This window comes from Astatotilapia calliptera, chromosome 5, assembly GCF_900246225.1.
Source record: "Astatotilapia calliptera chromosome 5, fAstCal1.2, whole genome shotgun sequence".
NCBI classification, from domain to species: domain Eukaryota; kingdom Metazoa; phylum Chordata; class Actinopteri; order Cichliformes; family Cichlidae; genus Astatotilapia; species Astatotilapia calliptera.
This window is the reverse complement of record NC_039306.1, coordinates 30,976,142-31,039,205: the sequence shown is the minus strand read 5'-3', so window position 1 is coordinate 31,039,205 and position 63,064 is coordinate 30,976,142. Positions and strand designations below refer to the sequence as shown.

General features: G+C 40.8%; 2 protein-coding genes across 3 annotated transcripts; one reads left to right on the top strand and one right to left on the bottom strand.

Moving 5' to 3' along the window:
* Positions 1 to 15,090: 15,090 nt before the first annotated feature.
* On the top strand, positions 15,091 to 23,063 carry mdfic2 (MyoD family inhibitor domain containing 2). Its single transcript, XM_026168890.1, has 4 exons — positions 15,091 to 15,383; positions 15,516 to 15,603; positions 19,449 to 19,670; positions 22,526 to 23,063. The coding sequence occupies exons 2-4, from the start codon at positions 15,516 to 15,518 to the stop codon at positions 22,780 to 22,782; spliced, it is 567 nt and encodes a 188-aa protein (XP_026024675.1). The 5' UTR covers positions 15,091 to 15,383; the 3' UTR covers positions 22,783 to 23,063.
* Positions 23,064 to 37,837: 14,774 nt separating this feature from the next.
* On the bottom strand, positions 37,838 to 49,551 carry LOC113022938 (uncharacterized). 2 transcript variants are annotated; one of them, XM_026168889.1, is made up of 12 exons: positions 49,404 to 49,551; positions 49,258 to 49,327; positions 47,749 to 47,938; positions 47,571 to 47,662; positions 47,240 to 47,472; positions 46,789 to 47,025; positions 46,634 to 46,708; positions 45,821 to 46,037; positions 43,720 to 43,928; positions 42,664 to 42,736; positions 40,210 to 40,327; positions 37,838 to 38,687 (listed from the first exon to the last, which is right to left on the bottom strand). In XM_026168889.1, the coding sequence occupies exons 2-12, from the start codon at positions 49,271 to 49,273 to the stop codon at positions 38,492 to 38,494; spliced, it is 1,656 nt and encodes a 551-aa protein (XP_026024674.1). In that variant the 5' UTR covers positions 49,274 to 49,327; positions 49,404 to 49,551; the 3' UTR covers positions 37,838 to 38,491. The 2 variants fall into 2 exon arrangements, with proteins under 2 accessions (XP_026024674.1, XP_026024673.1); XM_026168888.1 differs by having other exon boundaries at positions 49,258 to 49,551.
* Between the last annotated feature and the right edge of the window lie 13,513 nt (positions 49,552 to 63,064).

Genomic DNA, 63,064 nt, shown 5'->3' with positions numbered 1-63,064 from the left:
TGAACGCGCACCCGCCACCCACACCTCACCACCTAATTCCCCAGCTGGGGCCAGATGGCAGGCCGTACCGCTGCTCCCTTCTCTCCTCATCCAGGACAAATCATGAGGAAGAATGGCCTGCAGGTACCGCCCCAGGCGCGGCTGTGCCACTCACCGCTGACCACCCTCTGGTGGCTTCCAATGTTCCCTCCTGTCAAAAGACAAATTGTCCAACAGACTGCTCTTTTATGAATTCACCCTGCGGTCCATTTCTCAAAAGAGGTTAAGGAAAATCCTTGGCCTGAGCTGCTCAACTTTGAGACAGAACTCTATTCTCTGAAAAGTTAAGAGGCCTGGAGACAGAGCAAAGCGAGAGGTCCAGGAACAGGGGGCTATTCTTGAGTTTCTTCACAATGGCTGTCTGTTATACCGAGCCAAACTGGCAACGACGCCTCGCTACGGTCACCGTATGAGGCGCTTGACCTCTGAATTATGCACTTTGCTGCCATCATAAATACGATCGTAGGTGAGCACGAAGAGAGCGCGTTAAATTAAACATATACTTCTAACATTACCAGGCCAGTTTAAAATAGCAAAGCTAATTAATGGAAAGCAAAATAAAGAAAGACTCTTCCCATCTCCTTGCGAGTGTTTATTTAGTGTCAGTATGGGGAAGTTGAACCTAAAATTTGAAAATTTCAAGCACAAATGACTGAGGTTAACCGCTAACACTGCTTCAATTTCTTCTACTGTGCAATAACAAACACACGGTCATGGACACAGACACAAGCATCAATCATCAGGAAAACAACCAGTATCATCTTATCGTCATAAAAACCAGTTGTTCTGTTGTGTGATCCAGCAGCTGTTCATGTGCTCTCTCTGGTTTCCTTCACATGACTGTGGGCTGTTTCCTCTTGCTGGAGAGGGACGGACTATTCCAGCTCTCTAAAGTCATCTTTTTACAGGTGACCCGGTTAGGAATGTCATCACAGATCAGGGATAAGTGTGATTAATCGCCTCTGACACTCTTATGGCACCTTTTACACAGCATTTCATCTTAAGGCTGCACAGGAGAGATGTGTGGGAAACAATATATCTCTGATGACAGTAAAAATCTGCCTCACGGATAACTGCAATATCTGCTCATTTAGCCTTAGTGCTATTTTTGGGGTTACCTCAGGTTTGCTCTAGTTATAGTCATGCGGGGTTATTTTGTGAGAGCTCCAGAACAATAGATTTCCTTTCATCATTGTATCGCAGTGCAAATAAAGTTTCACAAGCAAATGTTTAGAGTGTAATATATAATGTCTGACATGGTATCTGCAGAGACAGCTGTACTAGAAGAGAGACAGTGAAAAAATGGCCACCTCCATGTTTTTGTTTGCTTGTCTGTTTTTAGTGTTAGTGATCACATCTGTACGAGGGACTTAAACAATAAGTTATCAATGAATGCTATGAAGCCCAGTTAGAAAAATGCACCTGCAGACAATATGATACAGATGCATACAAAGAAAAATAGATGCAACAATTTGCTGAAACATGTGCGAATGTAGTATATAAGGTAAAAACAGAGTTTGCAAAAGTCTAACAAGCTTTAAAGTCAATATGTGGTATGAACACCTTTATTCTTCAACACAACCTGAGCTCTCTTAGACAAGCTTTCTTGTAATTTCTTTGAGGAGTCTTCAGGAATAGTTCTCCAGGCTTCTTGGAGGACATTCAAAGCTTTTCTTTGGATGTTGGCTGCCTTGTTTTTCTGTTTTCTGCCAAGATGATCCAGCACTGCTTCAATACTCTTGAGGTTCAATCTCTGGTGAGACCAATCCATGACTGACAGTCTTCCATTGTGTGTTTTTCTATCTAGGCATGCTTTTACTGCAATGGCAGTATATCTGGAACCATCCTCACCAATTAAATGTGCGATTAAATTGAAATTGAATTTATTATTTCATCAATTCTGATAAGATTCCCAACACCACTGGCTGAAATGCAGCCCTAAACCATGACGCAGCCTCCAGCGTGTCTTACAGACAGCTGTAGACTCACTGTTGTACCTTTCCCACATATTGATGAGTAATTTAATCAAAAATGTCAAATTTGGGTTAATCACTCTATATAAGGCCGTTTGTCACTGATTTCCATCCAGCTTGTTGATTTGGCATACCCAATTCTTTTTCTCAGTTTCCCTTGCTTAAGAATGGCTTCATGACAGCCAACCTTCCAGTGGGATCATTACTAATGAGGCTTTGGTGAGCAACAGATGAATCAGATGAAGGCCAAATGCATCTCTCAGGTTCTGTTATGGACATAACTGCTTATCTGCTGTAGATAGTTTTTAGGACTGCCACGTCTTCTTTTCTATTTCCTCAGCTTTCTTTAAGCACACACTGCACACCATGAGATATACCAGTATTTCAGCAAAACACTAAAATGGACTAAAACACTTTAAAAAGTACTACTTACGCCTGTCAAACTGTTTGCTATGCCATAGTTTTACCTCATTCCATTGAAGGAATTAAAGGTGTGTTTTGTGCCAGGTTGCTAGTGACAAAATCATTAAAAAGGTTTAAGTGGCTAAAAAAAGGAGCTACTTAATAATGTTCTCTGAAAATAATCAGGTACAAGGACTGGACTGAAAATGAGTGAAAAAGCAGCCAATGCCCAAAGAAACAGAAGCACCATCGAGACCAGTATCTAAAATACATAAAAAGCCCAGAGCAGCCAGTCTTTTTCAGCAAACATCCCTCCCGCATTTTCAGGGCTTACTTAAGACTGTATTAATGTAGCATCTCAGTGTGCGGGATCAGGGCACAACACGCAGTTCTTTGGCCGATAGCGGGGTCGTGTAGCTACAGTATATCAGGCTTTGGATACATTTCCAATAATGGCTGCAAGAATTATTTTATTTTAATTTTTATCGGTTAGCTGACATTAGAAAAAACAAGACAAACGTAATGGTTTAACAGTGAGGCATTAGCAAGTTCAAATAAGCAGAAATAAACAGTCTGTTCCTGCAGTAGTTCTAGAGGTTCTCTGTGCTAATTCATTTGGAGATTCATCATAAGTGAATATTCTCAGTATGTTTATAAAACATGTCAGCATCTTGACCAAACCAAACATCTCGATAAGCCTCGTTGCCAAAATCAGAATTCGAACGTTATTGAATCATTGTTGTATATTTCGTGCCGATGCCAGCACACGCATGTGGAAAAAAGCTCAGCAGCTGGTTAAATGAATCATCTCAGCCGTACTGAGCTCTGGCTCTGATTTTAGCTCAGCGACACATGCGTTCAGACGGTCAGCTGGCCTGCTCCAAAAAGCCACATGATCAAACTGCCTGTACATGATCAAACACGGCTCTCTCAGCTCTCTCCAGACCAAAGTCTCTTGACCCACACCAGCTGTCTGGAAACATTTGGACTAATATTTACACCAATTAAGAACTTCCATAAACATCAACTTTCAAGTAAAGCAGTACAAAAAAAAGAAAAAAGACTCACGAGTTATCTTAATGAGGCGATATGACCAAATACGGTCAGCTGTGGCAAGTTTTGGACAGCTTCTATTTAGATGTGAAACCGCTCTCAACACTTTAAGTGTGTTTACAGCACAAAAATCAGGGCGCAAAGGCGCACTTGACCACGTGGTGCGCTCTTTGAGAAAGAGGTAAAAAACATCTTGAACTAAGCAGGTCCCTGCAGGCGTACGATCTTCACAAATTGCGGTGCAGTTATTTATTGAGATTGCACTAATTAAAGCCGTGCATCGTGGAAGACGAGATGGAGAGGTTGGGGAGGGTGGGCGCATTTCTTCAAGCGCTCACAAGCTTAATGGTGCAAAGAAATTTCTACCTGACGAAGGCATTCCTACCACAGGTATGTGTCAAACCTGCCAGCACCACCACCAGCAATTTAGCACTCTACTACAAGTGTTTACAATGCACTTTGGCACACTGACTTTTTTAATGTACCTCGTTGCTTTTTGTTTTGTTTTTTAATATTCAGCATGTATTTACATTTAGAGGGAGACACTAAGCCTGCGTGGCTTCAGACTGAGTTCTCAGGGCCACAGTGTGAGTTTGCCCCTGCAGAGCTGTGGCTGAAGCCCACTCACTGTCAGAGTGGAGCCAGCTGGCACTACAGGGAGGGGAGGGATGAAGCGAGGGTGGAGGGCCTGGAGGAGGGGGCTACTCCTCTGCCTTCAATCCCACATGATCTCACTGGTCCTGGAGAGTATATCAGGCAAAAGCAGCGTCATCATTAAAAGCCCATGCTGCAAATCTTTTTAATTATTCTCCTTCCTCCCTAGCCTTTTAATGAGAGGAGTATCCACAGATAATGCGGGTAATTGGACAATGGGATTCACTCATTCAATTACTGACCACTGAATCTGCTCCGGAGTTCATGGGTAATTCTCTTTCTCAGCTCTGGCTTCGGGGCTCAACGTTCTGCATCCTTGTAAAAAACAAAGAACACGGCTGGATACTATGTCGTTTAAATACATTTGCTGGACCCTGTCCAAAAAGCATATTACATTATAATTTGTTTGAACCATGAAAGGGCTGGGATCTAAATACTGTGTGGCAGGCCTATCCATAAAATCTTGCAAAGTAACCTCTGGTATGCAATACTGGCCTTTGCACTTAAACCACATTTTGGCGTTTTCAGTGGGAGACGTACACGTTGAGCGATCGGCTTTTGTTTGAAAGCTATTGAAATCTGAGATGAGTGTACTAGTCAATTTAATGGCCCGCTCTGAGTCTGGCAAAGCAATTTAGCTACAGTCAGAATGCCCAGTGGAATGACATTAGAGTTTCATAACGAAAGGTGGTGGTCATCAAAGAAATAATTCAACGTTCTAGTGAGCTCAGCTTCTCATAAAGACTGGAAACGAGGGGAAACCGCTAACCTGCTTCGCTCCAAACCTAACAAAATGTGTATATACCAGCACTTCCTCTAAGTTCACTAATTAACAAGTAATGTTTTCTGTGCTGGGCCAATAATTATAGTCCATTTAGAGCCTGGACTGTGGCTCTCTCTGACAAATAAATTTATATAAATGGAACAATTAATTTATCTAAAAAGCAAAGCCCATGCAAACTGCTTTAAATCTGCGTTATATCCAACAGCCAGCAGAGGGCGGCTCTTCGGGTTCCAACAAGAAGTCTGTTTGGTTTGAAATCCCTCTGCTATCTTAATATTAGACCTTTCGATCCCTGTTTAAGGTTTCAACCACTAATTTGAAGCCTTATTAAATGGCATTTATGCATGTCATCGATGACATTCATATTATACGCATTGGTATGCAAATAACTACTGTAAAGGCAGGCGGTGTTTGTTGGTTTCTCAGTCATATACACTGCGGTCTCCAGCCTTTTTTGCGCCACGGACCGGTTTATGTCTGACAATATTTTCACGGAAAGGCCTTTGAGGTGTCGCGGATAAATAGAACAAAATAAAACCAGTACCGGTACCTAAAAAAGAAGATTTATTCATAACACACGGGTAAAGACCCAGGGAAACTGAGTTAACGATAAATTGAAAAACTAACGATAAAAACCCAGAAAACCATAAATTTCACACTCGAGCCTCAACTCACGCGGCCCGGTACCAAACGAACCAGTCCGTGGCCCGGGGTTTGGGGATCGCTGATATACATCACTCACGTTTGGCTTTAAAACACTAAGATGGCAACTGCTCTAATGCTCAGTTTGAGGGTTCAAAATGGGACCTTATTAATAATAAATTAGCGTGTCTACAGTCCACGTTTGTGGCCAGCTTGTAGCCATGGTTCAAACACTCTATACTTTGGCTGCCTGGGCGAACGAACCCGGGCTGCACAAACCATCAAATTTGTGGACGAAAATCGAGCAAGGCTAGCTGTTTCCTTATGCTAAGCTAAGCTAACCTGCATGACTGGACTCAGTCTTCTCACCTGACTCCCAAGAAGAAACGGCAACTATACTTCCCAAAATACAACTTTATAGATCTTCAAAGTAAATTATCTTCCTGCTGAACAACTCGGATCTCACGCACAGCCCACAGTGACTTCTTTAGACAGATATTTATGGTTTTCCTAGCTGACATGGGACTACAAGTAGAGTAAACACTATTTCCTGGCTAAAAAGGGCATCTGCTTCCCCCCATCTGGACCCAGACTTAATGCTCAATTGAAAAAAGAAGAAGAAAAAAAACCTCTGGATAAAGGACAGCTAACTGAGTGAATTTCAAACCTGAAGGCAAAATCTACAAACCACAGCGAAAACACCAGAGAGTGGGAGAATTCCCCCACTGATCATCCAATTTGGTTGATAGCAGTGTGTGTGTGTCTGTGTAGGGGGGAGAAAAAAAAAGGGAAAACAGGGAAAAGGAGGAGAAGAAAAAAAATCTCACAGGAATCTTCCATCACCCTGCTTCTTTGCAACGTCCCACATTGATCCAGCACATTAATCATGAGCAGACAAACAGCGTGTTGTGTCTGTTGGTAATTGTGACTCTCAACCATACTTAGCCTATAGCTACTCTCAACATGAGCTGATAAACCACTCTATTACTGCAGCACAATGTAGGACACGTTCCGTCAGTGGCAGCTTGAGAGCAAAGAGCTTCCTGCAGCAATATCACAAAAGGCAGATTATCTGCGCTCGGTAATGGAATAAAACACATCCTACCGAGGAGAAGCTAAGATATTTTCTCAGTGGCATTGCTCTATTAGAAGAAAGTGGTCGAACGCAAAGTGTACGAGGCTGCCACTGCTAGCTTTCCTGCATGACGCTCGTGTTAACAACCCCCACCCTTCCCTTGTGAAATTCACACCTCCAGCTAGAGTCATTATCATAATTGTTACCAAATACTGTAACTCCCAAGTTTTTAATTGCTATACCATTAATTTCCAATCTGAACACTTCTCTTGCACAGTCAATTTCATTTCTAAATTGACATCCCCACTCAAATGATTTCATATAAACACACTGATAAAAAAAAAAAAAAATATCTCAAGGGCCAAATATGCAGACAGAAGGTGTGTGTTTTTGTGTGTGTGTATCTGTGTGTGTGTGTGTGTGTGGGGGGGGGGGTACAGTCGGGCAAACTATATCAAGAAATAGTCACTACCCCGAGGCTTTAAAACAAACGCCCTCCACATCATGCATTATCTTCTCTTCTGCACCACAAATAAACCGAGCTTTGCCTCGTTTCGTCTCAAGATAAAAGACCAGTCGTCGGGGTATGACGGTGAGGGCCAACAAAATGAAATAATAAACCATTCATTAAATCAAGCGCACAAGTGTTAACTTTTATAATAAAAGATTCTGGAAGTTTAATTAATAGCAGTCGTTAGCGCTCGTTTAGAACTTATCGATTTAAACATAACAATATGTTAAAATAATGTATCCTGCAACAGTCATCGCCCTCCCTCGACAGGGGCCTCTGCACACACCACATTGTAATCAACAGATTGTTAGACATGCATTTTCTCGGCCAATGACAAAGGCTGATCTATAGGGGTCGGAGGGAGCGTTGGTAATCCATCCATTGCTGCAATTTATTATCTTATTTTAATTGTATACACAAACATTGAGGTGATTTAGGTGACACTGTGGAAAGATGAAATCCGTTTATATTAAAAGGGTTGCTCACCCCTGGAGCCCGCTGCCAGCAACACCTTTCAATGGCTGCTTTTAACAACATGGTTATTGTTTTATTGATCAGGGTTTTATTACAAATTTGACACCCATGTTATGTGTTAATCGAACCGCATATAATTTTTTTGACACATATTTTACGAGATTATGACTGCAATTAATTTAATAACTATTATTTTTTCGGTGATTTCAGTCTTAACGAGGTTTGTGGGAGAGTGCTCCATCCGTCTTGGCCGTGTTGTCACTCACGCACGGCGGCGCAGTGCTTGACCTTAATGGAAGCCACGGAAATGGCCAATCGAGCCGGCATCCGGCACTCCCCCCCAGCTCATCGCTGCAGCCACCTTCTTTTGTTCTAGGAAGTGATATCACTATTAAGGAAGCCATTCACAGCCATATAATTTCTCCTTTCTACACTTAAAGGCTCCCAGCTTATGGGAAAATTATACAACTCACCTTTTGCTCAACAGTACTTTGAGGATGTGTCATTTTTCAGGCGGTGTACGTTTAACCTGGGAGGAGGGGGGGAAAAAATAACCATTTTCCACAAAGTGAAGAAGGATTGATATCTTTTCTTGAAACACAAATTATGCAACATTGGCTTTGCGCACAGTAAATCAGGGCAACACGGACGGCTGCTGATGGTACGTGGGCAGTTAAAGCAGAACGGGGGGACGGGGAACATAACAACACGTCAAGCTGAGATAAAGCTCGCACCTCTATAAAGGCAGACCCAAAAAAGGGGGCCGCTGTTGGTCAATAGGCTCCATCTGTGCCTCCTCTCATCTCACAGAAGTGCACATCTGCTGAACATGGCACAATTTATCTATCAGAAGAATTATTAATTAATAGTTCATCTCATCCGGTATAATTGAGGACAGATCTGGAATGCCATTAGCTGTGATAATAAAGGGAGCGATACCTCCCGCCCACCTGAGCACACGGGGAAAGCCTCCTCTCTGCTTCGGCTCTTTGTGGCCTTGTCAGCAAATGTATTCTTTTGCGCTGAGCAGTAGTTAACAACTTATAGGTTTGTCAAACCAATTTCATTCTTTTTAAATCTTCATAGCAATTATCTTTTTGCATAATCAGTTTCAGGACCTTGGGGGTCTACTGGGTCTTGTAACGTCTTTAAAATAATTGTTCAGATAGTAATTTGAAGTTTTGTGGAAATTGCTTAATAATCAGATACTAAAGTCAATATTTGGCTGAGGAACTAAGTTGTAGATGGAAAAGACTTCATGGGGCTCCGGCAGGGAAAAAGGAGGACCGGCTAAAAATAAAAAGACATCACAAGTTGGAGCCAATTCAACATAAAAGGCTGTATGTGTGCATGCTAGAGCGTTCCAGAACACGTGTGTGTGTCAGTGGGTGTCCGTGTGCATTCTCATTACATTGTAGCCATGTGTAAGCCATGCAAGAGTTTGGCCCGAACAGGTGCACTTTCAGGATTCTGGAGGCACGGCGCAGATAAAACAGCCCCATTTGAACTCACATTAATTCTCCATTTTAACACGCCATCAAAAGAAACACCAAGATATCAGTGGGAATAAAGCTGCATTATCACAAAACATTAACAGCTGTTGCGGACCTAACATGGCGGTTATCTACTTCGAGCGTTTGAAAGATATCCAAGTCAAAGGAGGGGAGGCCTTGATTTTATGTTTGTCCCAATTCCCTTGTAATGAGATGCATCTGAGTCTGTAGTACTGACAGTAATGAGAAAGATAAAATGACAATGCGTAAAAACAGAGCCGGCATATCAATGACTTGCCAGACGGAGCTCTCTCTTTCTGATGTATGGCGGGACAAAGCAAGCACGAGATCCATGAGCCAAAACAGCAAGGACAAATAAAAGAAAATACAGGTCTAACGCAGTGCACCCCTTGACTCTTAAAGTATATATGAATCACTCCCCTTATTATCACTCTGACACAGCGAGGAGCTTTGCTTTATGAATGCTACTTAAGGAGCATCTCATAACGTGCACTGACTAAACCCAATCATAATCTGTCTTGCCCAATAACAACAAGACAATGCTTTACAGAAAACGTCTGATGTCATATCATCATTACACTAATAGCAATAGCAAGGACCCGGGCTTCTCTTAGCCCCACCCAATTATTCATTTTAAACGGCTTATTGGTGAGAAAGCGTCAATGATCAATTCAAGCATTTAGCCTGTGGAGCGGGGCTTGAGTCGGTGCCAACATTGATTATCTGGGGGAGCAAATTGGTCCGTAATAATGGGTATTTCTCATGACGCATGTGTGAAGCAGCAAAGAGTGTTCATTTTATTTGTTCAGTGTCAGCGTGTACTTAAAGCTCAGGTTAATCATCATTTATGCCAGAATGAATGTGATTATTTTCTGTTTCGTTATTACCTTCGTAACCGAGCGAGACGGGTTGTACTTGTGAGGCTAACTTAGGAACCTTTGGTACCACTACAACAAAGACCTGCATCACTGGGTGAAGAGTTGGCTAACATTTATGAACAGACGCACAGCCTTACAAGCAAACACACTAACGATGAATAATTCGAAGAAGTCTCAAAGCGTAGCGTCATGCCTGAAATTGAAATTTGTAGCACAGTGGGCAGCTCGTGATCCAAAAACTTGCCGGCATAAGTGGATTTCCCTGATTTTGGATGGCGTTAAATAGCAATACAGTGTCATCAAAGTCATTTACCTCCAGGTTCATTACATAAAGCTGCCCTTATTGTATTTTTCTCTTTAGTTTGGTAGTTGCTTTTATTTCTTTTTGGAACAGGGCAGGACATTTTATGTAATGGTACCATAAGTAGTTTAATTTAGGTTTAAGTATCCAGTTGTTTCCTGGCATATAAAGAACATGTTAGATCTAATTTTATGTAATCTCAATATAGTCTTATTAGTGCACCATAAAGTGCAACCCTATTTTCCTTCTACCCAAAAAAACCCCCACATTCACGAACAAAAGGAAGCACCTGCGATGAATGTTTCCATGTATCACATAGATACAGATGATAGGTGAAATTCAGTAAATCTGAAAAATGGTGGATTTTTATTTTTTAGTGCTAAAGACATTTATATTCTCATATTATTATTGTTATTTATATTATTGTGATAAACGTGTCTGATATGAATAAAAGCAGTCTGTTTACCTTTGTTAGCATCCTTGTTGGTATCCATTGTGATCAAACCAAAGCTATGCAAATTAAATACAGAATATTGCCTGAGTAAAATGAAATAGATTGCCTGAAACCAGTATAGAAGCCCTGAAATCAGAGCAATACGGCCTAAATGTTAATAGAAAAAAAATCTATTTAGCCTTTTAGTGGGTTGAATAACTTCCAGGCTTTTTACGAACACCCCATGGATCATCAGGAGGTCCCAGGTGGTTCCGTTGCCTTAGGAAATGCTCAATTCCTCCACTGTGGTGAGAATCCCCAGTTGGTTTAAGTCATATACTGTTAGACGCCAAGGAATCCAATTTACCCCGTTCCCATATTTCTTTGATTTCCTTTACTTTGTAAGGTCATTTATCTGAAATCTTAATTTGGAAACTGATTTCTTCCCTCTGTGACGAGCAGCAGGAGTTCCTCCCCCCTCACTCTCGACTGTCATAAAGGTAGGCAGGTGTCCTTAAAGATGTTGAAAGAATTGAATATAACAGACGTGTTCAATTAGAGCAAAACGATCTCGAAAATGAATTATTGTGCTCTTAATGGGCTGAGGAGAAAACACTCCCGGGAGAACACAAGGTGAGATCTGCTTTAAGGTACATCTCTTTAAGTGGTTCAGAACAAACTGAATATTTTAGGTAAAAAAAGGTGACAATCCACGAGCAAATTTAGACAGGTGGTCATCTATAAACAAGCTATTTTTACAGCATCTTTGGCTAATAGGTAATAATATATTACAGCATGTTAAATATGTGCAACATTAACACACCTCAGTCAGTTTTTTCTTAAAAAATATATCAATATCTATATATTAATAATATAATAATATCCTTATATTATTATCTGATATGCATTCAAACAAAAACACCCATTGTCTCGTCACACAGCATAAACCAAGCACCCCAACTGTTTGTTTTTTCATCTGTCATCGCTTATATTTGCACCTTTTATCTCTGGGAGGACAGTGACATCTGCCCATAAGAGTAATCCCAGCACACCAGGATTACCCACTTTAAAATGGAGAGAGGGAATATGACATCAAGTGTCTTCTTTCCTTTGTGTTAGCCAAGCCTCAAGGTGACATGGGAGTCTGCTCTCATCACCAGAGCCAACTATGACACTTACTCTCCATGGGACTCATTAAGGGGCAAAGGGGACCTCTGCACTGGCAGCATGTTCAACAAAATAAAGACATTTAACTAAAACCGGAATAAAGAGAGAGAGGACAAAAAAATCAAGTCTTGATACAATTCCATGAAACACCTGGCGGAGCCACACACAAGCACGGAGGAAATGTTGCACTGCCCTTACAAGGTGATCTGGGTGAGATGGAATTAGAGCAAAAATGCTTCCCATGTGGCTGAATCACACTGCAGTAAGGTACCACCAACCAGTGATCAGGTACTTATGACATATTGGAAATCAAGAGATCAATATCATTAGAAAAAAGAAAGATTTTCTAACAAAAACTGCATTTACACATTTTTCAATAACATTTGAATTCAGTTTTATTTATAAAGCACTAACTCACATCAACAGTCGCCTATTATAAAGGCGCTTTAACAGAGAAAACCCCAACAATCAGACAAACTCTACGAGCAACCACCTGGCAACAGTGGGGAGAAAACTTCCGTTTTAACAGAACCAGGCTCACGGAGGGGGAAGCCATCTGCCGTGACCGGTTGGGGGTGAGGATAGGAAGACCGGACAAAAGATACACTGTGAAAAAGAGCCAAGGTTTAATAATGACAATGATTAAAAGTTGTGTGTATAGATTAGGCTTAAAATGTATTTTAAACATAATCTTAAAAGTAGAAAGGGCGTCTGTCTCCCAAAACTGGGAGCTGAAAGCTGAAGGCTCTGGCTCCCATCCTACTTTTAAATATCCTGGGAACCACAAGTAAACCTGCAGTCTGAGGACAAAGTAGTTTAATGGGGTGATGCAGTACTATAAGGTCTTGAAGATAAGATAGGGCCTGATCATTCAAAGCCTTGTATGTGAGAAGGATTTTTAAAATTTGGTTCTGGATTTAACAGAGAGCCAATCAAGAGAAGCCAATATGGGGGAAATACGTGTTCTCTTTTTAGTCCCTGCAGTATTTTAAATCAACTGAAGACTTTTGAGGGTATTTTTAGGACAAACCACTAATAACGAATTTCAATAGTAATTAATAAATGCATGGACTAGTTTTCAGTATCACTCTGAGACAGGTTGTTTCTAGTTTTAGATTTCTCAAAGTGTTACTGGAGGCCGAGGTAAAGCCATTCAGAGTGACTGGTTAGACACTGTGTTTCCAAGGTTTTTAGGGCTGAGTACAATAACCACAGTTTGTTTATTAAAGTTGCAACAATTCATTCCAGCTCTCAGAACCACTGTGACGCTAGCTGTTAGGCTGTAATTAGACACTAATGGCATACTGGCTAGTTCTTAAGCATTAACGTGATAGATATTTTTGTTTTGACTGGGTCAATTTTAAGGTTCATCTACTCTAACCTAAATCAATCTGTTTGTTTTAAGTTGTGTTGATTTGTCCCAACTACCCAGTGACTAAAAGGAAGTTAATAAGAAGGAATTGTTGGTTACCTGACTCATGTACCAGAGCTCATGTTCCTTACCACAGCGGCCTGGGTTCATCTCTGCCAAAACCCCTCTCTCTCCAATTTCCTGTCTACTCTACTCTGAATAAACACCTAAAATTCCCCCAAAGCATCAGCGCTTGTAATGAAGACTTTGTTACCATTTGAGGGTACTTTTTCCCCTAACTGTCTCCTTAAGAAAAGTCTTATTTATAGCATAATTTCCCTGTTTACCACTTAACAACTCAACCACTGGTAAACCACAAACAGCATATACACCAGTCAGCCACTGGTAAAGTGGTAATTTATGAGCTTGCAATGTTCTGTTATTACACTATGAGGCACCTATGGTAGCAAATATTGTATGTGGAGGTTACTTTCAAGTGCTGCCAAGTTACCTAACCAGTTACCTCTGCTACTATTGCTCCAAACCAAGCACCAAACTGGCAAAAACTCAGTGGCATAACAACGAATCCACCCAATTGACGTCTGCCACACCCCCCTTATTCCAGTCCTTTCAGGCATCAGGGGGGTGTGGAGGAACAGGTGATCTCACCAAACATCCCACAGCACACATAGGATCCAAGGCAGCATCCCAATACCTGAAACTACAAGACAACTAAAGATGTCCCAGAGCAGTTTGGTGGCACGAAAGGGAACTATAACAATGCTTTAATGCCATGGCTTATGAGTATAAACACAGTAACAATGAATCTACGTCAAGAAGGTGTGGGTGAGTATTGGTTCTACAAACTTTAGCAACTGTAAATAATGGAGTAGACTTTAAGTGCAGCAAATGAGGTCAGAAAGATGTCACTTGGACATAACAAATTTGTACCTGAACCTGATCGCACACTGTCACTGGGCTCAGCATTAGGGAAGGCTCTAATAGGGTGGGGTGTCAGCTACAGTGGCTTCTCTGCAGATGCAGGGCAGAGCAGCTCATTTCACAGAGAGCACATTTCAATGGGAGTCAAATTAACCACGTAACCCCTGGAACCTCTCTGACTGCATGATTGACGTTGACCAGCGAAACAAAACCTGCCGCGTCACTGAGAAACAACAAGCCCAAAGAGTGGAAGTATGGTGTTGTCACACTGTCACTGTGTGCTTTTTGAAGAGCACAAGAGCACAATCTCGATTAGTCTTTTGTCTGTCACATCGTATCATCGTCACAGCACAAAGCAAACGAGAGGTGGAAGAAGAAAGAAGGCACTAGAAAACTCTTCAGGAGTTATATTTGCACTGAGTGCAGCATAGTGGGAGCTCGGTAGACAAATACTCTCACATCTTAATTTTTCAATTAGCATGACTCTTGTTCTCTAAACATATGCAAACACAGCGGGGCGTCTATTAAAATGCAACTCTAGTGTTGAGCCTAATTAGACTAAATTGGTTGGCTTGTATTCGGAGAAATTTGAATGCAGCTTCTTATCCATGCTTTACCACATGTTTTGCCCCAACAACAAACAAAACAGAACTCGCTGCCTCATGCATATGTGCCCAGCTTCGAAGGAGGGACTGAGTTAGCCTGTCTTGCCATTCTGTTCTAATGTAGCTGGGGTTTTTTTTTCTCTCACATTATTACTATAACATTATAAAATCTCTTTATTGTGTGTCCTGATTGCTTAATAATGCATTTGAATGGGGAATTATAGTTTTAATGTGATATTTCCTTTGATTATGTGATCCTCTGCACTTGCATTTTGCTTCATTATCACTTTGTAGAGGGAAATAACTCAAACTAATAAAATGTTGCTGACTTTGTACCAGTGATGTTTTGATAGGAGCAGATCTCCAGTGGGTTTTTTTGCCAGCGTCACTGGAATATTGGAGAGCCTTACAGCACAGCAGGCAGCAGGCCAAATGGACGCTGTGCATTGCAAAAGGGATGATCTGTCTTGGGTGCGCTACGCTTTGCCGATGTAAACAGCTGCCTCCGCATCCTGGACAAGAAGACTATGTTGCAGCTGGCCGCGTGACGACCCAATCCCAAGAGCGGACCAGCGCACGAAGACGGTGAGTTGCGGTAACACTGTGTTAGACATTAAGCCACGTTAGCCTCCGTTGTGTGCAGCCACATATTTTTGGCTTGAGATAATCAGGTTTGTCATACTAAATGCATTTTTTATCTGTGATGCAATGGACCAGATGGCAGATGAAACAACGCTGAGAGCTGATGCAAAACGCAAAGGGAGTGTAAACGGTGGTGAGGAGAGCTCCACATGGGTTAAAGGAGGTGAGTTGTAGATTAGGTTTGTAGAAAAACAGCTCAGTGTCACTTTGGAGTTGTCACGTCTCTTAGAAATCTCTCTTGTGATGATCTGAGATAGCCAGTGCCATCCTTACTGTTCCATCACTTTGCTTGCCTTGTGCAGTTATTTGACTTTGGTGACTGTGAACAGCCCTACAGTTTGAGAATGATTTCCCCAACAAACCCCCTGTTTTCAAATCATCTACTGTTCTTTGTTAGTTGCTTGCTTACATGCATTCTTTATAGTCTGTAGGTGATTTTTTGTTGTATACTTCCAGTTTGCATTTAGATTTTAAACATGAAGTAAAATTATCTTCAGACCCACCGCTCGGAGCAACTGTGGTGTCTAATGAGTGAGCGCGGCTCAGTGAAACACTGGAACAAAACCTGAAAAATGCATAGTATGCCCCCAGGCCTTATTTCTCTATCAGTTAATGGTCATGGGCATAGACCAGCTGCACTTCTTACTTAATTCATTTGATAACCCGAGAGCATCATGCTCATTCTCAGCTCAAACAAGTTTATTTTAACTTGTACTTCAAATAGCAATCCTTGCCTTCTTCACTTCTCATTCAATCACGGAGACATGACATGTAAAAACACAAACAATTCTAATGAGACATAAAAGAGTCTCGCATGCTGACAAAAGGTGATAACACGAGACACCATGTTTAACTCTGTTATTTGATGGGAGCAGTTGTTTTTTAAACTAATAAAATCTTAAAAATGGACAATGCGGCCCTGAGCAATGTCCATTTTTATCTCTTCTTCAAGAATTTAGGGAAAACAAATACATTTTATTCACTCTCAAAAATTAATAAATCATCGGGCATTAAATCTTAAGTAAAACACAGAAAGGAGTGGTGAATATTTCATTCGGAATAGGTGGTGAAAAAGTAAACAGTCTGCTGCCAGCAGAGTAATTCATTATTATCTGTATTAATTAACGTATTAATTAACAATAACAACCACTTCATTCCAGAAATTCCACACTTTTCTGGGAACTACCAGCACAGGCTAGATATGTTTTTATCTTTTCATTGTGTCAGCTGTCAGAATGGGATATGGCCAGCAGCGTTTCGTTTTTCATTTCCAGTTATGTTTATCACTTATTTACTATCTTGCTGAGAGTTCAATGCAAGAGTTGATCCACAAAGATGCGTGGTAACTTTCTATTATTGAAATGTACTGAAATCATTTACAAATCTCCCAATTACTGGATTTCCAAAAATACACAGTTTACACAACATCAGTAATGTCTTTACTTGTGCTTATCAGGATGCAGATTTTCTGTGACTGATGGCATATATATATATATATATTTATTTATTTATTAGGGGTGCAACGATGCACAAAATTCACGGTTCGGTTCGATACTTTGGTGTCACAGTTCGATATTTTTTCGATACAAAAAAATGTTCAAGCCTCTTTAATTTGTCATTTATTAAAATTATAAATGTATATTTTAACTCAAAAGTACGGTTTTTAAATGTAATGTTGCTGAAACAACAAAATAAAAAAAATAAAAAATCTATCTGTTCGAGAAATCACTCATCTTTGGAAAAGAGAGTTTATTACAGAGAAATGGCTCTTTCCAAAATAAAAGCTATACTATCCGCTTCTTCTGGGCTATATTCTCAGCAGCATATTAAACATATCAGGTCCCCATAAATGGTAAATGGCCTGTATTTATATAGCTCTTTACTAGTCCCTAAGAACCCCAAAGCGCTTTACATATCCAGTCATCCACCCATTCACACACACATTCACACACTGGTGATGGCAAGCTACATTGTAGCCACAGCCACCCTGGGGCGCACTGACACTGGCGCCACCGGGCCCTCTGACCACCACCAGTAGGCAAGGGGTGAAGTGTCTTGCCCATGGACACAACGACCGAGACTGTTCAAGCCGGGGCTCGAACCGGCAACCTTCCGATTACAAGGCGAACGCCCAACTCTTGAGCCACGATCGCCCCGGAGAATCATGTGCTAACGGCTGTCTAAATGACTCTGGTAAAGTTTGTAGCATGCTTGCTTGTTGTTTTTGTCTGCTTCCACTTGTCTTTGCACTAGGATGATGTCGGAGTAAATGTACAGTGATATTCGTTGTGTTCCCACTAGTGCTGTCAGCGTTAATCTCGTTAAAATGACATTAACGCCATAACGCAGCAAATCTCCGTTAACAAGTTACCATGGATCGCCCCATGCGTGGGGCTGGACAGCGTCAACACGTTAACAAGCTAACTGCGCTAACGCACTAGTTCCCACCAGTTGAGCATTGCGTGGCACATCTGACATACTGTTTTACTTTAGTCCATGACGCACTTACCATCAGGGTCATGCTTCACATGAAAACCAAGATAGTTCCAAACGTCAGATCTGAATGAGGATGGGGGAGGTTCAATTTCGTCTAGCGTTGAGGCGGTTGCCATATTGCAACGAGCTTAGCTTCTGTCTTGCTAGCTTGCGCTGCGCTCAGTGGATCTGCATTCGACAGTGCAGCCTAGGCGGAGTAGTCGAACGCCCGATTCACTGAGCGCTCAACACAGACAGCATCGTCAGAAGAAAAGTTGATAAAATAAATAAAAAATGTTGTATTGTTCGATACATACTCATTATGACACCTATGTCCAAATTATAACTACAGCAGACTTAAGAGCATTAATGAAATCAAAAACAGAAGCCTACATGCATATGTACTAAGCATCTGACTGTTTTGGTTTAAGGTGGCTGCTCTTTTAGAATTTTCTGCTCCTTGTTTGATGTTTAAAATGCGGCAAAATACTGTGACATCCCTAACACTAGACCATATAAACTATATCTCTTAGCTTAACTTCTTGATCCCCATGAAAAAGTAGTAAAACTTGCCACTTACTTCTGCAGCATTACATTTTTATGGCTCCAGCTCCACGTCTGTTCACTCTTGGCTATTCTGTGACCATAACTACAAAGGTCCAGAAGAACATCTCCCCATTTTTTAAATTCTCATTCTAGTCTTACATCTGTATGCTAATTTTTAGCTAGCTCTGCACAGAAAAAGAAAATATTGTGGAAATAGCCTGCTAGTTCTGAAGGCCAAACTGATAGGCCAAAATCTCTACAAAAAGGAAAAATAAATGTGATAGTGAGAAGTTGTAGGTTTTACAAGGATTTAGGTGCTTTGTTTTAAAGTTTGTGTGTGTAGGGAAAGGATGGGGCAAATGAGCTAACCCTGCTAAAGCTAACCTACGCTAAAAGTTTCCTGTATCACCATTCACGATTAGTGTATGGACTTTAGGCAGCACGGTGGTTAGCAAGAAGATCCCGAGTTCAATTCCACCATCAGGCCGGGGTCTTTCTGTGTGCAGTTTGCATGTTCTCCCCGTGTTTGCGTGGGTTCCCTCCAGGTACTCCGGCTTCCTCCCACAGTCCAATAACATGCAGTTTGTGGGGATAGGATAATTGGAAACTCTAAATTGTCCATAGGTGTGAATGTGAGTGCAAATGGTTGTCTGTGTCTATATGTTAGCCCTGCGACAGCTGGGCGACAGCTGGGCGACAGCCCCCCCCCACAACCCTGAAAAGGATGAGCGGTTGACAATGGATCGATGGATGGACATTAGAGTGATGCCCCTACTGTTCACCACCCTAAAGTACTATGAGCAGCTTTACACAAGATTACCTGCAAACCAGTGGAACCAGTTACCTCTGCTCTCTGTACTCTTGCACATATACTTGATTTTGGGACATCTCCAGTACTCCAGTACTTATTTCAAAGACTACAGTAGATGTTGTTTGTTGATTCTTTACTGTATGATTCATTTGTTTAACATTTCATCTATTCGACAGAAAGAATCGAAAGTGAGGTTCAAGTCAGCAGCTGGAGACTTGATACCTCTACAGAAATGGAGCCTGGGGAGACAAGCAGAGACACCAAGGCTAAGCTGCCTAGAGAGCGTGACGCCTCCGCTGCCCCTCTTTTCTCTTTGAAAATGTACCTAAGGAGATCCTCCTCTGCAGAAACGTACAGCATAGACTCTCTTTCCTCCTCGCAGCAAAGCAACACAGGAGGTAAATGACACCAGTACTTCACTCTACTGTTTAAGTCTGTCTTCAGTGCCACTTCTTTTCTCGAGACGTCATTAAAATTGTTTTGAAATTAACTTTTTATCCAAATACAGCTTTTCTGCTGTTGAAATAAATGATTAATATGCAGGATAATTATGAAAATGACAAATTGCAAGCTTTATGTCTTACTATGCTGTGAGAATGCTTAAATATAGTTAATACAATCAATTATGAAAATGTCTGAATAATTTAGAAACTCAAACTGCAGCAAAAAAGAGAAATATTAATGCAAAAAAGGCCACAAGTATCACTACTTCAGATCCAGATGCATAACTGATTACAACACAGACTGTTTATGTTCTGATGCAATTCTTTTAAACTAAAAAAATTAAATAAAACTGTAATGTTGTAACAATAACCACTGTCTTAAATATGGTTTAATATGCAAGGAAATAGAAGTATGTCTTTTTATTTATTGACAATGAGAAAAGATGTGGCTCTTGTCTTGTAGACGCAGACACACTAGAGTAAACGTCTCACAAGTGATTACAAACAGTCGAGATGACCAACTGGTCGCCCAGAGGATGAACGTTCAACACCTTCAACCTCTGAATGATCACTTTCAATCTCAGGGCAATTGCACATGTCACCTGGCGAGAGGCAACTTGTCTCCATTCAATTGCAGTCTGTCTCGGATGATTGCAATCACTTTCCGTCAGGCCGACAAAGACCGTGCACATCAAGAGATCGTGTGCAAGCTTCAAGTGTCACAGAAAAATAATTGTTTGCGTGTAATGTTTGATGAAGCACTCCGAAGAAATACGCAAATGCTTAAAGAGAAGGAACAACAGGAGGCAGCACAGATGCAGCGCAAACTCCAAGACCCAGAGAAAGAAATGGAAGCATTGCAAGAATTTATAAACACAGACAGATTGCCAACATGTTGCAAATAAGTGTGAATTAGCCAATGAGCACAGCTCATCTGCAACACATCTAAACTGTACTCAGGTTACATTCCTCTATAAAAGCCTGCCGAGCGCCTTTATCATTTTGTAATTAAACTGCCATCCTGCTGCAACTACATTGCTATGTGTGGAGCAATTATGAACTTTAGCCTCAAATCTATGAGGTTATGGCTGGACTCTGAAAGTAGTGCCCATGAATTTCTGTTTAATTTTGTGATTTGTGGTCTTTGCTGAGTTAAAAATTACAAAGTTATCACAGTTAATCACCATATTATTGATTATAGATACCAGCTTGACCCCATTCAGTTGCATGCTGACAGCAACTGACCACAGTTACAAAGCTGTAGCACTACATACAGAGATATAACTTGGACTCATTTCTACTTCCTACCATATTAAAAGGATATGATGATGAAATACATGTAGTTTGCTCATATGTTGCATCTTATCCATTCACGAGAGTTGTTGTCATTTAGGTTGACACGAGGTTGTTTGTTGTAAAGCTGTATTGTATTGTATGGGTCCATATGCTTGACAGTGGCTGAAATATAGATGTAGACTAAATAAGCTAATGTAGGCGATTCACAGACATAATGAAACTAGCAGCAACAACAGTGGGCACCCACGATTAGTGTCACCAGTTCAGTATGAGATTAAAAGTACAATGTCTTTTTCTCTTCCCGAGTTTTGATGTTCAATATTGATTAAGCAAAAAAGTCTATATCAGCGATCCCCAACCCCCGGGCCATGGACCGGTACCGGTCCGTCAGTCGTTTGGTACCGGGCCGCAAGAGTTGAGGGTCGGGTGTGAAATTTATGGTTTTCAGGGTTTTGATCGTTATTTTTTAAATCGCTTTTATCATTAACACGGTTTCCCTGCGTCTTTGCTCGTGTGTTCTGAATAAATCTTCTTTTTTTGCACCAGTACTAGTTTTATTTTGTTGTATTTATCCACAACACCTCAAAGGCCAGTCCGTGAAAATATTGTCGAACATAAACCGGTCTGTGGCGCAAAAAAGGTTGGGGACCGCTGGTCTATATTATATATTGCCAAAGCAGAGTTGCTCTTTCACCTCTTTGATATAAAATATCCCTTCATCATTTTATCTTTTTAGATTTGTGTCATTAGTGTAACAAGTCAAATTTTGAACTATAACCAGATTTTGTGAATTCTGAGTCCAAATTTGAAGAAATGACATTAAGAATCAGTTCACAGGAATGAGACTGACCCACAACCTGTCTTCTCCAACATGTACTTGAACTAAGATCAGATTGAAACCTCCACATATTTATATAAAAGCTTAGGAGAACAGTGAAGCCTTGCAGAGGGTATACCTTCTCTGAATTCTCTGCAGTGCAAGTCATAAGGTCGTTCCTATGACACTCTTCAGTGAGTAACTGTCTGCTCATGGTCAGTGTCATTTGATGATCTCACACTTCATAGCACCCATGGGGGAACCATTTGGCAAAGCATGCTGGAAAGACACATAGCATTGTCTCACTGTAACCACAACACACGTTGGAAGTGCTCCTGGCAAAGTATACAAGAGAGACTTCTGGTAATTGATTATGTCTCCAAACAGCTTTCCTGCTTGTCTCTCTGTGAGGGAGCGAGGCATGATTTCTTAAATTATGCATGTGTAAAGGAAGGAAAGGGGGCTTTTAAAATCTTATAAGATACAAGTGAAGCCCAGCTCTTATAGGAGCAGGGATGATTTATGTCCCGAGATATAATTTAAACGCTATCTATCACGCATTATTTCAAATAGGTCATTGTAAAAGTGTGAAGGGGTTGCAGCCCTTTATGAAGACAAAAAAATGTATATTGATTTAAAAGAAGAAAAAACACACTACTGAGTACATTATTTTCCTGATCATGTGTGTCTCTCTCAGTTGACTGTGCAGGAATTGTCTTGAACTGTCTCTTCTGTCGGTTCTACGATATGATCCACATGCTACCTGACTCCTGCAAGGGACTCGCCAATCACTGCTGCCCCAGCTACAAACACGTCATTACCACAGCGGAGTCTGCATCCAGCAGTGATGATGACTCATACATAGATTTGGATTGTGGTGTGTTTGGGTCCTGTCATGATGCAAGTGACTGCCTGGAGCTGGCTATGGAGGTTTCGGAAATTTGTTATCACTAGTAGGAAACTCATAATATTCACCAGTAAAAGCAGAAACTTACCATTAAACATGTGACGGTTCAGTGTGACGTGGAGGATTTCTAAGGGCTAAAGCACAAATAAATACCAGTGTGATATTACAATGATAATAAACATGCATTATTTATCTGTGTATGCTTGTGTTTATGTCTCCTAAATATATGACAAGACCTGTGTACAATGGAGACTGCCTGTTCCACTTCTTTAAATATTTAAGTATTAGATAAGGTCTACTATCCAGTCAGGTACATAAGTACTTGGGCAAAGATATACTTTTTGACATTTTACCTCTTTTCACTACTACAGTGGATTTAAATAGAAAAAAGGCAGACTTTCACCTTTATTTCATTTTATTTAACAATAGTACTTCAATAACTCTTCAGCAATTACATCCTTTTTTCTTTCTTAGTGTCCTGTTATCCAATTCTGAGAAAAAACGGAAGCAGATGCTTGATTTTATGCACCTGTGACAGGGGAAGTGACTGGAACACTTGAATATAATGATTGGCATGGTTCAACTATTTAGCTAAACCACATTATTATTATTAATATTATTATTTTTGAACTCTTCTTGCCAGTTGTTATAAAACCTTACATTATAGCAGTAAAAATCACCACCTACTCTAGATACTGTGTGAGTGAATGCCTTAACAGTATGAGTAATTTAGTGTTCTGCATTTCAGTTTTACAGTATATTCACTATGCAGCAAGACGGCAGCGGCATCGCAAACAATTCAACGGCCTTGAGGCCAGCAAATTCCACTGCAGCTGTGTTGATACACACTCTAACACACCAACAAGCACTCCAACTTCAACACGATAGTCTTTCTGAAGTATGGAAAAAAAAAAATCTTGAAGCCTGTCCCCTGTTGAGCGTGCCTATTTCAGTTCAAGTGCCACTGGAAACACAGGAGCTGTTAGATATGGCATTTGTAGAACACTTGTCCTTGTCACTCCCCTCAACCTCTGTTCTCAAAGACAGTTCTCTCAAGTGGTAGATTACTGTTTGGATCTCTTCAGTCTGAAATATGTCCTTGTCACATTATGGGAAATGGACACAGGAGCAACGCTGCTATGCCAGTGAGAACGGTATACAGGACAACATTGTTCTTAAGCATCATCTAAGCATCATCATCTATCCCGGAGAGGTCAGCGTGAGTGCACGGAGACAACACCGTGTTACTGGATTATGTTCAATTACTGCACCAAACATTTGTTTTCTCCCATTACATATAAAGACAGAGTAATCTCACTCTGCTAACGAGAAGACCATTGTAGAGCACTCCTGTTTTGCTGCTGCACACCATGGTAATGGTACTATATTGGTACAGTGCTGAGACTGACTCTTTGAAAGACCTTTCATTGTCATGTTTGCAGTTGTTGCATCCTGATCACTGTACAGAACGTGTCCCAGAAGTCAACTTCAGACAGTGTTTATGAGTCTAAACATCATAGCTGAAGGACAGAGTCATGTACCAGGTAATGTCTTAGTCAGCTAACCATACAGTATTAAAGCTGCTTGGTTACGGCTTCATGGCAAATTTTCTTTGTATCAATTTCACTTGAATATTGTTTTTGTTCCCAAAGTGATTTTTTTATACATCTTACTTTACTGAAAACATGTTTGAATTTAATAAAGTGGTTGATGTAAATGGTCAAAATAACCATGAATTGTAAACTGTAAAGTTAATTGTACAGTTGCAGCCTGTTCTCACTCCTGAGGCGTAATATGCTGATGGGTTGTCAAGTCCCGAGGCGTTCCTGAGGAACGCGAAAGGTCACCTTTTGCGTTCTTATGCTACGTGCCGGGTTATGGATGAAATCCAGTAGAATAACGCTCCCACGGTAATACACGTTCGAGCCATGTAGTCCAGCCCTAACCGGAACCTGTAACCTTAATCAGCACTTTAATGACGTTAGTAGTGTTTTCCAAAGCAATTTAAGTAAAACAAATCTACATGTGTAGATTCATTCCAAACGGTTCCCATGTTCACTCATTTTTCCGATGTTGTAATATAGGGACGTGTTGGGTGCCCGGAAGCGTAATATACCGACGATTTGTCACCTAGCGTAAAATGTTACGCTTTGGGAGTGAGAACGTGTTGACAGTTGCTTGAGATGCTGTAGGTAACCAAATGCATGTGGTACTTTCTGACCTTGAAGAGCTTTCTAGTTACGAGCATTAAAAACAGCAACTCATGACCTTAACTTTGAGATGAACACTTACATAGTTAACTTTAGCTTAGTTTGGACACAAGAATCACCTGATGAGTGCTACTTAAACATTACAAACAGCAGTTTAGCAACGATGACTGAATGATACGGGTGTGAACAGTGTTTACGTCACTCATCACATCGCTGTTAACTCACATGATGCTGGGCATTACGAGCACTATTTTGAGTATTTTCTGGCAACCTGACAGAGCGGATTTCAAAAGAGCCTTCTCTGTAACTGCATCTGCAAAAGAAAAAAAATAACCTCAATGTGACATTTGGTAAAGCCTGAATACCAAAAGCATGAGCTAAACAGATAAAGTCACACAAAACCCACAGAGGACACGTAACATGGCGACAAAATTCAATAAACTCCTGTCTGAAGAGAACTTACACGTTCACTCACATTAAAAGCAATGCAGACAAGGACACAAAAACTTGAATCCCCTGATCCTTGAACATTAGCGTATTCCAGCACTGATTTCTCCATTCTACAATCTGTGTTACTAATGCTTACCACACTACTACTACCATGGAAATTATACCGGTTGATTTCATTTCAGATAAAAGTTCAAGTTTTCATGACTCACAGCTTAATAAGAGCTGTAAGGAGATTACTTTTAAAGGCAAAATATAAAATGTTGCAGTGCATTTATCAGCAACTCTTCTGCATGAATTAAAGCTGTACCCATGACATTGCTAACGATGTGTTAGGTACAGTATTGGTCAATAAGATTAAAGTAGCATAGGAACACTACTCTTCATAGAAGCCAAGACTTGATTGACTGGTAATATTAAAACCAGGTCAGAGAAACTACACAGATAATAACACAAATCCTCCAGATTTCTTTTTTTTAATATGATAGTTTAATTGTTTTGCTGAAAGTTGTTCTTTAGTCGCAGAGTACAAACAAGGATTAGTGTGCATTCATCCGCAAATCATCTGCACCTCCGGGAGGCTGTTTTATGTTTGCAAAACCAGACTGAAACACTTTGAAAATGTTCCAGAAATTTTTTATTTCATTTTTTATTTTTTGGAATTGAATGCTAAGACATGACGAAAAGGAGCTTTTTTTTTTTTTTTTTTTTTTTAAAAGAAAAGGGAATTAAATGTTGCTCCTTTATTTACATGATACTGCTTGCATTTATATTCCTGTGCCACAAATATAAAAAAAAAGAAGAAAAACTTTTCATCACCCGTTTCATGCGCTCTCCTTGTAAGGTTTTGTTTAAAGCTCAAATGTGTTGTATTTTTAGATAGAATAAGTCCTCTGATGAGAATTAGGCTCTAAACCATGTGACTATGTTTGACCTCCTAAAAGCTGCGCAGGGCCTCAGACGGCACCGCGCAGACAAATAAAAGTAGATACTGCACATGCTGTGCAAAATTGCATGTTGCGGGTTACATCTACAGGGAGCACTGCTTGTGACCAATTTTCTCATTACCTGGTGCAGCACAATTACAGAGCTGAGTGCTCTAGCTCATACTGCTCCATAAAACCTATTGGAGGTCCTTTGTGGCTTTTCTAACATAAAGCGCGTCTGCATAAACAGATGCCAGTTTTAAAGCGAAAACATCTGCACATCTTAAACTCACTGGATCTCTTTCAAATTACCTGATGGCTCTGGGAGTTGTGCGGGCTTTAGGAACTCTAATGTTTTTTAATAACATCCAAATGGCCTGTCCTTTACTGGCCAGGTTCAAATGCCGTCCCATCCCGGCCGAGCGGATGTGGACAAGGTCAGGTGGTTTTCACTGCTGCGCAACACATGCGTGCACCTTAATGGTCACTCAGAGGATACTGTTAACCCATTAGCTTGCATAGTGCTCCTCTAGTTCCTGGCTTAAATCAAAACAGCTGGGAAGAGGGTCAAAAAGAAACAGAAATGCTGAAATGATTAAATGTGAAATGGGTTGTTGCTAACAAAACACTTCAAACGCCGCGTGCCGCTCTGCTGTTGTGTTTAGTGACACAAGACTCGCATTAGCAAAGTGATCTAATCGCGTGCTGCTTCGCCATGTTTACATGCATCTCTGCTCACTAATCGGATATGAGGTTTCTTCGCAGAGTTCGGGCCCTGATCGCTTCATTAGTGTGAAGCTGCTCTTCCTCCTGAGCACACAGCACTAATACCATCTCCCTTCAGACACAGCGCTGCAGCCCAGAGTGGCCTCCTGAGGAAGCAGCACCATTAAATATTAATGCCATGTGTTTAGAGGGTTTTTATTTCAAACAGCGGGTTTGTCAGCATCTTATGTGGCGTTCTTCAAGATTAAGTCCATGTGGAAAACGGGGGTCCCGATGCTTTCTGCAGCATTGTGCCTTCAGAATAATTTAGATCTGTTTTTCTAATGGTCTTTCTGTGTTAATATCGCCAACATTTTCCATGATTTTCTTAAGCAAATGGAGCATTTTTAAGTGGGCGAGAGTACTGCCTTCTGTACCTTACAGTGTGCTGTGTAGCTGTCATGAGGTGAAGAATGTTTGGGTTCATTTAAGTTGACATCACTGCAGAAATGTGTTTTTTATAAGCCTCTTTTTCAGTTCCACCCATGATGCAGAAAAATACCATAATGCCCAAGAAAATAACTTTTGAGCGTCTATGAATTACGACGCTGGAAGACAATCTCGAAACATAATCAAGTTCATACATTTCCTTTCTTTGTTGGACTGCTCTGATAAAATAGCGCGAGCTCGTCTAAACGTAATAAAAATCAATCAAAGAATTTGTCATCTGTCCTCATTTGTTCTATTGTCCTAGTTTACATGCCAATTTCACAATTACCCCCTCGAATGAACCTGACCTCGCTTGCATATAGGGAAGTGGCGTATGTGAGCATCCTCCTCAATTAGGTCAGGGGCGTTAATAGTACAGCAGAAAACGAACACTCCCCACAACATCCTCCAGGAATTGCGCCTGACACTACTGACTGCCTTGAATCTATATTTGGGCCAAGCGTGTGGATGTGTGTCACCCAAGACTACCCGCCTAATCTCCGCCACAGAAAGTAAAGTGAGTTGTGGGCCCATGGGCGGAGATCGTCAAGACACAAAGGAATCTCCCAGCAGGCACAGCAAAAACCAGGCCCTGGGCAGGCTTTTATGATACCTTTCAATCAGTGGATGATTCCCAGCTGAAATGACAGGTGATTTGACTCAGCCTGCAATTAATGACCTCATTTTAACAATTAAGAGCAGGGGAGGAAGAGGAAAGCCCCCGAAAAAGACAACGAGTTGAGCCGGGGGGCGAGTTTTGATGCCTCGATAGTGCAAGACGGTAACGTCTCCGCGTGTCAAACGTGACTGGAGCTTGTTGTCGCGGCTCAGGTGACCTCCTCCTCTTTTAAGCAGGTGGAATCCTGCAGGGAGAGCACACAGTGATGAGGAGCAGGCATGGGGAGGGGGAGGCTGTGGCAAGGATAGGGCGAAGAGGTGACTGGAGGGTGGCAAGGGAATGATGGAGTGCATCAAGCTGTGTGCCCACCCCCCCAACCTTCTCCTCCACCTTCTCTTACCCCCACCCCCCACAGCATAGAGGAAATTAAAGAGCTGTGTAGCAGGAGGAGAAGAGGAGAGGAGGGTGGTGATTTAGAGCGTGGCACAGGGGGATGGGGACCCGGCGCATTGGAGTTAATTACTGAATAATGAGGAACAATTTATTGTGTTCTTGTTAGAGACATCAAAATGCTGCTGGATACTGCCTATAGAGAGGAGCATGCCTCTCTCACTCCTTGTGCATCGGTTAAAATGTGGCGTTTAACTCAAAGTCATTAAAAAGCCCCCACCTTGCTTTGCCTTGCCTTATAAAGTGGCGGTGTTGCAGGTCTCCTGGGCAGATGAGGGGTCTTAACACATTGCCCTAAAATACTTCCACTTTCCTCCAGGCCTTCTGAGTGTACACTAAAACCTAATGACATTACCTGAGATGGGCTTCTTCTTGTTTTCATGGCATGCCACAAATCGTCCTGATTTTTAGACACAGCTACAGATTAGTTAGCTTCCTAACAAGGGACGCTATCAGCTCCTAAGCTAGCTAATTAAGACACTGCTATAAAATCTCCATAAGTAAAAAGAAAAACGGTCTCCTTTTGATCTTCTAAATGTTTGAAAAGGACTCATTAACACAACCACCTTTTGCATTTCTAACATTACTAGAGAACGACTGCTAGAAGAAGGAATACCATCCCTGATGTCACACTCTGTCAGGTAGCATGGGCTGAGGTTAGCGTAAATTTTCTTCCCTTCCTTTATTAAACCTGTAATCCAATTTGTTTTATAAATTATATGCCACTTCTAATCCTAGAATACAGTGTTTGCTTATTGTTTTAGTAGTTAACTGGACTTGCCAACAATTGCAGCTTGCGTTAGTGTTGTTTCCTTACATCTGTTTTTTTGCCAACTTAACTTCAAGGCTGTCATCCACACTAAGTCTCATTCAGATCTCCACTGATATTTGTAATGTATAATTTGAAATTGTAGATCAGGAATAATGGTGTATCTGAGTCACATGGTAGCTCACAGGCTAGCTAAATGCTATATCATACCCTGCTTTATAGTCTGAACTAAAAATGACCAGTACTGTTTAAGACCATGAACTCTTTACGAAAGCATTTACTGAAGAAATAAAACAATTGAGAAGTAAGTTAATTTTGTCATAACCTTCCATACAAGTCAAAGCAGTTGCCCCCTGCTGGCCCTTAAGGCCAATTCTATTAAGGAAACATGGAGTTGTAGCTACCTCAGTCATGTCTAAACTAGCAGTGGGGAAAAGAGGCATGAGCAGTATAATCATGTGCATTCCTGTGTGCCTTGGATGGCCCCAAGTTGGGAAGTTGTTCCTCTGACTTGGTGGTCATGTGCTTTTGAATTTTTGAATAGAAATATGTAAAAAAGCCATGAGCATAACAAAGATGTATTTTATACTTAAACAATGTGTCTACTGTAGTTTTCAGTACATAATAAATCATTACAGACTTACCTCTCTACCTTTGTATCACAGTTAGCTACTGCTACTACTTCTAACTAGTCTAGGTAACTGTGGTAGCTCTACAAGACAAAGGTTAGGACCTAACACCATATTAAAATTCAATTTTATCAAGCAATTAAAAGAAAATGCCACATATTTGTACTGTTAATTAAAAATGGCCAGCTATCAGCCAAACTGTTACTTTCACCTGCCAAATTTCTACTCATATGATGTCAACAAGTCAGCACTTCATACAAAATTTTTGCAGACAGAATTTTTACATGAATATTCTCATTCAGGAAACCATTTGTACCCTCAATTCAATGACACAGGAATGCACAGTAGCTATATATATTGATGTGGTTGTAATTTTGTTTGTGTTCACAAAGCACATTATTAGCCAATACACTATATTATTATTAAACTATATACTGGCAAAAATGGAATCCATTGGAGGTCCAGGGAGAAAACCACTGCTGACCAAAAACAACACAGAGGCTTGTCTCACATCTGCCAAAAACCATCTTGATAATCCCTAAGACTTTTGGAAATATATTCTGTGGACTGATCAGACAAAAATTTGAACCTTTTGGAAGGTTTGAATCCCGTTAAAACGAACACAGGATTTTAAAAAAACAACAACAACAGTTAAACGGTCTATGGTTGCTTTGGTGCTTCAGGACCTGGACAATTTGACTGAGAGAACCATGAATTCTGCTCTCTACTAGAAAATTGTAAAAGAGATTTTGTGGTCTTGGGTTTGTGCCCTGAAGCTTGAGCACACCTGGGTTACGCAGGAGAACAACGATATGAGCCACACCAGCAAGTCCACCTTTGAATGCCTTGAGTGAGTTATGGCTATTCACATTCAAAAACCAACCAACGTTGCTCAATTAAAATGATTTTGCAAAGAAGGAATGTGAAAGACTGCTTGTCAATTATTGCAAACCTTTAATTGCAGTTCTTGCTTCCAAAGGTGGCACAACCAGTAATTAGGTATAGGGAGGAAAATACTAGCACAGTAGCCTACACAAAGAACATGATAAACGTTAACGCAAAAGGTAGCAGCTAGTCTGAATATATATTAAAAGAAAACAGCCATTCCAATAGCTCGTTCATACTAGCTTTATGTGTTGACGAAGTTACTTCCTTTTTTGGAGCAGTGTTTGGCAAACCACCAGTTTTTCCCTTTGTCGTAGTCCTAGTGTTAAAACTCATCTATGTGCAAAGTCATTCATATCATACAGGCTTACAGATTACTCATGCAAGAGACTTGTAAATAGCTTTCATGTTGCAGAAGTTTCATGCCAATATTCTTTCATTATCGCTGTAAACACGACTCTTCACACCTCGATGATGCTTACTGCGTTCCTCGTAAAAATTGGCTGCGTATAACTTAATTTATCAGGTAAGAAAGTGAAAAAAGGAACGCTGAATGCAACTTGACTTTATTCTCCACCAGAGAAAGACCAAGGCTCTCCTTTCTTAGCAGCAACGTGTCAGACCTGCTATCGGTCCTTAGCAGAGTGTGAAGTATCCCAACTCTTTGATGTGTTAAATATGAAATCTGACCATAGAACAAAGCAGCTGTCAGCAACCAGCACGTGTCAAGAGCAATCCACGCCAATTATTATTGAATTTCTGTCATGCATGCGTCTGCCGTGCAGACACTGAGGTGTGTTACTGTATCGCAGTGCTAACAAAGACTTCAGACAGTCTTCAAAAATAAACATCACAGGCTTCAGTTGTCTATATCAAAAGGTTGCTGATGATCGTCTGCAAATACAAGCCAAGGCTCACCTTTTGTCCAGGCTTCATCGAGAAAGGGTTAAATAATTTGCTGTAAAACAGTCAGAAGCGTTGCACACACTGTACTGTGACCTCGAGAATATGGCTTTAACTTTGTCAAAGGGTCCCATATTAACAGCAACACAATCACTGGATCACAAATCACACAATGTAAGTTATGAGAGCTACATGCTGTGTCTCTGGTGACATTGAGGGAGAACGTGAGAAGGTGCTTGCTGAGTGTGTAGCCATGCTGTGTTGCCCAAATAGATACGTTCCATCTGAGAGTGATGCAGCCTTCGGAATGATCCCGCTAGACAGATGAGTGCTACTTGAATGTTAATGAGGGCTCCTTTAGACACGCATAAATTAAATGATTAGATGTCTGCAATCATGCAAGGTCCTTAGGTGTCCCCTATTTATGGCATTTGAAATGTAGCTGCCTTTATTTACGACATGTCTCCCCTGCACAGGCTTCGCCACCTGAGCAGCCCAATGCTTTCAAAAGACGGGTTTTTTTTAATGACCTGTAAATGAATCACTCTGGCAGAATCGTAAGAGAAGCGGAGCCCTGCCTCTTTTTCAAAACAAAAAGGGAAAGTGTGCTGTCCTCTGAAAGAAAAAAAAAAGAAAAAGCTTGCAGATGTTTTGAATAAAAGCCGCACTCCAGACAGGGAAAGATGCAGTAAAACATTTGTTTCCTATACGCCACTAACAGAAAGATACACTGTCGAGCCTCAGAGAGGGGCCTCAGAGGACTGGCACAGTCTCTGAACGCGGTCGCCTAACAATGAATCTTCCTCCTCTCCAGTTCACACGCTCTTCATTGTCGTTTTCTAGATGCAACAACAGCTATTTTCATCTTCATGATTGCATTAATTACAGCATAACTCACGTCTCTTGGCTCCAGTACTGTTTTCCCTGTAGAAAACAGCGTGTCAATGCTTCAACAAAGGAAGGGAACAGTACATATACTCAGCTGGCACTTCATTAATCAACATAAGAAATCAGCATGGCTTGTCACTTATCTAGCTGAGTCTGCTACTGAAGTTGTATTATATTCTCTTTAAATGATTCATTCGAGTTGGGAAGATTTTAATGAGATTTAGACTGCATTCATATTACCGTAATACAGCCAGATACAGTACATGCAAACACCTCAATATGTAGACATAAAGCCTTGCGATGGACAGGCAGTGAGCGGCTGCTTCACTGTTGAATCATCTTAAAGACTCTTCACTGTCCCAGGAAGACTCTGGGGTGCACAAGCAGCAATAATAGGAAGCACCTAAGTTACAGCCATCTGCTCTCAAGCCAAAGCCGAGGTTTTTTTGTGTGTGTGTTTTTGTGGCAGCAGAGAGAAGGGGCTAGAGAAATTTCTTTTAAGATTCTTGCTTTTTTCCCCCTCTATTTATTAGGATAATGAATTTCCGACTGCAGTGCCAGTTCCACTGAGCCTGCTTCTCGGCCTAATTCTCTGTAACATTTCCTCATTGCCGCTGGGGAACATTATATGAAGGCAGGGCTTACAATACCATCAATATGCCCAAGACGACAATCGGACGTCTCATAGATATTAATGGAAGTGCAAATTAAATCAAAGTTGGAGTGCAGCTATCGGGGCTATGATCAATGCCTTTTGCACAGTCAGATTTAATATGGGGTTTGTAATTTGAGTATCCAAACAAAATGTGCATCTTAATGGGAAAGATGAAAGTAATCCCACATGGGGAGGAAATAATACATTAGCTGCATTGTAATTAGAGAACTCAGAGTGCAATGTTTCCCCAGTATTAATGTTGAATAAAAGCCTGATATATTTACGATGTGGAGACAGGATGTGGACGTTTTGAATTGTTTTTAGACACCTCGAGTCGTCTTAGGAAGCATCTTTAAAAAAACAAAAAAGACTATAACGATGTTGGGTAAATGCATGCGTAGGAAACAAATACAAATGATGAAATAAACTGTCAAATGTTAGAGCAAAAAAGCAGACTTGTTTTTGTTAAAGCAGTGGGAGCACATCTGTGTTATCACAGTCATAATGAAAGAAAAACACCTCAGGTATGTTTTGATTTAATTATGAAATACTTGATCTGAATATGAAAAATCCCATGTTTTTTAAGCCAAGCTGCTACAACCAAACACAACAGAAGTATGTGAAACATGATTTTGGTAAAAGGTTCTTAATAAATAGTGATTGAGCAAGTCTCCCCGCAAGCATTCAAATGAAATACGATATAATAATGCCTCACTTTTATTTATTGGCAATCCTTCTGAGTACACACACAGCAGCCAGTTAAAGTGACCCCATGTGAAGTCGGCAGGTAGCATGCAGAGAGCAAACAGCAAAACAGCTTTTCAATGAATAACACATGAGCCAACAAACGTTGCTAGACAATGATCCAGTGCGTTCAGCAAGTCAAGTGCAACACACACAATCACGAGAGAACACAAAGAGCTAATCAAACTTGATGCAACCCTTCGTGATCAAAATGAAACAGCAGCTACTAGTAGGCGCCCATGCTTTTGTAAAAGAAAGTTAACTTAATTAAAAAGATATGAGCTTTGTAATAATCTAGTTTTTTTTCTTCGTTGTAATTTTTGTTTTGAATAGAAACACTCTGACAGTTTGAGGAAAGTGCTTTCGCTTCTTGGCAGACACTTATACGAGAAGGTCAAAAGCACTCCCATGCGTGTATGCTAAATAGCATGCTAGCGCTAGTAAGCCACAGACTATATAAAAGATAATTTTCAGGTCTAAAAAGTGAAGCCAATGTGGAATTGCCTTAAAACTGCATTCTTTCTCTCCTGGCGAACACAAGGTGTCTTCTGTGGTGGCAATAAAAGTCCAGTTGAATCAAACTCTAACCTGGCTCACTTGCTTTATGATCTTAGCAAAAACCTAACATCAAAAATCTCAATAAATGTTTTGTTGATAAGATTATGGTCTCATTTACTAGCTTCAAGTGAACTGAATACAATATGGTGTTTATTTCATAAATTATGATTCCTATTATGTGAAAATAGAACAGTAAAGCAAGGTATGGTTTTGGGTCAGTGTACTGGGCTTAAGTCACTCCAGTCAGGCAGCTCACATGCTTAGGTGTCTTTTTTCTTCTTTTCTTGTCTGATTTCTATTTTCTACATGCTAAGATGGCAGTGGCAATCAGCTTGAAAAACAAAATTTCTACAGAAAAAATAGGAACTTCACAACAAGATCACTGTGGCTTCAACTTTTTACGAGCAGTTTATGCTAGCAGACAGTTAGCTTTGCGCTTCACAAAGATAGCTTTAGCTTTGTCTGCTGAATATACTAAATATTTGCGGAAAATTTACAATAGGGACCCACTCTTCAGTGTAATGGTACCAATGGTTCACCTTTTACTAACAGTTTATGCTAGCAGACAATTAGCTTTGCACTTCACAAAGATAGCTTTAGCTTTGTCTGGACCTAACAAAATGCCCAACAGTATCACACTACTTATTTTATCAGTGTTATATTTTGTTTGTTAAATGATTAAAAATAAATAAATGTAAATATGATAAGTGGTTGTGTAAAACTGAAGTTAACTAATGCTAATTACCAATTTCTAAAGAAAATCTTTCTTACAGATATGGAAGGTACTGTGTCTACTTCATTTACAACTGAAGACATTTTCTCAACTTTATACTTAAAAACTGAGTGTCATTTATATAGCATTTCAAGTGTTAATAAGAACCACAAAATTTTAATTTTCACATGTATTTTGAATCAGAATTGCTGAATATTTTGACTGCAGTAAGCATTAGCACCTTCCATCATTTAATCAGTCCAATTAAATTGTTAGGGGTCATTAAGTTTAAAGTTTGCACAGCACTCCTAGCCTTTATAACGAGATAAATGTTGACTTTTTTTGTTGCACAGTCCTATCTCTGATAAAAGCATCAGGGGGGAGAACAACTCAATTTATAAGGGGTAACATTTCATCTTTGAACACTTCACTGAGTGGGTATGTAACAGGACGCTATAATCCATCAATAAAACTGTATTGATATTGTCGAATGTTAATATGTCATCCATAAACCCTTGGGCCCTCTTGTCACCAGGACACAGTCTGCTCAGCAACTCATACTGCCTCATGGTGTTGTTCAAGATCGACCCAGGTCTCCCACTGAACGGCTGCCGCTGTAAAATGTTGCATGCCGTGACAGAGCGGAGCATTAATCAAAGTTGATTTGAAGTGCGAGAGCGCAAGTGCCTTTTTTGTTGCTGGAGAAGTGTTTAGCACAACAGTGCTGTGTACAATGGGGTCCCACTCTTCAGTGTAATGGTACCAAAAGGAGGTCATAAATAATGGATTCAAGATCACTTACACCTCATGAAGCAGGCTATGGCATTCAAAGGGATCATGTTTTGCTGCTCAAATTATGGATTTAGCTCTTTTGGCTGCAATTGTAAAGGAAAACAAGACCTCTCCAAGAGGACTCTGAAACAGTTTAATGTGGTGCAAAACATGACGGAAAAACAACAGTTTATACACTGCCACTAAATGATGACAGAGACTGGCTGGAAAAAGCAGATTATTTTTGCTTTCTGGTGGGATGTTTTGATTTAAAATTCTCCTGGAATATGTCTCATCTTCAACTTTAGTTAACTTGAAAAAAAAAAACCAAGCTAAAACTTGAGATTTTTAAATTCAATCTTGCTTGTGTTAAGTAAAGATTTGCAGATGCAAACAGATACTGCACCTTCCAACCGTTTTGTTCTATCGCCTTTCCACTTCACGTAACTTGTAACAATTATCTGAATCTCTCAACAGCTGGACATGATTACATTTTTAATGCATTTGAAATGTAACCATCCACTATCACACCACATTTAATTAAAGATATATGAGTATTTATTCAGTTTTTCTTTGACTGTCACATTGAGCTGTTTGCATACTAGAATTGGAGAGGTCTTCTTGCAATAATCTGCCCACATACATGTAGCAGCTCGCTGTTATTATCTTTAGATGATAGCAAATAATGTGATAACCCCTTGTTGTAAGTTTTTGTCCTTGCATCAGTGCTGCACCTGACTCTATGCTGCCCCTCAGTGGCAAAACAGTGAAACAGTCCTACAAAGGACAAACTCGTGAACAAATTCTACAAAGTCTCACCTCCAGATGCTGAGCCAAAGTTTGATATTTCACCAGAAAATACGAGGATAAGAATCCCAATAATTTCCAATGTGCCAATGCAGCTGGAGATAAATACAGAAGAGAGAGGAGATGATCAGATCTCACTCCATATCTTAATGGGATCCTCTCACGAGCCATTCCGATTAATGACCAATCTCACAATTATGGAAATCAGAGATTGGTCACTAACAGTGAGAACTTGAAGTTGCTCACACAAACAGCAACAGTGTCACATTGCAGAGAGCACTAATTGGCCACTACTTTTCATGTAATTGCAGCAACCAGGGTCACCTCCTCTGCTAACCTCTCCTTTAAGTATTGTTTTTCAGCACACAAACAGTTAATGGAGCAATTAAGATGGTTCTCACAAGTACCACTTCTGGGGACCATTTGGCAAGAAAGAGGTAGAGAGAAGCGGACTGGTGACTGCTCGGTCCATCATGCTGGGTGCACGAGTCCTAGGCGAAATAGAGCGAGGTGCAAGACGTGCAAGAACACTCCCACACTGGTGTGACTGGTCACCGATGAAGCAAACATTGTGTAGGAGCAAATTTCTGGAGTTTTTAAGAATTCACAAAATATATCAGTTTACTGGTGCTGTCGGCAAAAACATCAAAACTACCTGTTATGCAGGTCTTCTTTGTCATACCAAACAGCGCACCAGGGCATGTGGCTTTGGGTGCCAGGGTGGTGGCAGCTGATCCTTTGGGTCTTTAAGGTAGCAGCCTCTGTGGATCAAGCTTGTTCCTATTTGCCTAATAGACAAATAGGTCAGGTCAGCGCCTTAGGAGTTTTTGTCACATTCTTGTCCCTGAACAATTTTTGCATTGTGGCACATCTATGGGGAAGAGCCAGTCGCGTTCAGGGACACCAGGATGCCGGCAAACACATGATCAATATTATTCATTTCACATGTCAGTGGTTTTAATATTGGGACTAATTGTTGTACACAGCACTCAACAGCAGCTAATGAGAGGGAAAAAAACAGTCACACACAGTCTTTCACTTTAACATGCAAGGATAACTTCCCCCAGTTCATTACAATACAAAACCTTTTTACTTTTTATTACCCATTTGTATTTTTGACAGCATTTATCTGTGTTTGTGTTGGAGCAGATACAATAAAGTGTTACAGTCACAGTCATCAGTATGTTTAAGCAGCATCCAGGGAATAAAACACTGTAACAAAAAAGAAACTGTGATAATTTGGTCTCAATTGAAAGTAACGCTTGGTACTTTCCTGCTAAAAGAATTGGTAATAAAAAAAATGTTTATAACTCTTTCCTGTATTTAACATTGTTGCTTTATTTTCCTTTCAGTAAAACATTTTCTGCTGTTGTACCACACCGGACATTGAACTAAGCCTACAGTCTGCACAGAGAAAAAAAACCCCAAACTCCCAAAACTGATCTCACCTGTCCAGAAACTGCAGTTTCATTTAAACTGATATTACTGTTCAAGTCTCAAAGGGACATAATATGAATGCCACCTATTTTTAATCCCTGGAGAATGAAGAAGAGGGGGGAGGAAAGTTTTCATCTCTTCATCTAACCCTTCTACCACAGACTTTGCCCACCTTCTATGACTAAGTTATGCCCTGTCATGTAGTCAGAGGCATCAGATGCCAAGTAGACCACTGCAGCTTGCAGGTCTGTCACTTGAGCCAGTCTACCAGCAGGAATATCTGACAGCCAGCGCTGCACCAGAGGCCTCAGACTCTCCGAGTGGATGAGAGGGGTGTCAACAATCCCCCTGAAAAGAGAAGCAGACAAAGTGAGAGAGCGAAAGAGGAGGGAAAAGCACACACACACAGACACACACAATGAAATCAGAAGACATCACAGTTCAGAGCCAGGAGTGACAGCGTTGTTTCAGAGCCACCACTTTGGTGACAAAAATAAACCCAATTATCCTTTGCAGAAAGGGCATGGCATGGCATCTCTGATGATATTTACTGTGGGACGGGTGGCACTTTAATGACTGGCACATCTCTGGAAGAGCCCATGGGTACGAGGGGACGTGTGGTATAATTTGCACATAGCCTTTGGTTAAATACTTATTATATTTCCCCATTGAAATGTGCTACTTTGATGCCGAGACAGTATTTAGGCGAAGTTTATCAGAAAACCGCTGCTTTTAGTTTGCTGGTTGCACACTGGCATCTAATAGCGCCGTGTCACAACAAATGCCATTCTCTCCACTCCTCTACAGTCAAATATCACAGAGCTTACATTTGAATAAATATGTCAACATGCCCGCCTGCGCCTAATACGAGACGACTTCTGACTTTCCCCACAATCGCTGTGACAGTGACTAAAAGCCATGAGGCCTGAATCATTGTTCGATGTATCCTGGTGCCTTGATATGGAATTCCAACATTTGGCTAAATTAGCACTTCCAAGGAGCGTGTGACACCTTGGTTAACATATTCCACCTCAATTATATTTCTCTTCAGCTGCCCTGTTATCTGGAACCTTTCCTGGCAATCAGAGGTACTGTTTTCCCTCAGCCAATTTTCTAGATAATGCAGCTTATCACCGCTGCGGCTAAAGTTGCCAATGGAATCAGGCTCCAGTCAACCTCGTGAGCGCTAATTGTGTCCCTTTTTTATGCATATTTACCGACTGTCACTTCAAAGAAATCAGCGGCCCATTGAGACACCCGGTTAGCGAGGGTGGGGGGGGAAGTGAATTGCTTCTTTGCAAATTAAAATTAGCAAACAAGCTGCCGATAAATAAAGCTGAGCGTGGCGCGTGTGTGAGGGCTTTGTTCTGGGGCTGTGACTGGGCCCGGCTCGCCCGGTGCCACCGGACGGATTTGCTCAGGGATGGCTGGGGCTAAGAGATGCTTCACTTAACACCCCCCCCCCCCCTCAACCACCACCCCTACCTCCCCTCCCGACACACATTCAAACAGCCCCCTTCCTGTGTTCTCCTCCTTTTTCTTCCTACTGCTCAGCTTCACAGACAAATAGATACAAACAAGGGCGCTATTGTTGCGCCGACACTTGGAGTGAGGTTGCAAATTTGATTCCCTAATTGAACAGAACAATTAGAGCAAGTGTTTGGTTGATTCATCCCTCAAGACGTCATCTAATTAAGCACTGATGCATTGTTTGAGGACTTAAATTAGTGCATCCCCCTCAAACGGGAGCTCTTCATATGAAAGCAAAACGGCGCTAATCACTGCCTCCTTTCGCAGCTTGCTATAATCAAAAGGTGGGCCGCTGTGTTTTGGAGGAAGACGAGGAAGGCCAAAAATAGGCAGTACTTACGGCGAGATGCAGTTGACGTGCACTCCTCTGTCGGCCCATTCAGTGCCCAGAGTCTGAGTCAGTTTGACCACACCGGCCTTGGATGTGTTGTATGAAAGCTGCTTCTGAGGATGGGGGACTGGACAGTGAAGGGTGGAAAGAAAATGAGTTACTGAAAAAAGTCACTGCTGTCCATTTCGGGAGGTGGCACGTGCCATTTAAGAAGGCAACAATTACAGCATCATTAATAGTGGTATGCACTTTTCACATTCTTATTAAAGCCTCTTGTTGTTTTATCATTTGCCTTAACTGAAGAGTTTCCTTCTTACAGCGGGCCAATAGCTTCTACGGTGCACATTCCAGTTCCTGTGGTTTCTTGTGCACACTACATAAAAGCTCTTCCATTAGCTGCTGGGGACTCTGTGGATGATGCTAGGTAAAATTAATTGCTTATAATGTCCAGTTATGCTCTGTCCTCAGCAACAAAGGGAGGGAGCCATTTGTTTGCCTTGACCATCACAGATGCTGCACACTGCATGGGATGCCGGGACAGGGGCTCATTTTCTCCTGGTTGATTAATCATCACAAGGAAGGCTCCAAGTTACATACAACTTTAGTAGTTAACCTCATCACCCGCCGATCTGACTGCCAAATGGCTTCAGTGTGAGACCGGGGATGATAAATACCAGCCAGCTGCGGAGAGGCAGAGAGTGGTCCTGAGGAGAAAAGGGCTGGAGCATCCTGCATGCAATTTAGGGATGTTGGAAAAAAGAAGACAAAGAGGAATAAAATTTGCAGTGTAGGGGTAAAAGCTGGGATGTGTTGAAGAAATAACAAGTAAAGGGTGGGACAGGAGGATGGTAGCCATGAGCAGGGTTCAGCAACGAGATTGCAGAGGAAGGTAAGGTTGGGTTGGGCTGGGCTGGATAAGGGTAGGCTGGGACCTCAGAGGAGCAGGCGAGGATGAGCCGAGCCCAGGGCTTACACGCAGATTGAAGGTGAAATCCGACTTATCAGGACAGGAAACACAGCTCAAAATGCCTAACAGCACTAATCCTTGCTCAAGACCTGATGATACGGCCGCAAAATACCATTCAGAAAATGCCTTCATCCTTTAAATAAACCTGCATTGATGTTTTTCGCCGTCTTAAAGAGCAGTAATCCCCAGAGAAGCGAAAAAGAAGTAGAAGGAGAGCATTTTCCAAAGCCCTCTTTAACATTCACCCTACTTATTGCCCGTTGCAAGTGGGAGAAAACATGCTCTTTATCAGGCACGCCTTTTAAATTTTGAATTCTTCTGAGCAGATAAGGAGTTCAAATGATGTACTCTTTTCCCAGCTGCTGTTGTTATGTCCATTTCTATGCAGGGCAGATCTGCAGGTATGAGTGCGAGAGTCACAAATCCCTCAAGTAAGGTCAAAACCAAAAAAGAAAAGAAAAAAAAAAAAATCAAGATAGATATTTCCTGTCCGGGTGTCTTTGAGCTGCTGGCCGTCATTCAGAAAAAAATAGTTGTTGATGTTCAGAGAGTGTCTGTGTGTGTGTGTCGAGGGGGTGTTTGCAGGCCCACGAGCACATTCCATTCAGCAGATGGACAAAAAGCTGTCATTGTGCATTTTAATTGGACATTTACGGCTGCTTTTTGGTCGTCCACTTGGCTAGAACAGGTCCCATCTGATTACACATTATGACAATATTATAACAGATGTCCAGACCAATAAAGTAAATTCCTGAAGGACTGAGCGTAATGCGAGTAATTGATCATTTTCTTTATGCCGGCCTCTATTTACCAGCATGTTCCTGTTTTACAGATTGCCCCTGCAGTCGGGACTGGGGTCCATATGGCACGGCGCTTTACTGGCGATTTGACTATACTGCTGATGAAGTGTTGCAGTTCCTCTGGAGAAACCTGTTGGAGGAGGAACATTACACCGGTGCAGCGAATTACAAGGCTTTTACTAGGCTCCCACTAAACTCTAAAAGTGTCTTCCGCTGTTCAAACAAGGCCGTTGGCACAGGCTGGGGTTTTGCCGCGGCACAGGAACCCTCCCCTCCCAAGTTGGACCTCAGGTTGCCTTCCACATCCTCCAGACAGCTCCGCGGAGAGGGGATGTTTATTATGATGCAAAAATGCCTCGGCGAGATGCAATCACAACACTGCTACTGTATGCAGGGGTGGATGCATCTCTATAGAACTGTTTAACTGGGCTAAAAGTTGCCTAATCCTGTTTTAAAAGTGAAGGCTCACCTTAAGTTTCTCATAAACGAAGAAAACTGCTAAAAAAAAGACTTTGTTTGAAGATGAAAATCTAATGCGATGTGCACTCACCCACATAGCTGTACAGCACAAATGTATTTAACTCTCCCTTCCTCCCCCTCCTTCACTCTGCCCAACTCTCCACGCCAAATGGAGAGATTAAAAGCAGACATGGAGGGGCTCCAGAGAGAAAGTGGGGAAATAGAATCATCACTCACCTATTAGACTGGCCATGGAAGCTGTGTTGATAATCTTGCCGTACCCTTGCTTCAACATCACTCGACCTGCTGCCTAAGGCAAGGATTCGGAGGGGCGAGAGACACGTTAAACACCTTATTATTAAGGCCCTGATATGCCATGCCCAAAGCTGAGCACAGATCAACACAAAAACATGCAGTTTATCGTCGGAGACGGGAAAACGTTTGGTGTGGATTTGAAAGCGGCACAAAAAAAAGGGTGGGCGTGGGGGGGGGTTGTAGGTTGTACATATAGATGTCTCGCAGCAACTCGATAATTTAGGACTAAATTTAGTTTCTACAAAGGAGCTCAAGCTGGTTGGACCATTAATTAGGTCACAGTCTTAACTAGTTTGGACAGAAATAGAGTGCTGAAGGAATACGTCACCGAGAATCTGTTTGGCTCTTTTTTACTCATATTTAACTGGGAATAATTTGTAAATATATTAAACTGATGGATGCATTTTTCATTTTAACAGAAAATAACATTTCAGCTATGGGGTGTTTGCATGAACTGTACTCGTTGTGTGTGCAGAATCAGGATTTTTTCCTTCTTAAGCTTCGAAAACAGCAAGAAAACATGACCCGTCACAAAAGGACAGATAATGTGATTTATGTATGTCAAGTCTTCAGCTGCTATAGAGGCAGCTCTGTTTTAGATTTGCTTCAGTAAACATGTTCATTCAAACACTTTCCTATTAGTGAATCTGACTGATCAATAAGTGCACGATTCATTTTGAATTTGTCTCTGTTTATAGATTAGTTTTTAATTTGTAATGGAAATAAACCAACTCTATAAAATTAGTGCAGTGAGATGAGCGAAAGCTACAGTGGTTAAGTACATTTTCTGGCAGTTCTGGTAAACATAAAACCCGTGTGTATGCTACAAAACGTCTTCCTACCCAGTGTTTATCAAAGCAGAGGTGTATGTGAGTGAATCTCTTACAAAACTAATTAGGACCAAATCACTTGGAAAAATACTTGATAATATTTACTGCTATTGCACTACCCTCGCACAGGATGGGAGGTGACACACACCTGACAGCACATGAAGGTCCCCCTGAGGTTCACATTAAAGGTTTTGTCCCACTCCTCTAGACTGGTGTCTTCGCTGGCTGAGTTCATGTTGATGCCAGCATTGTTACAACCAATGTGGATCACTCCCCATTTGGAAACGATGGCGTCGATCATCCTCTGGACGTCATCTGACTTGCTGATGTCAGCTGTTATCGAAATGGCATTGATACCTGTTTGAAAGTAACACAGGGGTGTACTGTGAGAAAATTCGGCATTTTAGATTCTTTGACACAAAAAGTAATGCCCTAAGTAATGTGGATATAGTGAGATCACGTTTGATCAAACATTTTATCCTTTAGTATGCTGCCATCTGCTGGTCAAGACACAAACTAATGACAAAATTCACAATGTGAAACTCATTTTGAATGAATAAACGCAGGGCATGCTTGTTTTCTCACAAATAAAGCCCGGTTTGAAGCGTGCTATTCAACAGTGATGCTGTCATAGCAGATTTTCCAGTTTAAGGCCAGCTTCACCACTTTGAGGCCAACATATTGTTGTGACTCTTACAGGTTTTCATTTTAATTTCTGGCTGTCATCGATGTCTTTGAACTTATTGCTCTGCACCGCAAGCAATCTTAAGACATCTGCAGTATTTCGGCTATTGCAGCGAACAAAAGCAGGGAGACTCCAGGCTGTTCAGCATCACATTCCTTTGGACTTCTTTAACAATTGAGTCACAGCAGGGTGAACAGTCCGAAAAAAAAGGAGCAAGTTATGTTAAATCAGGGTTGTAATGTAGTTCTTCTTATTAACTTTAAGGAAAGTTTTAAGGAAAGGAACAACTTAAGAACAACAACCATAACAACAATCAAGTGAGTAAAGAAAGGAAAGTAACCAGTAACTTTTTTTCCTTAATTACTGATTACAGAATAAAACTGAACCACACTGTTTTAGGAGTTGTGGATTAAAGCCATCCTAGTAAGTGGACTTCATTCCATATTTAGTGGCGACTCTATCCCTAAATTCTGTCCCAGATATAAATTTTGTTGACCTTGAAGTTACGTGAGTGACGTCCATTCAATGAAACAAACACAAATGGAGAATGTAAAATCACAAGTGCGGGGGGGAGATGATGAAATTAACTTAATGTATACAAAATATATATATATATATATATATATATATATATACAATATATACAGAAATTCAAAGAATTTAGATTTGTAATAAAAGTATTTTCAGAAACCTGTACATGTTAATAATCACTGTCTATGTAACAATGTTCGTGTAAAGTCTCACATTGATTGGCTCACCAGTTAAGAAGGAGACATACAGACATATGCCATGATCCTTACAGTATGAACACTGACCATTCAGTCCTAGCCTATATAACAACCATAGCTTCATAATGATTACAGAACATCAGACTACTTGTTCTTATTGCTTAAAAATGCAGAATTATCATATAGAAATAAAAAACCTGAAGTTGTGCGCTATTTGAACACGTTGCCTGCCTGCAGCACTAAAGGACTCCGTGAGAGACGTCTGTCTCGCCCTAGCAGCACCTCTCCTCCCCTTCAATTTGCCTCAACATAAGCTCATCATATTCTGTGACATGATTTACTCTGAGGTGTTTGACGAGGTTAGTGATGTTGCCACAACACCTCACTGTCTGCCACAGTTATCGCAAACTGCGTCTCGGCTGTTTGTGGAGGTAAAATACGTCCACACATGACTCCAGTTACGCTCAGCCATTGTTGTGAGTGTGCACGTCAAGGGGCTGCGACACATTCATACAGCCATATTTCGCACATGACTATGAAAGGCGGAAGAGGAAGTAGTTCTGCTGTGTTCCAGTTAATGGTAAACTACATATTTACCCCAAATTACTAAAATATTGATATTTTAATTTGAGAATCAATTCTAGAACATAAATAACTGGTATCGGAGGAATCGGTATGTCAATATCGATCCGCACACCACTACTTCACAGGGCCAACCTGCAGTACCTTAATAGCCCACCAGGAGGCTGCAGACCACTTTGGGAATCCATTCTCTAAACTAGGATGGGCTGTGAAAAAAAGGGCATTCAAGTCAGTCCTTGTATGTTTTTTGTTACCTTTAAGGAAGAGCTCCTCAACGACTGTCTCAGCTTTTGCTCCATCCAGGTCTACCACAGCCACCTTTGCACCAGCTTCACCCAGAGCGTGAGCGAATGCTCGGCCTATGCCTTGTCCAGCGCCTGTCACATAGGCCACCTTACCGTCAAGACGCATTCGATCCAGGATGAAACGCCCTGTGACCCCACGGAAAACCTCATCATCTGTAATTTTACACTAATGAACGAGAATAAACAGGCAGATGTGATCAGTAAGTATGATGATGCCTGGAGAAACTCGTCACATCAATCATTACATGCTGTAAATAAAACGTAGTCAGAACTACAAAGTGGTAATCCATAAATCAATAGGATTTTGCAGGGAAGCCACAGATAGAATCAATAATGGCACAGTGAAAGAAGGAGTACAAGTAAGCAGATACAAATCAACATAGAAAAGCTCCTGCTAACAAGTGCTAACAGGTATATTTTAAAATAGGATTTAACTTTTCACCGTATGAAAAAACCTCAACACAGACCTTTTAGATCATCTGTAAGTAAAATTAACCACACTGAATAAGTGCCCCAAACATTTTATTTCATTCATTCATTTGTGTCATGATGAGGGAGATGAATTGTTTATATGGTAAACTCTTTCTTTTGATGGGGTCATGAAAAGAATTAAATCACTACTTGGTAGGTGAGATAAACTTGGATCCCGCTTATCCCTGAGTTGTGAGGTGTTTATATCTAGCATTTAATGTTATAGTATTGCTGATACTGTGAATAGTGAAGGCACGTATATCAGCTGTGACTGAGGGAGGTTAACAGTACCTGATGCCGAAAGCACTCAGCAGCCGGAGGTACCCGACGGATAAGAGTGAGGCCGTCTCTTAAAGGGACTATGACCTTTCAAACAAGGAGGCATTATTAGAATAAAGGTTAACCAACAAACAACTGACTGCAACACGAAAACATCTGAAACTCACCTGCTCTACTCGGGGGTCATTAGACACAAACTGGTTGAACTCGCGAAGGGCCAGTCCATTGCTATCTGTGGTTTCATTAAGATAAACCCTGGCTTTGAACAGCGAGTTATCGATACATATGACCCCTCGCAATCTGAGCATGTTGTTGTCCATGATAAATTTGTAGTAGTTGATGTAGTTGTTTTTGTCTGCATCGATGAAAACCATGTCGAACTGTTCACCGGCGGTGGCTAATTCCTGGAACAGAGACAACGTTATTACAAAACTGACCCCATGACCCACAGTTTGTTCACTTATTGACAAAAAGGGTCAGCGTTAGCCTTGGACTGTTCTGATTATGGAACGCATGTGACACGCAGTGAAGGCTAAGTGTTACCTAAATGTATTTTTAGTTTGCAAAACAGTTCATTGGACCTTCAAAAGGATCCAAAGTTGATCGATTTTTATTCACCTTTAGTGTCTCCATGGCATTTCCAGTCTTGACGTTAATCTTTTTACCATGTGGAGACTTATCAAAAATGGGCTGAGCAAACTCTTTAAGGTATGGCTCCAACTCGCAGGCCACTAAGCACCCGTCCTCTGGTAGGGCTTCAGCCATCGACAGAGCTCCATAGCCAGTGAACATCCCGATCTCTAGGACCCTTTTTGCTTGACTCATGTGGATCAGCATCTTCAGCGTTTGACCTGCCAAAAACAGATCACAGATCATGTTATCACAATATGACTAAACCAGTAAAAAAGAAAATGGTATAGTGTAAGCAGCACATGTATGAAAGTCCCACCTTCAACGTGTCCAGTGATACATTCCTTGGGAAGCTTGAACATAGTCTTGCCCTCCTTGTGCACTTGATCCCAGTCATGAGAAAAAGTCTTTCTACAATGGAGTGTAATCGAATATGTTAATGCTTATTTCACACAGCAAATGCTTGCTGTGCTTTATGATTATAAGTGAGGACTTACTTAAAAAGTTCTGCAAGCTGTTCACTTTCCTGTGTGGTCATTTTCTCCAGGTAGTCATCCAGCCCACTGGCGATGTCCAGAGCCTTCTGCAAGTGGCTTGTCAACTCTTCTGGAACATTCCCACAGGATGCAGCTATGTCCTGGGCTTTAGTTAAAAGGTCCACAATGACTTCCACTGGGGTGTCAGGAACTGGGGAGGATGTCATATGTAATGTTACTTAATGATGTCTCCATTCTAGTTTTATTGTCATTTCCTGCTCCAGTAAAATGATGCATCTCAGAAACTCTGAGTCGATGTTTAATATCAAGTAAATTATTCAGCTGGTTTTAAGAATATCAGAAAATTGAGGTAATGACTAATATACATTATTCATGCATTATCCTTACAGAAACGTTTTTTTCACTTTCAGCATTTTGTGTTAGAAAAATAATAAATATAACTAAAGAAAAATCAGATAGATCAGAAATACTTTATTGATCTCCAAAAATCTGCAAATTATAGAAAGCATTATATTGTGTATACTTACTGCACAGTAAAGTCAATAAATTGAATAGTTTTTAGTGCTAAGTCACAGTTTCTTGCCTATAATGAGTCAGCTGATATCTGCACTCATCAGCCACTTTGGTAAGAACACGTGTTCAACTGCTTATTAATGCAGATATCTAATGAGCCAATTATAGGGCAGCACCTCAGTGCATTAGGGCATGTAGACATGGTCAAGATGATGAAGAACATTTGAATGGGGAAGAAAGGTGAACATGGCATGGTTGCTGATTCCAGACGGGCTGATTTGAGTATCTTAAAAACTGCAGATCTGCTGGGATTTTCTCATACAGCCAACTGTGGGGTTCACAGACAAGGCGCAGGAAAATAGAACACATCTGGTGAGCAGCAGTTCTCTGAGAGAAAATCTCTTGTTAATGTCAGAGGTTAGATGAGAATGACCAGACTGCTCAAAGTGGACACTAACTCAAACAACCACTTGTTTACAACTAACTAAGGCATGCAGAAGAGCATCTCTGAGTGGGATGCGCTGTAACGCCCCACAATAATCTTAATAAAGTGTCGCCTAAGTGTCAAAAGAACTACCTGAATTATTCAAATTATTAAAAAGTTTTAACAGGGACCTCCCAATAAAAGTAAGCAGTTTACTTAAACCTAAAGCACTCTACTCGAAATAAGTACTTTCACTTTTATACTTTAATACTGCACGTGTTAATATTTCAGGAAAATATTCCACCTTTTATTCAACTGCCTTATGCACATAAAGTTAACATAACGTTGAGAATTAAAATTGTGCATATGACACCAGCACACTAACGCATTATAGCGTAGTTTAATACACAAGTAATACAAATATGCACCGTTTATAGAACTGTCCTGCCACATATACGTTGTTCACGTGTCTGTGTTAATATATCTTTTAAAATCGAAAAACTTACAGTACCGTTAAGAATTGAGATATCGATTTATCAGAACGGGAGTAAAAAAAATGGCAATAGTCTTACCTTTTTCGGTTGACATGCTTCCGTTTTATGGGCGTGACGCTTTTACCGAGTAGAGGACGCTAATCTGTACCTGCGGAGGTAACTGAAGTTTCAGTTATATCACCAAAACTAGCTAATTGTTAGGTAAGGCGGAGAGACTGGCTTACACAACAACGACTCTTCATTATTCAACTGGTTCTGGCACGTGACAGCGGCTCCTGCCTGCCTCCGACCAGTGTCTGAACGCTGGTTATCAAACAGCTTTCCCAGCTCAGGGTGTCGCTCTTTCTGAGAAGAAGCTGGGTAGTGAGTGGGTGGGTGGAAAAGGGGGAGGGGGGGGGGGGGCGTCAGTGAGCCAGTTTGTGGGAGGGCCTGAAATGTCTGAAGTTCCTGAAATGATTTTGGCTATTTACGGCTGACTGCGATCCAAGAAGAGAGCAAAACTCCAACCAGTACCATTAGCCACACGTGTGTGTGAGATATAGATAAATAAATAGATACTTGATCCCGCAAGGGAAATTACTTCATTACAGCTGCAGCAAAAAGAATACTAATTGTGTAATCTACAATAGAAAAAGCATTGTAAAAAGTACCACAGGACCATACTGAATGCCTTATTATGTGGAATTCTATATGGAAGCGTTATAAAATAAGCTAATACCATACAATACTAAGTTTAAAGCACTTTAAAACAGCTACATCAGATACAGAAAAGTGAATAAATACATTGAAAACTATTTTTTTAAAAAGTTGATACAAAAACAACATTAAATGCAGCTATACCACAATGAAAACAAACAGTCACAATGTTATAAAAACAAATAAGATCAATGTTTCGTACTGGGTCGAATGCAAGGGAGTTTAAGTTTGCTTTTAAGTGTTGGTGATTGTCTAATGTGCAGATAAAGCAGATATAGTGAAAAAAGCAATGTCCCTAAAACTTAAGTAACTCTACACTTAAGAGTACCTATGTTAGCTTACACTAATGCAGAAAGTGGTTTTGAAACACATCCATGATTTTTTTTCCCGTGGTTTAGCCTGAGGTAAACCAGGTGCTGTGTTTCTGAGAACTGTCTGCAGTTTGTCAGATCATCACCTGGGGCGGGTGTGGCACCTTTGAAATGCAATTAAAAAGCCTCACTAGTTTTTTTTTTCGCTCTAGATTTGCTCCGTTAGCTCAGACATGAGAAATATTTAAGCCGTTTGAAAAATAAAAGATGAGTTGTCAAGATCAGCCTTTACACAAAGTCTTTTACACGTTTCAACCACTTGACACAAGTGATGATATAAGGCCGACATATGTTCCTCTTCTAGGTTTCGTAATGTTCCACTCTGTTACAGCAGCAGTGCAAATAATGCTTATATGTTTATAATGTTTAAAAGGAAAGAAGCTGTATTGATAAAGTTTATCTTCAAGGATCTGCACACAGCCTTTTGTTGGAGCAGTTTGACTACAAGTGCAACAAGTTAAGCCCTGGTGAAGTGAGTTTAGGTTAAGTGCAGTGTAAATGTTGGGGGCCAACTGTGAACACACATTCTGCCTTTCATTAGCTGGCTTGTAAAAAATGTAAAACCCTAGTCAGAGATAAGGCATATAAAGATTTTCTTTTTGCATATTTGCCACACATGTTACAGATCATCAAACGACTTTTAATAATAGACAAAAAATAACATGATTAAATACTAAAGTTTTATTTATTAAGGGGGAAAAAGCTATCCAAACCTACCTGACTCTGTGTGAAAGAGCACCCTGTAATCAACCATTAGTGATACCTGGCGCAGAGTCTTGCACATTGCTGTGGAATGGTGTGTTTAAGGTCACGCCAAAGCATCTCAATTTGAATTTAGACCTCATTGCATGAACTGAATCTCCTTCAGGACTTTCTGGTAGAGAGCAGAATTAATGGCTCCGTCAATTACAGCAAGTTGATAAAGTCCTGAAGCTGCAAATCAGCCCCAGACCACTTTTTCCGAATAGTTTTGTCATCAGGATGCTTTTAAGATGTATTTATATTTGGTTATAAGCTTTTGCTAATACTCTTGTACAATGCTGAAATTGCAAGTATACATCCGTAGATTATAAAAGTGATCAGGCTTTTTTATCGTCAACAATCAGTGAAACTGATGGGGGGGTTTTCTAATCTGGTGACAAACGAAGGCGATTTCTACATATCCTTTACTAGACAATACAGCAGTAACCTGTAGTGTTTAAATCTATGCACTGTAACTGTATGCAGATGTAAATAAAGTTGCGCTTTGCATTTAGCTACCACAACAGAACAGGAGCAAATATAAATGCAAAGAGCAAAGTGGCATGTAATAATTTGAAACGAAACTTTTAAAACAGCTCAAAATATCATCAAACAAAGTGTTCGTGTGCAGTTTGTTACACAGTGTATCTGTGAGCTAAATGTACAGTTGCTGTAGTTCCCACTAAGTGGAAAAAATGTTATTGTGTGGCCCCCGACAGAAGGAGAAAGATATAAGATGGGTACAGGACAGAAGAGGAAGAAGTGAGATCATCTTCAAAGGTAAGGACTGCTCAGCAAGAGGAATAAAATAATCTGTAAACGTAAATCCTACTTATAACATTCTAAGTCATTTCAAACCTTTTAAACCAGATATCAGATCGATTCATGATGTATTGCCAAATTATGTTTTTGTGAAGGGTTTTGCGAAACAAACAGAAGTACACGGATGTCGTGTTGTTCAAAGGTTGCATGAAAATGCTATACAAAGCAGTTTAGTACACTTCATTGACCATGAACACGCCAGTGTCATTTTAGGTCAATGTTCATGGTCAGTGTTCAGTTACATTAAGGGTAGCAGACATTAATGTATCTTTAAAGTGATGATTTAGAATTTATTTACTCACAAAGGCACTTTTTCATACTAACTTTATAGTGTCCATGAGTTGGAAATCAGCTATATAGCTTATGTAACATCTTATATGCTGATATGTTGAAGTTAGTTGGCTAAATACATAAAGAGCAGGAAACCTCAAAGCAGCAGCAGCAGCACAGGTCAGCTGATCAGAGCCAGGGAAAATCTTGCAGAACTCCCTCCTGCTTCATCTCCCACGTGCCAAATTACAATTTAAACCCTTAGTATACCCTTCTCCTCCTGACTAAGTCACGTGTTCGGCATATATTGGTGAAAAAAGGGCCACCTCCATCACACAGAAAACTCTGATTTTAAGCTCAACAGCTAATTAACACCTATTAATCTCCCTGAGCAATAATTTTGTTTTGCCCATGTTCTAAAGTGTCCTACCTTTCCATTTGTTTCCTCTTACTTCATCTTTCTGTTATCTGCGGGGATCCACTCATTTCACAGTTACTTCCTGTTGTTTTTGGATGTTAGTTATTTTCTTACTCTCACGAGTGCATTTTCCTTTCTCTATTATTTCTCGCCCTGGTGTGTATTTAGTCTGTGTCAGGGCTGGACTGGGACAAAAAATCAGCCCGGGCATTTTGACTAGAGACCGGCCCACCAGGTATTATAGGAAAAACCATAAAGCCTTTGAATGAAAACAAACGTCGTTGTGACAGTGATGTACACTGTCTTGTTGGTACATATGTATCAATCTAATAAACTTAAACCTACACCATCCTCCCTATTCTGGTATTCTAAACAGTACTTAGCCGAAACCCAAAGACTGCTTGGTTGAGTTAACTTCCTGAACTATCTACAACATATGGTGGAAACCTGAAATTAAGACAGAAAAGACTAGAGGTGAGACATGACCATTACTGAATATTAAAAATAATAAATGACAGATTTAGTGATATTTTCATAAACTATTTATTTACCACATCAATAAACAGCATGGCAGGGCAAAATATTTTTTCTAACATGGCAACCTTTTAAAAGTGAAAGGAGACAGAAAGACAGGTGAGAAAGAATAAAAATTTAACTGACTTTTTGATGGCATTTTACACAAAGTACTAGTACAGTATCTAGAAAATGTGGGAAAATACTGGCATCTGAAGAAATTATGTCGGGACCCTGAAAAAAACTTACTATGTACAATAATGGATTTCTATACATTTTACATCAGATGAAAACTTTGGTTGTAAGATTCGGATAATTATTTGTTAAAAGCTAGAAATTTTAAATGAGAATAAGAAAGAAAAGTATTTTGTTTGTGCCCCCCTTTCCCTGTTAATGCCCTACATGCCCCCCTGGCAAAACTTTGCTAGACCCGCCCCTGCACAGTTACCAGCTGTCAGCTACATAGAAAAGGATCCTGGTGTAAGTTGTCTCTCAGAAACAGTTCATGGCTTTCCTTCAACCCATTCATGTCACCTGAAAGCTAAACCTGTTTCTCCATCACCTGTTCAGCTCTGATGATTCAGTAAGGACATCTCCTGGTTTCATCTTCATGTTTCCCTCTCACCAGATAACCAAACCGATCTCATGACCAGCAGCTTTTACAGCTCCAACAAACATCAGCTGATACTAGAAAGTAATATTAAATAAATTCTAACAACAGCTGATCAAGTTTAAAGGCGCTTCTGCTGTTTAACGCGACCTCCGCTAGTTTCCTCTTTCTGGCGCAAAGCGGGAGATAAACAAGCAAGAGAGACGGGACTTGTGGCAGAAACGCAGATCAGCTGATCACTGATCAGTTTCATGATTGAAGTAACAGCAGGAGAGGGAGGGGGGAGAATGAGAGAAGAAGAGGCAGCTGACAGCGTAAAGACACAGAATAACTCCAGCTTTGTGCCTTTTTTTATTGTAGCTGAAGTACGGGACAAATCGCGTTTATTTTCAGCTCAATGTGAAACGCGTAATATTAACTCTGAATACCAGAGGATTCCGTTTTTTATGGCACGGTTGGCAACTCTACTAACTAACCATATGAATAAAATAAAGTTCACCAGTAACATCATAGCACCCACCCAACTGTATAGAAACTCCGTCATGCTAGCTAGTACACAGTACGAGTTATTGTAACTGACTGTAGCACAACGTTAGCACAACGAAAATAAACTACACCTAAACTTGGTTTGACCCAGATAGACTGCAGGTCATAACTTCTTACCTGAAGCTCATTTCACCTGACAGTCGGACTGGCGGCCGCCTTGGGTCTCTCCACCTCCGCCACCCCTTTCCCCCATCCACCTGCTGGCCTCCACCACTTGCTAATTTTACTGAATCTGTGAAAGCTCCACCATAGCCACTACCAAACAATCGAGTTATTTTTACACGTCTGCCAGCATCTGTCCAATCCGCCACCTTTCACTGTTTACACGGTTACGAAAAAAAGACAACAACAACAAAACATTGGCCCATTTAAAACGAAAAATTACCATCGGCCCACTGGCAAATGCCCGGTATGCCCGATGGCCAGTTCAGCTATGGTCTGTGTCTGTTCCCTCATCGCCCCTTTTGCTTTATTTGGTTAGTTCACTGCCTTTTTCTGCATGCTCTTCTTGTTCAGCTCATATTGTCACAAGATATTTTAGTACCTACTTTGAGTCTCACCTTGAGTCCACCTCGGAGCTTTGTAACCAATGCCAAAGAAAGAAAATTACCATGTCAAGTGAAACCATTTCAATTCTGCAAAATGAACTATATCTATTTAACCTCCTAGGACCTGGCGTCCACATATGTGGACATCACATTTTGGGTTATTTAGACCAAAATACTCAATTTTGCTCTACATGGGCCTGATATCCACTTACGAGGACATTATACTGCTACTGTTCTATCAAAACTTTAAACAAATATCCTCATATGTGGCTCTTATTTTTCTTAAAAACAAAAATAAGGTTAAAAAAAATCTGGTAATTCTTTGTTTTTACGTTCATCAGGCCCCAATATGCCCAAATATCAAAGACAAATTAAAAATGCATGTCGTGGAAGAGTTCGGGTCTTAGGCACTGCAAAAACCCACTTCCTTAATACTAGATAAATACACTTATTTTTGGTGAAGATTTGCTTAAAACAAGTGAAATTATCTGCCAGTGGGGTAGGTTTTTTTTCTTACTAAGATTTCTTGAAATAAGAACAATATCTAGATTTAAATAAAGCTAAAAAATAAGACTTTTACACTTATTCCAGGTAACAAATCAGAACAATTGAAACTTAAAATAAGATTTAACCACTTATAGGCAACAAATAAGATTTTTTTTTTTTTTTTTTGTGACACATTACTTGGTATCGGATCGGAAAGAAAATCAGTGGTATCGCACATCACTACTGCTCCCTCATGTCCTTCACTCCGATTCAAACAGTGAGATAATGGACAGAGCCACTTGAGGGCAGCCAGGGGGGAGGTAGTGTTACACATTTTCGTCTGTGTAAAGCTTGTAAAACGTGAACATAACATGCATAATGAACTGGCATTAGAAAAACAAATTTTAACAAATAACCCATCAATTACTATGACTGTTGTAGTCGTCTTTACAATTGCATTACTACACAAGTTAAATGCAGACTTGGTATAAACCACCCCTTCAAACTTGGTATTGACCTCTACTATTCTGCCCGCCAAGAACTTCTTTCAGGTCTTTTTCCCAAACAAGATGGCCTGTTGGAGGTGTGGGATTTGTTTTGTTTTTGTTGCCTTAGCATTAAAGTCTCTTTTGAGACATATTATTACAATTCATAGCCGTAGTCCAGACTTTCGTGTGATATGTGGGATTGATGGTTTTACGGAGGAATACAGGAACCTAACCTAGTGCTAATACATTATAGACTATGTGCACATTAGCATATGCTACTTCCGGTGCGGAAACTCCTGTGGGGAGCTTTGTTTCCGGTGTCCTATTTGCGCCCTGTTTACGGTCCAAAACAAGTTAAGCAAATGAATGAATCAAGCGGCGATTTACATTTGGGCATTTACCCAATATATCTGTAAATGATGTTCATCGACTTGTCGATATTTTTTCCCCCGCGCCTCAGAGCAAAACAGAAAATGGATTCAAATGTTATATTTCTCAGTATCTGTAAACAGCGGTCTCTCGTTTATCGCGGGTGTTATGTTCTAAAAATAACCAGCGATAGGTGAAATCAAGTAGCCAAATTTATTTTTTGACGGTGCAAAAGTTTCGTGGACATTGTGGACATACAGTACTGCACTTCAGAGTCACACTGCCAGCGATGGATGCAGCGATTCTGTACTGTACAGGAGAGACGTCACGGAGGAGATCGTCTGCAGCGATCAGGACGCAGGACACAATGTGATGTAAAAAAAAAGCATGCAAACTTGCACTAAAAAAATCAGCGAAACAGCGAGGTGAAAGGTGAACCGCGTTATAGCGAGGGACCACTGTAATTTTGAAGGTAAGTCACAACATACCCTTCGTAAATACTAATGTATAGAAACCGTTACCAGTAATCATTCATTTTTTGTGTGGCTTTTTTCACGGTTTGTTAACATGCTGTGTAGGTGTGTGCTTGACTAGCTGATCTCGACATAATGGGGGAAACATCTGGTTGGACTATTCTTCACCTGTAGTTTGAATGCTGAACATTTGCCTGTTTAAATCATAAGACCAGTCACTATACAGAGATGTGCTTCTGAATGTGGACGATGTGTCTTCTGATTCTGTAATGCAGTTCTGCTTGTGTTGAGTGATGTAAACAACTGATCGATTTAAACTCTTTAAACGTCAAAATTGATCATTAGATTTTTTATGACACAACAGTGGTGAGTGTTCCCACCTTCTCCTCTTTGTAACTTAACGCAATCTTTCCGTTTTCGAGTTTTGGATATGATTTTGGAGTATATGTTCGCAGTAGCGATTGACGGCAAAGTAAAGCTACCGGAAATGTACAACCCCACATGCGGTCTCAAACCAGAAAGTTAGCATTTTCTCGTGCACAGGGTCTATTTAACTTTTTAATATGAACTAGACTATGGAACACCAAAGTGTTAAAATGTGTCATTTAATTTTTATTTTACATTGTATATTTTCTATAATATTTTATTAAATATTTATTTCACTACGATTTTTTTTTTTTGTAATAATAGAGACACTTTAATTTTAAGCACCTGTTTAAGCAGCAGCCAATGAGCGTTCAGGTCCCACCCACTGACCCTGATTGCCTGAATAAGAAATTCAGTTGTTAAATGACCTTCTGAAATAAATACACCAATTTGAAAAACCCATTATGAAACAAAAACAGACTTTGGGAAAAAGAGATTTTGGAATATAAACTCAATGAATTTAATAAAATGTCTCAAAAAATGCTCTATAATTCATAAAAAAAATTTAATGTTACTTCAGCTTCAAGTGACAACAGACTAAAACAATCCTCTGGACAAATGCTTATATTGATCAAGATTTTGCCCTTCTTATCCCTTTATCCAGTTTATTTTGGATTTGATTGAAATTGTTAAAATACTTTTTGCCCCAGTTGTGTCTTTACAAACTGAGTCCAAACTAAAAAAAAATGATAGAAGATTACATGCTGCATCTTCCCTCTCAGATTATTGCCCTGGGACCTGTAATACGTCATACGTGTATGAAATTCGAGTCTAAACACAGTGTTTTTTAAACAATGGTCAGCCAAATTAAACTTTAAGAATGTGTGCAAGTCTCTTGTAAACCACAATCAGCTGCTGGAGTGTTGTCAAAGTGAAGCAGGAAACGAGCATCCGATATTTGTAAATGAGAAATGACTAGGTCCTGTTTCAGAGGTTGCTAATATGGAGCATTTGCAATCAAATGTTGTGGATTTTTTGGTGATTGAAGATGCTATACATCATGCCGTTAGAGTAAAGTGGCTTATTTTACATGGTAACAAATACATCTGTGACAGGTTTCAGAAATAAATATACCTTCCAATGATTGACTTTCTTATTTCAAGGAAAAAGGTGAATGTTTCTTATTTTGAGATAATTTTTTGTTTTACACTCTATCTAAAAGCTATCTTTGCTAGAAATAAATGTAAAATGGTTCATTTTTAGATTTACAGACTAAATAAGAAAAAAAGTAATATATACTTGAAACAAGTCTGATCATCTAACACATGAGACTGGAAACTAGCTTGTAATGTTCAAAACAAGATGGACAGGATAATCTGGCTAAATTTAAGACAATAAATCTTGTTAAGCTACAAGAAATATGCAGTGGGAGGTTAATAGCAATAAATAGTCTGGATTTAAAAGTCTGTTTCTTAAACAAATGTTATTCTATGGGCATAAAGTCACATATTACAACACAGAGCCCTGTCAGTCCTGTCAACAGACTAGAAACAGATCTCAACAGATCTCATTGCTAAACTTCTACTGTTGTCTTTCATACCTTGCAAGTTGCCCTGGGGCTGTGAAACTCTATGAACTCAAAGTCCATGGAACCTGTTTTGTAAAATGGCTTGGTTAGACAGTTACAAAATATGACATTTTAAAGAAAAAATAACCCATCAGCATTTCTCTCTGCGATTAATCTTCCTGGACATAAAGCCAGGATTCTGGAGCTGTATTTACTGGAGCTAAAGCCTATCTATTACTGTACCAGAGAATAAAGATGCAACAAGTTAAGGCTGAATTTGTTTTACAACATCTGTATAGCTTCAGTAACACTCATAAAAGATGTGTTGGTAGATACTGATAAAGTCTTCAACAGGTAGAGAAGAGTTCAGCAAAAGAAGTTTCTCATGGAAAGTTCAATGTGAGGATGCCTCGGGCATTTCGTAAAAGATTGAATTTGGCCTGCAGGTCTCAGTGCCTGCTTTAAAACTGATTTGTAAAGGAAACACTGAAGGAATTTAAAGGCCGGTCAGATAAAAGCAATAGACAAGTTAGAGGAAAAAAATGTAAGCCTCTCCAATGACCTTTCACCAGTTCCCAGAATCCAGCTGAGCACCTGAGCTCCAAACACACAAATGAAAGAGCGCAGAAGCTGTTCTGCCCAACATTTCACTTAATGCTGCTTTGTCCTTTATTTGTAATCCGTCTATTATTCTAGGGTCTATACCAGGGGTGTCGAACTCCAGGCCTCAAGGGCCGGTGTCCTGCAGGTTTTAGGTCTAACCCTGGGTCAACACACCTGAATCAAATGATCAGTTCATTACCAGGCTTCTGGAGAACTTCAAGACATGTTGAAGAGGTAATTTAGTCATTTAAATCAGCTGTGTTGGATCAAGGACACATCTAAAACCTACAGGATACCGGCCCTCGAGGCCTGGAGTTCGACACCAGTGGTTTATACCTTTTAATATTAAGTAACTTGAGGCAACTGTTGTTGTGATCTGTTGCTATATAAAGGAAGGGTTCCAACACAAGGACGAGGGGACAGAAATGTTTAAAAAAACCCAAACATTTTTAACAGGTTTTAACAAAAACTTTGCTTTATAAATATGGGGCAGTCTGGGCCAGAGGTCAGCAATCTGCGGCTTGCCACATTTCTTTAGTCGCATGCAGCTTGCGAGCCATGGGTTAGAATTAGAGTTAACAGTAACCCTATTAATACATTTACTACATGTGTTCATTTATCCTCTTCCGTTTATATCTGCCACCCTTCCCCATCACCTGCGTGTCCTGCTCTTTATCTCTTCTTATCTGGTAGGAGGAGCTATAATGGCTCTTTTTCATGTTGTGGTTTGCCAACATCGGATCTGGGCAGTGACCTACCAGACCTTCATGTAGAAAAACTGAGACGTGCTGCTGTAATTGCATTTCTTTACGTAATATTAAGATATGTCAAGGATTGAATGTGTAAATAAAGTAAAAAGTAAAAAGTAAAAGTAACCCTTGCTACCCAGACCCAGGTAGTGTTACCCTTTTCCCTGGGGTGGGGAGAAGCAGTCCGCCCCGTCTCCGCAGCAGCAGGGAGACCCCACATTCCAGACCCCAGTCGGATGGCCAACTCCTCCTCCTAGCCCCTCCCCCGCTCCAGCAGGCCGCAGAGAAGGGGGTGTGTGAAGACTCCAAACCTCCCTCCGCCCGCTCATATGTAGTGTTGATGCATGTGTGTTCTAAGGTGCATTTAAAACCCAGGAGGGCATGGAGCTACCTGACAGAGAGCGGCAGGTAAGCGCATAGCCCCTCCTGATAGCCCTCAATGTCTACATGTATTTAATATTGAGAGGTGGGCAACGATGCCAGGGGTGAGGTTGTACACCCTGATGGTCTTTTGGATACCGTGTAGCGTGCCCACCCCCAAGATCCTATATGTATGTGTAATGAGAGTGTGAGTAATGTGAATGTCTAAGTTGTGGGATAAAATTGAGGCACAGGCAGCCAAAAGGGGACAGAGGGGGGGGTAGCCTCCCTTGCACCCTGGTGACACACCTTTACCCCAAGGCCCTGCATGTGTGGGTGATTGTGGTGGAGCGGGAAAAGGGAGGCAGCTGGAGATGGGGAGGGAAGGAAGGGAGGGGCAAGTGACCCCTCCCTGGGGCCAGCTCCCCCGCTGACCCCAGTAGGCACCCCCATACTCCGCAACCCGCCAGGGAAAGGGGGTCCAGGCCCCTCCAGACCGGGGCCTAGTTCGGCATCGCCACCTGGCCCCACAGAGCCCGGGACAGCCCACCCGACCCCACCACAGAGAAAACTGCACCCACCCCGTCATCCACTCATCTTCCAGACTACACAAGACAATAGACGCTCAGGCTGAGATCTTCCTCTACCTCTCCTCCTGTATCTCCCCCTCCTGCAGAGTGAGTTCCTGAAGAGAGGAGACCTCCTGCAAGATGTGACAATCTCCCCCACTAGTTGAAGAGCCCCCCAGGTGGCTCGATGAACCGGCGGAACCCTACGCCAGGGCTGGGCCCCCCATACACCCACCCGCCCACAACCCCGGCAACACACCAACCGGGACCCAAGCCACCGAGGCCCAGCCAGGGCCCCAGCCCAGAGACGGAGCGACCCCAGAACCTCACGCCCGTCCCGGACCCACCCAGGGGCAGCCAGGCTACCAGGTCAGTAACCCACGTCCGTCAGCACAGACCCTCCCCTAGCCCCGCTGCACGCAGCCACAAGGAAACCGTCACCTAAGAGCCAACAGAGCTCTTAATAGGCCATGACCGCTACCCCGGGTTGAGCCCCCCAAGGAAGATGCTCCTGGGGAACCCCCTGACGCCCTAAGCTTGTCCCTACCCCCACACCAATCACATCAGCAAAGATGGGACCAAACTATAACCCCCCCCCCACCCCCATTAGGTGATGGAGCTGATCAATGGAGCCCAGAGCAATTGATCTGATGTGGTGGCAGAGGCTGTATCAAGACTAATGTAATCTAATAGATAATTTCTATTTGGTTAGAATTAAGATTATTTTTCTTTTTCCAGTTCATGAGGACTGTTGTCTTGGCTATGCATAGGGCAGTGAAAACCATATGGGCTATATTCTTTTCTGTAGTGACATTATCTAAGCTGCCCAACAAACACACTAAAGGGGAAGTTGGAATGTTACATTTGGCAGTGTGAGCAGTTGTTGGTAGACGTAAAGCCCATCTTGAACATCCGATGACTTGTATAGTGCACTCTATGTAGTATTTTGTATTGAATTAATTGAAGACTGGGATTTCTAATTAAATGAAAGGTTTTTAAGCAAATTTGAGACCAGAAGTTTTGGTCTAAGTTAACTGATAAATCCGCTTCCCATTTTGTAATAGGAAGTGATATTGATTCATCTGTTTTAGAAAGCATTCTGTAAATTTTGGAAAGTAGTTCAACTTGACCCGGTTTGAATTTCTTTTTTACTATGAATTTAATTTGTTGATATTCTAAAAATCTTTTCTTGTTGATCCCATATTGTGTAACTAGTCTGTCAAATGGAATAAATTCTGTTCCTTCCATTATATGTTCTAAGTATTTGATTCCTTTACCACTCCAATCTGAAAAGTTTATCATATTATTGTTTTGTAATATGTCAGGGTTGTTCCAGATAGGTGTACGTTTGCATGGGATTAATGAAGACGCCGTCAATTTTAGAAACTCCCACCATGCTGTCAGAGAAGAGCTGATGCTGACGCTTTTGAAGCATTCATGTCATTGGATATTTGAGCTGATAAATGGTAGGTCTGAAATCTCTAGATTATTGCAAAGTGCTTGTTCTACATCTAGCCAAGGTTCATCTAAGAAGGTATGTTTTAGCCATCCTGAGATAAACTGAAGCCTGTTGGCTAAGAAGTAGTGCTGAAAGTTAGGTAGTTCTAATCCTCCTTTATCCTTGGTCTTTTGTAGTGTTTTTAAGCTTATACGTGGTGGTTTCTCTTTCCAAAGGAATTTGGACATGTATGAATCTAGAGATCTGAACCAATCTTATGGCGGTTTAGTTGGGATCATTGAGAATAAATAATTTATTTTTGGTAAGACCATCTGTCACGTCCGGTGTCTCCCTGCATCTGAAATCACTCACATAAGACGCAGACCTTCACAATAAAACAGGAACTTACACATGCAAGGACACAGACTAAGAAACGCGGACCTGATACAGGAACACACGGGCAGAACAGAGTAAACACTAAACAGAGGAAGAACAGAACCAACAATCACACTAATAGAAAACACAAAACGCTGGGTCAAAAGGACCCAGGACCATGACACCATCATTTAGTGGCAACCCTTCCCCCTTCCCATGAGTGATATGGGTAGACATTTCCATCTAGCCAGATCGCCTTCTACCTTCTTTAAAAGTGGCATATGGTTTAATTTAGTTAGATCTGCAAACTTGGGAGAAACATTAATACCTAAATATTTTATATTTCCCGATTGCAGTGGTGAAGAAGAAGAATTATAGAAGGAGCAATTAATTGGGAGGACTGTAGATTTTGACCAGTTAATTGAGTAATCTGATATTCTTGCAAAAGAGTTTATCAATTCAATCACCCCAGAGATATTGGTTTGTGAGTTTTGGAGAAAAGGTAGC

Bases quoted from the DNA above. Each gene is read 5' to 3' on its own strand.
- LOC113022938 (XM_026168888.1), bottom strand. The intron at 43,929-45,820 runs GTAACAAAAAAC...ACTTTCAAACAG, and splicing joins TGAGGAGCTCTTCCTTAAAG to GTATCAATGCCATTTCGATA. The intron at 42,737-43,719 runs GTGTGTGTCACC...TCCTTGCCTTAG, and splicing joins GGACCTTCATGTGCTGTCAG to GCAGCAGGTCGAGTGATGTT.
- mdfic2 (XM_026168890.1), top strand. From the start codon at position 15,516: ATGGCAGATGAAACAACGCTGAGAGCTGATGCAAAACGCAAAGGGAGT. The intron at 15,604-19,448 runs GTGAGTTGTAGA...TCTATTCGACAG, and splicing joins CTCCACATGGGTTAAAGGAG to AAAGAATCGAAAGTGAGGTT. The intron at 19,671-22,525 runs GTAAATGACACC...TGTCTCTCTCAG, and splicing joins GCAGCAAAGCAACACAGGAG to TTGACTGTGCAGGAATTGTC.